Here is a 72,089-nt window from a genome sequence, read left to right as displayed (position 1 = left end):
TACATTTTATAGAGTCCTACCCAAAGGGTGTCCGGCACTGACTCTGAAGCGAGCAGAGGCACAAGCAGATAACCAAATAAAAAACGTACTTGTCAATCAAATAAGGAAATCCCAAAGTCAGATTAGAGGTGGATTTTTATGCTTTTATTCATGTTTTCCAGCAAGAGGATTACTGGCTTGAGAGCCCTATCCAGTCTGTTACAGATACACAAGTGCATCCTGTTTATGTGGGTTACTTGAAACCTATGCATGACTGTGATCATGCTCTGGTGAATCAGTGGGTGCATGCTTTCACTCAGGCCACAAAGGGCTCGTGAACTGCTTGTGTGCTACTTCTGCCCTTAAGACATCCAGAAGATGCACTTATCTCTATCAGAGACTAAAATATGAACAGTCTCGGCCATAACATTCTGTCTGCATCTGGGGGAGTGGGAGCTCCCAACAGGGTAGCTATTTGAATATCTTATGAATCTTGCAGAGGATGAATAAGCCGAAGGAGAAGACAGAGTTGATCTGAGTCATCATGGTTAGCTTGTTCTCCAGAACGATGCCTAGGATCCTAGCGTGGTCAGTGGGGGTAGAAGTGGTTCTGAGGGCCACCAGGATGTTACCCATTGGGGAGCTTTTGCTTTTGAAAATCAGTACCTATGTCCTGTCTGTGTTGAGCTTCAGGCAGTTTTCCCTCACCCAGTTGGCAATGTCTGTCATGCAGTTGTGGAATATGGTCTTGGGGTTGGTGGTGTCCTCTGAGAGGGAGAGGCAGTCCTTAATTTGTGATGGTGCTTGCATATTTTTGAGGATTGGGTCTTACTTTTCAGCATTAGACTTTGGCCCCTAGCAAGAGAGAGAGACAGGGAGAAAAGGGATAATGGAGGAGGAAGCTGAAGGTAGGCAAACAGTGACAAGAAGAGAAAGTAGGGATGAAAAAACTGCAAGACTGGGACAGAGAGAAAGGAAGTGTTGGCCGGATGGGTGAACGAGAAATTAGATGGAATTTAAACTGTGCTGCCTTGACATTCGGCAACCTTGGCAATCAGCAGCGCTAGCCAGTGGATGCTAAGGAATTATTGATCCCTTGCACTTATCATTAGTATTATTATTTTTACAAATTAAGCACTGGGGAGAAGATAAGTTGTGTGTCGGCGGTGTAGGATAGGATGTTGAGTCCACGGGTCTTGGCAATGCTGGCCTGGGGTTTCATATTAGTGTTGAAGAGGGTGGAACTGAGCAAGCATTCTTGGGGTACTCCACAGATGGTTTCCTTGAGTTTGGATGTGAAGGCAGACTTTTTGCGATCTTCGAGTGAGGAAAGAGGTGATCCAACTGAGATCAGCTCTTTGGATGACTATGCTGTGTAGCCTTGTGATAAGTGTGTGGTGGGAGACCTTATTGAAGGCTGCAGAGAGGTCTAGGTGGATCAAAGCCGCAGTCTCTCATCAGTCGAGTAGGACTCGGATGCCGTTGGTAGCCGGATGAGGGCTGTCTCAAACTGTGGTTGCTGAGGAATCTGGATTGGGAGGAGTCAAGTAGGAGGTTGTGGTCCAGATGTGAGCAAAGTTTTCGGTTAATTTTTCTAATACTTTAACCGGTAACAGGAGCAGGGAGATCAGGCAGTAGTTGTTGAGTTTTCTGGGGGCTGCCGGTGGTTTGTTCAGTAGGGCATTGACCTCGGCGTGCTTCCAATCCTTAGGGAAGGTGGCCATGGCAATTGAGGTGTTGAACAGGGTGGTGAGTATGTGGCTGATTCTGGCTTTGCCTCAGTTGAAGATGTGGTGAGGGCATCAGTCGGATGGGGCCTCTGAGTGGACTAAGTTCATGATGGAGGAGGTGACCTGTGGGTGAGCTGGCTCCATTCGGTTAGTCGGATGTCTGTGGTGGTAGCGGGGGTCATTGTGTTGCTTGACGAAGCCGGTGACCTTGGGCCGAGGCCTGAAGTTTCTGTAGATGTTGGCGATCTTGTCGTGGAAGAAGTCCATCCCACTTTCTACTATTGCATTCTATGCCAGTGCACTCTACGCCAATCCACTCTACACCACTCTAATCTACTCTGCACCACTGCACTCAATTTTACATCACTCCACTCTACTGTGCACCATTCCACTCTATGCCACTTCACTCCACTCTGAAAGGATCTACTCTGCGCTATTGCACTCTGCGCCACTCTACGCCATTGCAATCAGTGCTGCACCACTTCACTCTGCGCCCCTGCTCTTTACTCTAAATACTCCACTCTACGCCACTGCTCTCCAGGCCAGTGCACTCTACATCACTTAACTCAAAATCAATGCAATCTACACCACTTCATTCTGTGCCAATCTACTCTGCAGCACTGCACTCTACACCACTCCTGCTCCATTGTACTCTATGTCACTGCACTCTATGCCACTCTATTCTACTCTGCACCACTGTCCTCTATTCCAGTGTTCTCTACGCCACTCAACACCACTGAACTCTATGCCACTCTACTCTGCAACACTGCACTGTCTGACATTGAATCTCATGCCACTCTACTCTGCACCACTGCACTCTACATAACTGCACTCTCCTCTGCACCACTCGGGAAACATCCTTTACAATGCAGCCATTACATCGCATGTCACTACAACCCATGTCATTACAATGCATGTCACTACAACGCAGGCATTACATCGCAAGTCATTACAATGCATACCATTACAACGCATAGTACCCTTACACTATCCAACACTTACCCTACTGTTGCACTCACTGGAGTTAGAATAGTAATTTTTACCCCTACACTATCCAACACTTACCCTACTGTTGCACTCACTGGAGTTCGAATAGTAATTTTTACCCCTATACTCTCCAACACTTACCTTAAATGCGATGTAATGGTATGCATTGCAAAGGTATAATGCGATGTAATAGAATGCGTTGTAAAGGTAGTTTCTGAAAATGCGATGTACTGGCATGCTATGTAAAAGGATGCATTGTAAAGGATGTTGCGATGTATAAACTGTGTTGTAAAGGCATGCTTTGTAAATGTATGCGTTGTAATGTCATTTCTTCGCACCACTACTGCGCTCTACGCCAATGCACTTTGAGCCACTCCACTCAACGTCACTACACTCTATGCCTCTCTACTCTACTCTATACCAATGCGCTCTACTCCACTCCAGTCTAGGCAACTCCACTCTTCTCTACACCACTCCACTCCACGCTGCAACACTACACTCTGCCACAGAACTCTATGCCAATGCACTCTATTCTGCACCACTCCAAGTCAGTGCACTCTTTGCAACTACTCTATGCCACTACACTCTACCCTGCACCACTCCATGCCATGCCACTTCACTCTACTCTGAATTAATATACTCTATACCACTGTACTCTATCCCACTCTGCCCAATCTGCATGACTCGACTCCATGCCACTGCACTCTACTCCACTGCACTCTATGCTGCTCCACTCTACTCTACTTTGCGCCATTCTACCCACCACCAGTAGACTCTACGCCACTCTGCTCTAAAACACAGCACCCTGTGCCACTGCATTGTATACCAACTACTCTGCATTACTACACTCTATGCCGCTATACTCTAAAATGCTGTACTCTACTCCACTACCCTCTACGCCACTCTATTGTACTCCGCACTACTGTACTCTATGCTGTTGCTTTCTACACGACTCTACTCTGCACAACTCTACTCTACAACACTGCACTCTATGCCAATGCACTATACACCACACCACTGCACTCTGCAACACTCTACTCTGCAAGACTGCACTCTCTGCCACTGAACTCTACCCCACTCTACTCTGCACCACTGCACTCTATGACAATGCATTCTACTCTGCACCACTCAACTCTATGCCACTCTTCTGCACTCTATGCCAATGCACTCTATGCCACTAAACTATGACACTCTACTCTGCACAAATCCTCTCCAAAGCACTCTATGCCACTCTACTCTGCACATCTGCACTCCACCCTGCACCACTTCACTTTACCCTGCACCACTCCACTCAACGCCACTTCACTCTAACATGAAATGATAGACTATACACCACTGCCCTCTAGGCCACTCTACTTCACCCCTGTGCCACTCCACCCTGCGCCCCTCCACTCTGCACCACTGCACTCTAGACCAATGGACTCTACACTGTGCTACACCACACTGCGGGAGGAGCACTTTGCATCACTTTATGCCACTGCAGTCTATGCCACTCTAATCTACGTCACTGCAAGCTATGCCAATGTGTTCTATACCACTTTACTCAAAACCAATGCACTCTATGCTACTACAGTCTACGCCAATCTACTCTGTACTTTACGCCACTTCACTCTAGGCTACTTTACTCCACTCTATGACACTCCACTCCACGATACTCCCCTCTATGATGCTCTACTCCATTAAACTCTATTCCACTCTATGACACTGTACTCCACTCTATGCCACTCCTAAACACTCTACTCCATTCTACAACACTACTCCACTCTACGACGCTCTATGTAACTCCCACTATGCCACTTAATGCCCCTTTACTCCACTTATTCTATGACACACTCCACTCCACTACTCCACTCTACACCACTCCACTCGACACCATTCCACTCTGTGACACACTCTGCTCATCCACTGTATGACACTCTACTCCACTCTGCACCACTACATTCTATGATACTCTACTACACTCTACTATATGCCATACCACTCTCCTACACTACTCCACTCTATGCCACTCCACTCTATGACAATCTACTCTGCTTTACACCACTCTACAACACTCTACCTCACTCTACTGCACAACACTCTAATCCACTCTACTAAACACCCTCTACACCACTCCACTCTGTTCTATGCCACTCTACTCCATGACGCACTATGGAACTCCAATCTATTACTCTCTATTCCACTCTGACACTCTACTCCACACAACTCTCTGACACTCTATGAAACTCTATGACACTCTACACCCTTCCACTCTACGACACTCTACAACTTTCAGGCCGCTCCACAACACTACACCATTCAACTCCATGCCCCTCTATGCCATTCCGTGCTGCTCTGCACCACTCCATAACATTCCACTCTACTCCACAACACTCCAGTCACTAACTTTTAGCCGTACTGAATCGCAGCCATGCTGGTGTTCAACGTGTCCAAAACCTATTGGCAAAAACCAATAGCTCTTGCATAGGATGGACCTATTGGCTTTGCTAATGCTTGTTATATTGGCAGCCTATTGCAGGTCGTTGACCTACTTAACATGCAGGTATTACAACTTGAATCTGCCATTAAATCACAGAGGTGTGGACTGCCAGGTGGAGCAGGGCACAGGTAGCTGGGATTAATGGTTGCCACATCAATGGGCAAGGCTCCAAGCGAGAAATATCTGCATGGGTGATGCCACAGATGACATATAAAGCTTGGTGATTTCTCACACGCAATGGGTGCAATTGATCTGACTCAAGTGGCAGAAAGAATCAATGTTTCTCACACAATTGAGAATGTTAGCTCATGCAGGCTCTGGCACATGACCAGTTCAGGGCTTCCAATTACATAATATTATATGCCGCTTCTCTGCCTCTGTGAAGGTTTTATAGGTTGCTAATGTTCATACATTTTATAGAGTGCTACCCAAAGGGTGTCCGGCACTGACTCTGAAGCGAGCAGAGGCACAAGCAGATAACCAAATAAAAAACTTACTTGTCAATCAAATAAGGAAATCCCAAAGTCAGATTAAGGTGGATTTTTATACTTTTATTCATGTTTTCCAGCAAGAGGATTACTGGCTTGAGAGCCCTATCCAGTCTGTTACAGATACACAAGTGCATCCTGTTTATGTGGGTTACTTGAAACCTATGCATGACTGTGATCATGCTCTGGTGAATCAGTGGGTGCATGCCTTCACTCAGGCCCCAAAGGCTCGTGAACTGCTTGCGAGCTACTTCTGCCCTTAAGACATGCAGAAGACGCACTTTGTTCATCAAGGTAATAGAGGTAGAAATGTGTGAAGTGGTAAATCATAAGGTTGGAATGCACTACATATAGCCAACCCTTTCTATTGTAACAGAGCATAGTCGAGGCACTTGTTATTTAATATACACAGCATACATGACATCACCAAAGACTCGGTATTAGTGGGTCATTGTTAGTTCTGTGAAAGAGCATCATTCACGAAGATACAGAGCTACATACATTTTACAGTGCAGGTGGCACTGGAAGCAATCAGCACGGTGTGCAGTAAATTATGGATTCAGAAGTGGTTAAATATCGGTTCGATTGGTGCATCATGATTGGAAACAGACGACAGAGAGCACGGGTCATGCTTGTCACGTGGGAGGACAGCTCTTAGCATTATATTGTGCTTTCCATTTGATCAGGCATGAAATTCAACCCTTTTAGACTGCAGTATTCTCCCCAATTCCGCTCGGAGGAGTGACCTCTCGCTCCTAATGTAGGGCTGGGGATGCATCTGATGGGATGAAGACGCATTGGTAAACGAGGTCAGCACGGAGGAGGACTCTTCTGCAGCTCTATTTCATTTTCCCAAATTGCGACAGCACATTCTATGCAAATTACAATTTGGCACTAAGTAAACATTGTCTAAATTAAGATGTTTCTTTTGTTGAATCTGCTGAGTCATTCTTATGGTTGTGCACGTAGACAGAATACAGGAATGTGGAAAGCAGTGCCATTTCGTCTCAGTTGATTCTATGGAGGGCCCTCAAAATCATGACAATACCAAAGGCACGTATACAACCTTTCAAATGTGTGAATTCTTCAGATAGTGGACATCTGTCAACTTTAGTAAATGTTAGAAAACAATTTGTAAATCACTGACCACTAACGGGCTTTAGGAAACAATTTAAACATCGATACAGGAAAGTCTTAAAAAATCTTGAGAACTTTTATTAAACCTTCAGGGATAATTAAATCCATTAGAAAACCTTAAGACATTTTAGTATACACAAATCACCTACAATACCTTTAGAGCATCCAGGGTCCGGGAAGTGTTAGGAAAACCTGTAAAAAATTGTTAGAAAGTTTAGCACAAACGTGAAATGAATACCATCTTTAAAAGGCCTTTCAGGTTGAGACAAAACGAAATTATTCTGCTTAAATTCGTTAAGCCCACAAAAAGCCTTAGTCATATGCACAATCCACTTTTATTGTTCATTCATATTTTGCAGTAATGAGAGACTTGAGTTGTTTGTGGAGTTTATTTTGATTTAATTAATGCAAAGTTGAATCAACCAGGCAGTTTGACAAAAAAGGAGGGCCCTTTCTAATATATGAGCAGCACTGCATTAATGACATTATGATGAATATTGTTCCAGATGATCAACATGTATTTGGTAGAGCTTTCAGGCCTAGATAAATGGCAATCCCCGGACCAATACATGTAACTCGCAACTTCTGTTACCAGGACAGGTAGACATGCAAAGGCAACCTCTTATGGCAGTGGGGGTGAAGGGGTCAATGGAGTTAACTATTAAATCAACAACAGCACTTAGGAAAAATAGGCTCACCTCTTTTAGCTTCTCCTTTCTGGCCAATCGTCTCTTTTCCCTGGCTCTAGAACCACTAGCTAATGACATAATGAACTCCATTAGGGAAAAAAGCTTAGACCATACGTGGAAGATACGGTGTTAACGTAAACTAAACCTGTAGATTTACTAACAGCATTGTTTGATTTTAAGGCCTACATTGGCAGCTCAGCTGGATACAGAAAAAAATGGAGATAGTCAACGGCGTATTCAGTGTGTCTTAGGCCCTAGTGTAAGGAAAGAAGGGGGCACCTGACTATTGTTTGAATTGTAAAATGCAGTAATAATCAGGATTCGGTGGGGCCCTCAAGACTCTAGGCCATGGTGTCACTGCACCTGCTGCTCAAATGAAAGCTATGCCCCTGGAGAAAATCCACCATCTATTCTTTGTCTAGATCCACGTTTAGATTCAATAAAACATCTGATTTGGAAGAACAATCGAATTATTATCTATGAATTAACATCCACTCACATCTACACATTGTTTTTAGGGGAACCTAAACCCCTCGAAAGGTCAATTCGGACTGAAGTTGATTTTGACAGGTGCCAAAAAAGGAAACTGTGGGCCTTATTTGCAAGATTTGATGCATCGCTGGTGCAATGCAGCGATGCGCCAAAATGGAATGCGCCACCGAGAGACAACACAAAATTCCGTGGTTGCGCCATATTTACAATTTGGCGGACAGTGGCATAAGGCAGGAGCCTGCGTCACAAAAAATTATGTAGGTGCCACAAAATAGCCGCAAGTCAAACTGACGCAACTGAAAAGTGACGGAAGGCAGACCTGCATCAGGTAACGCGAGTACGAACACCCCACGACAGTTTCAATGGTGTCAAGCAAGAAAATCATTTTAAAAAGCGACGCATTTCACCAAAAACCATGTGGGTGACCATGCTGGAGTCTGCAATGGAGCAGGGAGCACACTGCGGTCTCAGGAGAACCAACCAGACAACCCCAATGCCAGTCCAGATGACCACGCAGACAGCCAGGGCAAAAGGAAGAGGAAGTCAGACTTCGGTGAGGAGGAAAACGAGATACTGGTCACAGAGGACACCACTCATCAACATCAGCTGTTTGTGAGCTTTAAGTTGCCACTATGGAAGAAGAAGGCAACCTGGCAGACCATCGTGCAGAAAGTAAACTGTGTTGGCCAAGCAAAGAGGACAGTTACCGAGTGCAACAAGCACTGGCACGATTATAAGTGCAGAAAAAGGCTAAATTAGCGGCAAACCTCAAGGCAGCATTGGTGACTGGAATCTTGGGACAGGACAGTGCAGCCTATGAGAACCAACAAGAGTCATTGGCAAAGTCACAACAAATGGCAATATGTGCATCATAGGTCATGTTGTTAATTTGTAGCTAGCTATGTACCTGTGCCCCAGTGTGCTGTATGCAGGTTAATGTTTTGAGTTCTGGGTCTTGTTCCATGTAACCCCACAAAAAGTAACTGACACAGACCAATCACACATTGCGCAGGCCAATTAAGCTCCATCATGTCCCTACCTAACATGTCTAAAGTTTGCCACCAGTCCACGTCCCACTTGGCCAACTGCCTCCTGTTTTTGAATGTACAACATTATTAACCAGATCTACAAGTATCCGAATACAATGGTCTGCATTTAAAAGAAAGCGATGCAGCACAGCACCACAAGGCATTTCTCTAGGCCACGCTGCGTTACTTCCAAAGCAAAGGGATGCGTCATGTTCACAATATGATGTATCCCTGAGCTCTCCCCTGCATTGGGCCAATGCATTCACTCTTGCACCATGGTGCAAGAGTGCCTTCGTTGGCGCATGGCAGCTCATTGTGTGTTGGCGCTTGGTGAAAGGACAGGAATGCACCATATCTCACTGATACAGTGCATTCCTGCCCTTTTGTTTTTACATAGGACAGCACTTCAAGATCCCTTGCTGTCCTGCCCTGTGCCAAAACCTCATAGATGAGGCTCTGAGATGTGTCAGATGTCGAGCAATTCGAACAGACAATTAACATGTAGAATTTTTAAATGTTTCTTACCTTCCATATTGCCAATTATAAAGTGGTCATTGATATATGCATCATGCACACTACCAGGATTTAGCCAGTACATCAGTGAAGAGTCCCCGATGGTCTACAATGGCCTGGACATTTATTGTGTGAGTGTGCTTCCTGTTCCGGTATCGATGTTCAGTTGCAGCAGAAGGGACCAATTGCACATGCATTGAGTTCATTGCACCAAAAACATGTGGAAAGCCTGCAATGCCATAAAAGCCTTGTATTATCTCCATCTGCTGCTGTTGGGTGTTGGGGAGCTGGAGGTATTGTGGTGTGAGGTGAATTATGGCATCCAGGACAGATGGAAGGAAGGCTGAAAATGATGCCTGGGGGACACACGTCATTTGTGCTGCTCTGGTCTGGAATGAGCCTGATGCCAACATGTGTATAAAGGCCATGAGCTTGGACTGCGGTGGGATGTTGCAGATCCTGCAAGTTGCTGGCTGTAGCCTTGGTGAGATGTGATGCAGCGAGCTCACAATGGACGCCCTCCTGAGGCGGTAATATCTTATGACATCTTCCTCCCTGAGCCCGATGAGGGTGGTCCTCTGGCGATAGTTGCATTCTTTCTCCTGCGCTGTCTTTGCGGTGGTGGAGGGGAGGGCAGTTGTTGTATGTGGACTGGTGGTGCTTGTGGTCGTCTCTGTCCAACTCCCAGCTGCAAGATTAGGAGGTCCATGTTGTCAGATTTGATGCCAGACTGTCCTGTCAGGCTTCTCTTTTATTGCTACAGCACATGCGTCCTTTCCTATGCGTGGGCTTGTGAGGCGCAGGGATTCTAATGCAATTTTCAATCTGCATGACACAGCGCGAGGATGAGTCTGCTCATGGAATACTTGTAAATATCCCTGCGTCAGTATTGCGGTAAATGTTACTGTGGAACGCTTACCTTGCATATATTTAAACGTATGTGGCGCATCAGGTTCTGATGCAGATCCATTTAAATGCAGGGCTCTTGTACATAATGCATCTCCCTAGATGCGTCACTTTGTAAATATGGCGTAAAGAAACAAAACACAGGTACGTCACACAAAGTGACGCCCCAGTGGCGCAAGAACCTTGTAAATAAGCCCATTGGCTGTAAAACCACCAACACAATGGTTTACACAAGTTCATGTACCTGTTCCAGAACTTACCATTACGTCTTTTTTTTTTAAAAACAGATGACCTCGTACCTGATTGGGATAAATAAGATTACATTTTCGCTGTCTAAGGTGCAAGTAGACTTGGAGGAAGTTTGACATAACAGTCAAGGAAAAGCACCACAAGTCAATACTTTTCCATAAAATCAAAAATGTCAGGACTACAGGCCCTAAACTTCAGGGTTTATTGTTGAGCGGCACATCTTCAACACACTGCCAGGATCTCAGCTGGATTTTCTGCAGGAGAGAGAGGACTTCCCAACTTCCCCAAAAGACAAGAGAGCCCAACACGGTCAATTAAAGGGCATTACCAATATATCTTATTCGCCCTAATAGGCAATCCACTATTGCCCCTGATGTTCATAGTATCTACCTGGCTATTCCCTTCTCCTGTCTGCATTGTGAGTGATCAATAAATTGTGGAACCTCTTGTGAACAGGATTAGAACCTTCGTGAATTGATCATGCACACTAGAGAATGGAGATGATATCTATTAGCATTTGTCTTCAAATACATTTGGTTAAAAACCATAGCATCGATAAGGAACACAAGCCTCCCACTCACGCCCCCACCCAACGACTTGAAATATGGCTTGAAAGGTAAACAGCAGATTTTACAGGCACACATATCAATATCAATAATGAAGAAAACTAGGACATAGAAGAGTACTGGTAGTAATAGTTAAAATCATACAAATGAGTGCATTACGTCATTAGCCACCTGGGTCATTTAGTAATATAGAATACGTAAGGTCCTAGTCCATATACTTTTGTATGTGCCTAATATAATGTTTTCCCCTTTATTCATACTATTACAATGTCTCTTATATTGCAGATATGTCACAAATAACAGTCTCCAAGGAAATAGCTACTTGTCTCTGGATTCACAAAATCACCAAGATAAGTATTCAAAAGCTTGGCACGCGGCGCATACCCCAATGTGTGGATATCGCACTCCTTTTGACTCTATCTTTATCAGGTTTTCCTGAATCAATGCTCCTCCAAAGGAACCCTTGCTGACAATGTTGCAGTAAAGCCAGGAATGCCGAAATTCCAATAGGACACCAAACAACCATGAATGGTGCAGGAGAGGCCGGCAACCAGTGGAGGCTCGCCAAGAGTGTGCTGCAGGGCGGCGTGGCAGGGAGGGGCAGGGTAGGGGGTAGTAAACTCCTGCATACGGATGAAGGGAGTTAAATAAATAAATAAAACCATTAACATTGCGCGCGCTGCAACGCGATCTCGGCGATGCAGCGCACGCAATGTAAATTATTTTATTTATTTATTTATTTATTTACTTAACTCCCTTCGGCCGTATGCCGGAGTTTACTACCCCTCCCCTGCACACCATCGGCGACCCACCACTGCTGGGAACCCCCACGAAGACTCCAAGACAGAGGAAGCCGGGATGCGACGAAAAGGTAGGCATCGAAAACAGGAAGTTGCAACCAATGAGTACTGGAACAGCAAGCAACTTCCTGTTGTGCGATGTGCAGCTTTATAGGCTACATGCTGAACCTCTAACATGGCTGCCGGATACTCTGCCCGCACGCCAGGCAAGCTTGACACACACAATACATTGGTTCCGGTGGGGGAGAATACAGATCCTGTCTCAGGAATCTTGGCTCACCTGGACAGGCCTCTGAAGCTATCGCTGGCAACGCGCATAGTACCCCCAGGGGCACCCCGCTTTCCCCCCTCCCCCAAATTAGGTTACCCAAAGAAGACACAAGAAACAGTTGTAAGTGGGTAACAAATGCTGCAGGTTTATTACATAATTCCAGGATATGTAATAGGTGGGTTATCTTACGGGCGATCCAAGGGCAGGCGGCCAACTACTTCACCTGCCCGCCTGATGAGTCGGGCAACACGGGAACGACCCACAAGTGCTGCCCCCCAAGTGATTCTTTTATGATCACGTGCCGTTGAAATTCTACTCACACCCCCCCTCTCGGGGCGGAGCGTCGCATAGCAAGCCCCCGGTTGTTCAGGCCCACAACCGCCCGCAGGCCTAGCGGGGCGCCGACCGGCTTCCGGGACCTCTCTGGAGGCTCTTCGTTTTGGCTCAGGCACCACGTGGTGCCGCGCAGAGGTACCCTTTGTACCGGCCTGCTTCCAGATCGCCCTGTAACTCCACCTGCAACGAAAAAGGAGAACATTACAACGCTCAGAAAAAACCCCCACCCAACCACGCCTACGCCGGGTAAGCGGTAGGGAGGGAAAAAGGCGAGGTGGGCGACAAAGAGGTCGCCAGTGAGGGTGGGGGAAGGCTAAATAGCCTCCCCCTCACACCTGGGCCCGGAAGTGACGCGCATTGCGCGTCACTTCCGGCCCTGACACGGAGGGGGGGCACCAGTCTGAGTCCCTGCCCCCCCCCCCCGAAGGAGAGAGTGGGGAGGGGTGACCGGGGCCCCGGGGCCACTAAGGCGCAGACCGCCGAGTGGCCCCCTGCGGGGGCCGCGGTCAGCGGCATAGTACCCCCGGGGGCACCCCGCTTTCCCCCCTACCCCAAATTAGGTTACCCAAAGAAGACACAAGAAACAGTTGTAAGTGGGTAACAAATGCTGCAGGTTTATTACATAATTCCAGGATATGTAATAGGTGGGTTATCTTACGGGCGATCCAAGGGCAGGCGGCCAACTACTTCACCTGCCCGCCTGATGAGCCGGGCAACACGGGAACGACCCACAAGTGCTGCCCCCCAAGTGATTCTTTTATGATCACGTGCCGTTGAAATTCTACTCACACCCCCCCTCTCGGGGCGGAGCGTCGCATAGCAAGCCCCCGGTTGTTCAGGCCCACAACCGCCCGCAGGCCTAGCGGGGCGCCGACCGGCTTCCGGGACCTCTCTGGAGGCTCCTCGTTTTGGCTCAGGCACCACGTGGTGCCGCGCAGAGGTACCCTTTGTACCGGCCTGCTTCCAGATCGCCCTGTAACTCCGCCACAGCCCTGGAGGCGGCTAACCGTCGCAGCCAGGGCCCCCCACCAACCCGCTATAGTCTTACCTGCACCTCTCCTATCTAGGGCTTCCTGCAACTAGCTGGAAGGGAACCATCCCTGCAGACAGAAGAGTTTGACATTCTGCCACCTCATGACAGTTTGACAGTGCTCGCGGGACTCAAACCCTGTGAGATCCCTTATAACCACAGGCCCAAGACTTACCAGTGAGCTATAGCTCCTGGAGTTGTAGATGGCCCCATCTATGTCCCCAATCCCTAGACGCTATCCTAATCGGATAGGGTCTGTTGAAATAGAGGGGCCTGTGAAGATGTGCGATAACTATTCGCCCCCCAGCGGGAAGGTTACACCTATTCACAATCCTGGGCCTGCCCGCTTTGACTATTATGACGAGAAGGGTTACTTAACATTTGTACAGTCCCCTCAGATAGTTAACCTGGGGCACGGGAGTGCACCTAACTGCCAGCGCGTGACCATGGGCAAGGGGCGACTCTTGCCCCTGCCCACCATCCCTTATACCTTATAGGCTTAAGCGTTGCGCGCTGTCATAATGTCCCCTTGTGTTTGCCCCGCTGACACCCCAGGTATTGGGACAGCAGCACCCATAGCGCGGTAAAAGTGTCCGTAAACCAGGATCCCAGTCTCCTGCAGCTGCCGTACGCGACCAGTGATTCCGGTGGGGGGTGCCACCAACCGCAATGGTCCTCCAAGCATTACGGAAAGCCCATTTTTACCTCGGCCTCTCTCCAATTGATGGTGATTACACCCAGCTGAAGGCCAGAGGCCCGCCTAAGGAGCCTATTCACTTGTTTTGCTACCCGGCTCCCTTGTGGGAGGGCCACAGAGTTAGGGCAACGCGTGTGCTCCCAGGGCACGGTGCTGCTGGAAAGCAGATATCTGATACTCACACGCTGGTACCTTATCTGTTGCTGAATGCCCTACTGCAGGAAGTTTCCCAAGAACCGTAGACTTCGCGGTCCCACCTAACTTGATCCCATCACCTGGGGGGAACCCAGTGGTGGCAGGACCTGCATGGTAACTCCATCCCGGCGTAGCTATCGCTTATTTGTGCCGCCGATGCAGGCAATGCCCCCTTAGTCTCAAGTTCTACCCCTAGAGGATAACCTTGGGAGCAGACAAGTCTGTGGGAACCAACCGGAAACTTTGGTGCAAATACCGGCCCTATTCTGAACGTAGCGAATGCTGCACGGTCAATAATGCCCTGATGCCCTGGGGCTCTACGTGGTCTTACCAAACTTTGAACGACCGCACACTTGCTATATAACAACCATACCACCCACCAGCCGGGTAGAAGGTCTTCATTGAAGCAACCCGAAATCTGTCTTTGGTTGCAGGGGAATGCCCCCCAAAGTACATCTGGACCTATTCCCATATGGTTCCTTCAGCTACTCCTCCTGCAGGCCTAACTCTTGGTTATGGTGCCCAGCTCAGTGTTCTGCAGGCCAATCGGCTTAACCATGAACTATCGGTCGATTTGAGACAGAGGTAAACCACGGGTTGCAATCCGCTCGCGAGCGGCGCACTCGCAACCGCTTGGACAATCACGCCGGTAACCTTGTGCCGTGATTTAGGCCCTAGTGATGCGCTATGTGGTGACCACTTATTCTTTTGCCGCTATGTCAGTGCATCCCCGAATTCAATGCGATTGGGGCGCTGAGCTGCACCCATATCTAACCCATCTAGTGGCTCGATCCAGACTTCCTTTAGCATTAGATAATAACTACCATTCTATCTCGGTTGCGTTGCCCTGCCCGACTAGGCACCCACCCGCGTGTCTAGGTTACAGTTAGATATGTGTGAGTTCCCCATATCAGTGACCGTTGAAGGCGGCCCACATAAGCATGTTGGCGGGGCCAAGTTGCGGGCTTAAGCATACCTCTTTTAGACTGTCGTCAGCGACCCGTGTTTAACTGTTACTAACATGGCAATGACAGTTCTACGTTAGGACTATCCCCACACTGGTCCGCCCTGCCCAATGACTGATGCACCTGGGAGGGCGAGGCCGTAAGCAATGGGGGTGGGTAACGAGACAACAACAATGACAAGCGACCCATGTCCCCTTTCAGCAAAAGGTTGGAGACGAGCGACACGTGGTCACGTGTGGTCAGGATCGGACTGCGCGACCCTTACTGTAATTAGCACTTATATGTCGCGCGAACTCGACCCGAAGGTAATGGCGCGCTGTTCATGAGCACCGTATATATATACATCATCAGGCACGTGGATAATAATTATCTGGCCAGAGTCACCGCGTGACCCGCCCGAAGGTGTTGGGAATGCAGAACATGAGCCCCGTATTTACATACCTTGTTCTGGCACGGTCGATTAGTGATTAGCTCAAACCGTACTGCGCACCAAATAATTAGAGCGCCGGACACAAGCACCGACCAAATAACCCGTTCAGGTGCAGGAGGAGTCGTAATGTGGGCACGAGCAACTTCTTGTGAGTAATACATGTACCTGTATCATGTGTCTGCATCATAGGAAGCCAGCCACCACAAGTTGGCTATTTATCTAGCGCGCGCTCGACCGGAAGGTATTGGTGCAAATTTTGTGAACAATGCCTGCACTTGTATCAAGTATCTGCCTTATAGGAAGCCAGCACATACATGTTGCATATTTGTGTCGCGCAAACTCGACGCCAAAGGTATTGAAGCGCTGTATATGAGCACCGTACTTACACAAGCCGGCACGGGGAGAATAGGGGATTCGTACCATATAACACGATCGCCGTGCCCGGCCACACGAGCACCGCACCAGATTAACCCTTGAGGAGCGGGGGGGATTAGTAATACCCGTAATCGCGTGATGTGGACAGTGCATGTCTTGGTATCATGTGTCCGCCTTATAGGAAGCCTGCAATTACATGATGAATAGTTATATCGCGCGAACTTGACCGGAAGGCATTGGAGCACTTTAACATGAGCACCGTATTTATATTACCTCTTCAGGCAGGGGGTGTTTACGACATTCATACCATATTACCCGCTCCCCGACCGAACCGCGCGAGTACCGCACCAGATTCTCCATTGAGGTGCGGGGGGGTTTATTAATGCCCGTAATCGCGTATGTGAAAATTGCATGCACTTGTATTATTTATCTGCCTTATAGGAAGCCAGCAATACATGTTGCATAATTATATAGCGCAAGCTGAAGGTGTTGGAGCGCCTTACCTGAGCACCTTCTTTACATTACGCATTCAAGCACGGGGAGCTTACAAGATTCGTATCATACTAAACGATCCCCGTGCCAGGTCCATTGCGCCTGCCGCACGCAGCCCACTGCATGCCCCCCCACCCTCAACGGCAGCGTAGCCGACGGGAGGGGGGGCGATAACCTTAACCAGGGAGCGCCACATGTGTTGCACCTCCCGCGATCAGCGGGGACCCAGGCAGCTCCCAGCCGTGCAGTGCTGGTGTTTTGGGGCCGTGAACCCACGCTAGTCTCCTACGTGCTCGAGTATATGGGAGCAAAATCTTGCGAGCAATGCATGCACTGGTATCATGGATCTGCCTATATAGGCAGCCCGCAATTACATGTTGCATATTTATATAGCGCGAGATCGACCTGAAGGTATTGGAGCTCTTTACATGAGTGCCCTATTTACGTTACACATCCAGGCACTGGGCGCTTAATTCAAAATACAATATTACGTGATCGAGTGTACCAGATAACACGAGCACCGCACCCGATTATCCAGTGAGGTGCGGGGGTGTATAGTAATGGCCGAATGCGGACGCAACCCCGCGGACCGGAACTGGTTACCCTAAACCAACAGCCAACTCACAGGTTACAACGCCTACCCCTTGCCCCCGCTCGCCCCATCCGCGTGGAATACCGAAATTCCTTCAAACCTGTACTGTGCGCGAAAAACCCTAAAGCGCCGGGCACTAGCACCGCCCATTCCGGAGCAGGGGGTGTCATACTGGCCGAAATCACCGAGGATGGGGCGCACCACGAATGCAGATGGAGCTGGATCTCCCCACCGTGTCACACAATTGCCTGCATTGTCACCGTCTGTACATTAATCATTCAGGGACGGGGTAACAGGTGCTAGACGCGCCACTATGCTCAACTAGTAATTATTTGCTTTGGTAATCATCACGCGAGGTCGCCCGAGTGTATGGGACACCTTACCAGGGGAAAATAAGTGATTTGCCCCTGATCACAGGATGTGGACGCAGCCACGAAGCTCCCACCTGCGTTCGCGCCCCCTGGGCGGCCGCGCTGCCACCAGTCCGCAATCCACGTTGTGGTTAGTTAGTGACTGCAACGAAGGCGACCCACTTTTAATATTGGGAGCATGCGGGCACCGAACCCGCTACCTGCCGCCTGCTAAGCAGATGTTCTGCCATTGGAGCTACAGTCCCTACACCCGGTGCCAACTCGACTCCCAGGGATAATTAAATGATTTGCCCACGAACACAGGAAGGTGATGCGCCAAATTCTCGTGCCCGACGGCAGCCAGCCACTACAGGCTACCTGATTATACAGCGCGAGACCGACCTGGAGGTGTTGGAGCGCTTTAAATGAGCGCCGTATTCAAAACACGCATTCCGACACTGGGGGCTTAGTCCGCTATCTCCCGCTCGAATGTCCCCGATCCTAATTACCGTTTAAATGACACATCGGGGCACGTGAATAGTCCCCGATCTCGCGAGCCCCGCCCCCGTGTGTAGCATAGCATGCCGCCTGTTATATTTACATAGCGCGACCCCGACCCACAGTTATTGTAGCGCTTTAACATAGCCCGTATTCACATTACACATTCAGGCACGGTGCGCGGTGCGGTTGAGAGAGTTGCCCGAATCACCGGACGCAGACTTATATAGCGCAAACCCGACCCGAAGTTATTGGGGCGTTTTAACATAGCCGTGTTCACATTACACATTCAGGCACGGTGCGGTTGAGACAGTTGCCCAGAATCACAGGATGCGGACGCGTGCTCGAACCCAAGGTTTCCTGCACCAGAGGTGGCAGTGAAGCCGCCGGACCCCGCCCACTCCCGACTTTACACCTCGGAACCTGCGCAGCCCATCGGTACAGAGGCGTAAGCCCTCCATGCTCATACAACCGTGCCCGGTCCGGTACTTCCCATGACCCTACACAGGAAGACTGGCCAGCCAAAGCAGAGACTTGCATTATATCTAATGCTCTGCCGGCAGAGCTACATCGAGCATAGCGGGCCGCCGGTTGGAAAATCGAGCCGGGCGCGGTTCCCCCGGACCAGGGCGCCGGGTGCACGACCCAGTGGTCAGCCGCCGGAGCCCTGAAAGCACCCCAAACATACATCCATCAACCCAGGACTCCGAGGTTCGACCCCGGTTCCAGAAGCTCCAGAGACGGGTGCGGGTCCCCACGGACCAGCCGTGAGCACCAGGTGAGGCGGGGTGTCCGCGCGAAACCGCGCGTTAGGCCCCGAGACGCGAAAAAACAAACCAGATTCGGAATTTGCGGACACGATGTTCGGTCCTTGTACACGTTATGCTTTTATGCGTTTTTTATATAGCGCGAACTCGACCCGTAGGTATTGGAGCGCCTTACATAGCACCCCTTCCGCAAGGCACATTGCCCGCTCAGAGAAGGTCGCACTACCCCTCCCCAGATGGTAAACCCCGCACAATCACGCCATAAAGCCACTGCCCCAGCCGAAGCCGGTCACGCGGCCACGCATCTAAGGGGGGGACGGCAAGTGGAACGCGACACTCACGCTGGAGACAGACCCGAGCGCCGAAGGGGGGGAGCTAACTGTCCGACCCAAACCCGCGTGGGCCTCCGTGACGCACCCCCCAGTGCCACCGTACGCCAGAGGGGGGCTTGCAGTCACCAGCATGCAGTCACCGGCCTCGCGGGGGCTTTAGAGTCATCACACGGGGCCGGACCGAGGAGATTACGTGGGTCTAAATTATGTACCAATTACAGGGTGGAGAGTGCGGGCATCAACCCCGCTAACTGTCGCGCTCTAGACAAGTGCTGGTACTAATCAGCGCCGCAAATCGGCAGCACTGCAAACGCAGCCTAAGCAAACTATCGCCCAGAGTCCAGGTGCTGGGTTGATCAAAAATGCAGCGTATGCGAACCCCCCCTCAGGGCCTACCTCGAGGCGCAGGGAGGGCGAAGAATCGAAACTCCCCCCCCCCCCCCCACCTCGGACCCTAGGTTGATGCGCGAGGGGGAAGACGATTAGCCCGGGCTCTCCAGGAAGCGCGTGGAGGGTGAATGATTGCAGAAGCTTGCGCCCCCGGTTAAATATTAGGAACGGGGGGGGGTGCGGGCAGTGATCCCGCTACGATTCCGCCACTGCACTGCTCATAGCCGCCCACTCAAGACGCCAATCGTGACTCCATCTTGCGCCCCCTCCGCCCGTGGCTATCCGTGCCACAAGGCCCCGTCACCTGGTACTGCCCAGGGACAGGGCCGGGGCGGAGTGGGAACAGCAAGACTCACCGTGGATCCGGACGAGACGACGACCGATGCGGCGTGGATCCGGGGGACACAGCAACGAGACGAGACACGACCGATGCTGCGTGGCAATCCCAAAAAGGCGAGGTGGGCGACAAAGAGGTCGCCAGTGAGGGTGGGGGAAGGCTAAATAGCCTCCCCCTCACACCTGGGCCCGGAAGTGACGCGCATTGCGCGTCACTTCCGGCCCTGACACGGAGGGGGGCACCAGTCTGAGTCCCTGCCCCCCCCCCCCGAAGGAGAGAGTGGGGAGGGGTGACCGGGGCCCCGGGGCCACTAAGGCGCCGACCGCCGAGTGGCCCCCTGCGGGGGCCGCGGTCAGCGGCAAGTGTACAGTGGCCCTACCAGAACAAATTCAGACACTGTTAAATATCTGGGACCTCACAACAAGGCTGGAAAATGGGGAACATATTTCCATGCAACAATTGGTACCCTGGTGAACTGTGATTAGCCCTATGGTACCTGCGTTCGTAAGACAAAGGGGGGAAGGAAGCGGCCCACACTGCTTGTGGGACTTAAATGCAAATGGTAGGATGGTGGGGGTGCGGACTTCTGCACCAAATGAGATGTTACCGGTATCTGCTTCCTCCCGTGTGCCGTTTTGGCGGCAACCATAAGGAAGGACTGGCTAGGATTCCCACAGGAACAAAGAGGCACGTCTACTAAATCAAACATTACTGGACATGGGGGGAGAGCGCACATGTATTTAGCTTGTGTTCACTGCTTGTAGCACGTACAGCTGCCCACGTTATGACACTGAAAACACAATGGGAGGGGCCGGGGCCGGGCGATATGGGTGAGGAGCTGAGTGAAGGCAACCGGGCTTCTGTGTTGGGTAACTGCAGAAGAGTGACTCGTAATGCACGTTTGAACTTGATACATTATAAATGTGCACACATGAATTAGGTCACAAAGCAATGGCTGCACAGATTGGATCCAGCCAAACAGGAACGCTGTCCTACAAGCCGGTCAGCCCTTGATACATATGTTCATAGTGGTGGACATGCCCGAGTGTGGGAGCTTTTTGGGCAGCGGGGTGATTCAGGTGCTGAAGGTCTCGACCGAGCCAGCGCTGCTGCCAAAGATGCCGCTCTGCCTCTTGGGTCTGGTGAACCGATCTCAGCACACTGGGGGCCATATTATCAAGAATGGCGATAACATTATCGCTGATTTAGCGTCAGGAAACTGACGCTAAAGGGGCGATAAGGGGCTTGATAATATGCCCTTGTAAATTCCAATAGAAGCCCAGGTTCTAGTGTCAAGGCCATTCTTGATAATATGGCCCTAAATGTGCAAAGAAGGTAGTGGAGCTGGGTCTGGCTGTGGAGAAGAAATGTAGAGCATTAAGATGGATGACAAGCCAATCACCTACTAAGAAACAGTAGTGTGACAACCAGCACTACGGGTACGAGCGGAATGCGGGGTTAGAGACAGATTGGTGTACAGTGGGACGGACTGACCCAGGGGGTAGAATGGAGTGGGACCTGGTTGAGGTCCGATTACAACAAGACAAGGGGTGCAATGCCTGGGCGTTAGCGCCTCCATGAGCACTGCTCACAGCCCATTTATGTTGCTTGAGTGTCATGTCCTTGCTTTTAGTGGAGAATTATCTCTCTCTCTGGATCTGTGAGGGGTTGGGGGATGGAGTGGTGTTATTATCTTTGAATACAAAAATCAATAAAGGAAATATAGAAAAAAATCAAGAATGCTGGTGTGCTTTAGGAACCAGGCAGACTACTCATGGCTCGGATGGTAAATTAGGACAGAAAGACACTAATGATATGCCTACTGTTTGCTCAAAGCCTGCTGGCAGTAGGGGTGCCCCAATCAGCGGAAAGCTCCAAAATGGCGAAAAAAACTCTTTGGCAATCTTATGCATCACAAGTGAAAATGAAGCATTGAAAGGAAGAGAACAGAAAGGCGCCAAACACCTCTTGAAGGAACAGGAAGGAAAAAAGAGTAGCCAAATTCTAGAAGAAAAGTCCAGGGTAAGGTTCAATTTCAAGGAGCAAAATCACAAACAACAAAAGTAGAAGCAAAGTGATGAAAGTGCATTGAAAAGTAAGAGATTGAATGTGCTGTGATGCATCCTTCACTTAGAATTATCATCTTTTTCTTTTGGGAGTTTTTTTAGCACGAACTAGACCTGAAGGTATCAGAGCGCTTTACATGAGCACCAGTTACGTTACAGTCGGACACAGGGAGTTAAAGTGATTTGCCAAGAATCACAGGATGTTGAGCATCCCTTCTAAGACTCGAGCCCGGTTCCCCAGCTTCGAGGTCAACCGCTCTAGACGTTAGGCCACATTCTCTGGTTTATGATCCTCAGATGGTATCCTATAAAAACACCACCATCTTGGACAGAGCATATTATAAGGCTTCACAATGGCCTGATTCTGGTATTCAGGATGTTCACTCTCCAAGTGAAGAAAATACCCATATTTCACATAGTCCACTCAGCTAAGCATTCCATCAACCCACAGCTGTCATTCTTGCCCTGTACCCCAGACATCTGGGGCAACACCTCTCCAGGCGGCTGCACACGTGGCGGCACCAGGTTGGTCCTGGCAGCATGGAGGCTCAGTCAAGCAATTAGCACAGCTTGTCAGAACTCAGCTTCATCCTTTGAGCTTGCAAAGGGCCTCCATAAACCTCTCATTCTCGGCACAAATGTAACATATATTCAAATAGAGAACCAGGTTGGCTGCAGGAGTCTGAAGTATGCATCATGCATAGAGTAGGGGAAAGGTGTATTCATTGGTAGAAATATCAGAATTTAACTTAAAATAATCTAAAGTAGAGAGATACTTCAAATGAGCCCATGTGCTTGCACTTTTCTTGCCATTGTCATTCCATTGAGAATTTTCATTGTGAAGATTCTGCCCCAAGTACGAAGACTCCCTTATGACTTCGGGGCTTCCGCCACGACTGCGGAGGCCCTTTGTGAATCAGAACTGCAGATTATAGAGATTCTCTCTTCCTTGTTCTGTTGGAGGATATTTGCCATTGTGGGCCTAATGGCAAATTTCCAAGTGCTTCTACAATACACAAAAACTGGCCAAATTTCAAGTAGAAGACGACATTTTGCATGAAACATTGCTGAACAGGGCAATGGAGATTGGTTATGTTATACCTGGTTGGCTTACTCTCCTGAGGTGAATGCATTGGGTGCAGACCTAAACATTTGTTTGTTGCAGAAAATGGTTTTATGGAGGATATGTTAGTCCCAAGTGAAGAAGTTTAAAGTGAGACAGGGGACCAACCAATGAATGCAGCTGAAGATGCTCTGCACATTGTAATGATCTTGCTCACTCTTTCATCACATTGTCTAAGGTTTAAGGTGTGTCAGTTTTAGGATTACATCTTCAATAGGATTAATGTAATTGCTTACGCAGCTTGGCAGCACAGATAAATAGCTGATTTTCTCAACTGACATTAGGTTGAGAGAAGTGCTTGGTTTTAATGATAGGGACAAAGCACATTTGGTTACAGTGGAAAACTAAACAGTGGAAAGATTTTCTTTGTGGCTGCAAGATCTATCTTGTTTAGTCCTGATGGAAAGTCTGTACATTAAATGAAATATGCCATGGAAAAATTCCATATCTTATAAGCTCTTCTTCATGATATTTATGTATCTGATTTATCTGGATTGAACTAAGCGCCTGACGTACTATTCCCATTCACAAGCCATGAATGCACAATTTGCACATAACAGGTTTTCTAATGGAAATGTAATTTGCAATGCAACCTAAGTATGAATACATCGCAAATTGTCGACACCTCGTTAGGAGTAGTAAGCACTATATAAATGTAATTACAATACTGTACAATACAATACACTTGCAGGTGGCCCCAAAAGAACCTACTTAATGAATATGAATTAGGCAGATCACAATTTGTGGCCTCTGTGATTGGCTTTTAATTTATGGATGGAGGCCTGCAATGGAGAGCGGACCTTCGTCCTTCCATAATCATACCCAGATGAGAAACATTTTTTACAGCAGCTTGGGTCCAATAATAAGATGAAGGCAGTGGTTAATTTGTACAAAAAAAAGTGCCGGGGCTCTCATCAGGAGGCAGCTTCTACCAGACCTTTTTTCCTGTTAGCACTGCCAAAAACAGAAGCAGTGAAACCCTACCCGTGGGGAGAGGATGTTGTGTGATGGCCAGAGTTGCTGTCCTCAGAGCTGGGGAACCAGGTTTGAGTTTCTGTGTCGGCAACATCCTGTGGTTCTCCGCGAATCTCTTAATCTCCCTGTGTCTACCAAATATGAATGCGTCCTTAACTGGTGTTCAAGCACTGGTGTTGATGATTACATTCCAGTGCTGAGCAGTGGAAACCACAGTCTCAAATTAAGCACTGAATAAAGGGACCATTGTTGTTTAAAAAAAAAAAGAAATTCTGTTTGGGTAGACACCGGAGGGAACAGGCAGAGGTCATTTGCTACACTGCGTGCTTCACCCTTAGGCCACAGACATGATTCTTGAAGGGGAAGATGAACCAGTAGGAAGGTTCCCCTTTCTAAATCAGATATCTTCCTGTCTGAGGTGCTGGTATCTGATCAATGGATTAAAACCGCAGTTGCAGTCACAAGATATTGATACACCCCTTTCAAATCAGAGATAGGAGAGGGGGCCTCTTTCACGTTTCCTCCTATTTGGGAGTGTCTCAAGCTCTTTTACGAGTCAGAAAGATTTTTCTGCGCCGTAAAAGCATTTTTGTGGATGATAAAAAGGTATTTTGTGTTTGCAAACCGTTGCGATTTTGGAGACTTTGCAATTGCAAATCACCTTTGTACTACAGGATCCTAGTATGTTTTTTTCTGGGGGTTCCAGTGATGCATTTCACTCTTTCCTTGCCTCCTGTTTGGCATAATAGTGTGTATATTGTTTTAATTTTGAGATCAGGATTTATTGAGAGTTCATTTCATGGTATGTCTATCCTTAATTCTACTTTACATCTGTTTGTAGTTTTGAATGTAGTCTTATTGACATTAGCCAAAAAATCTTTGCACGTCTATTGTTATACCGTTTGCAGAGCTGGATGGAGGAACATAAAGTCCTCAGCCCGTTTCAAGCACGGTTTAGAGAAAAAATGTCCACCCTAGACCAGATCTTCAAGGCTACAACTATTACACTGGAAGACCGTGTGCATAGAGGATGGCAGCCTCTATTTAATTTTTCTAGACCTGAAATCTGCATTTGATCTGGTACCAAGAGAAAAATTGTGGACAGTCCTGCTAGAGATGGGGGTTCCATCATATTTGTGTCAAGTAATGAAAAGGCTGCACGAAGGGAACTATGCACAGATAAGATTTGGTAAACTTGGGGAACTCACTACACCTATCCCTGTAGACAGAGGAGTGCACCAGGGGTGTGTACTCACCCCAACTCTCTTTAGTCTTTTTATCAACGGGCTTGTCGACTTTTTAAACTCCGAGAAAGATCTAGATGCACCGAAGTTGGCAGCACATAATATCCCGGCCATGATGTTTGCCGACGACACCCTGTTATTATCTAAAAGTCCAATGGGCATACAGAGGGTCCCAAATACATTTGATGCCTTCTGTAAAGAGAGGGGGCTGGAGATCAATCTGTAAAAAAAACAAATTTATGGTATTTAATCCAACAAAAAGTTTCCAGTCAGACCCATGTCTAGAAAGTAGACCATTAAAGAGGGTATCTATTTTTGATTACCTCGGTATTACTATTACTGAAAAACTGGACTGGGGAGCACAAATTAAAAAGCAAGCATGAAGTTAGTGCAAACAACAGGGGGTTTGTCCAAGGTGTTTCGCAACGCTAGCCACAAACCCGTGGGCCCAGCAGTAGAGATATACAGGGTTCAAGCTAGAGGAGCTGCCCTATACGTAGCTGAAATTTGGGGGTTTGACCGCACCATAGAAAATCTTTTTGTTAGAGAGTTGTTTGGTCGTCCACTCAGTACCCCACTTACTCCACTATGCTTAGACCTGGGTGTTAGGCCAATTGCGGATGAAGCATCTCTGAGACCCCTTTTATTCTGGAGGCGCCTGTGGGTTACTCCAGAATTGCTTGAGTGTAGGAAAGAACTGGGGGCATATCAGCAACAACCGGCGATAATTATCGCTAAGCGCACTTAGCGCTAGGATAATTATCGCCGGCTAGCGTGGATTTTTATCGCTGAGATAGCATGCTATTAGCAATGCTTATCTCAAAAGCCATAAAAATCCTAGCGCTAACTGCCAAATGTGAGATTATCGCTGGAAACCGAGCGATAATTCCACAAAGTTTGGCGATAGCTTGCTGATAGGGCCTCACATACTTAGCTATGATATCCACCTTACATAGGATATCATGGCTAAGTCAGTTTCAAAGCAGGCGTAAGGAAAGTAGCTATAACCTCTGTTATCACTACTTTTCCTGTCGCTATGCGGCTTTGCTTGAGGCTTGATAAAGGAGAAATGTCGCTTAGCGACATTTCTCCCGTTATCCTGGGGAGGAACGCCCACTTTGCATCCTATTAGAGATGCAAAGATGGGCGTTAAGGGAAATGGCGATAAGGCAAGGTTTCACGCGATAGCGTGACCTTGCTGATAAGGTGATAAAATTATCGCCGCTTTTCGTCCAAAAACAGACGCAAAAGCGGCGATCATTTTTTATCGCCTGCTTGCTGATATGCCCCTCAGAGAGGTGCTGAATCTACTAGGGGCTCGGAGATTACCTGGTTTACTTATGTCAGGAATACCCTTACACTAATGGGTCTGGGTAATCTTTGGGATAATCCTGAAATGCAATGCCCTACCGTCTCAAGGGAAGAGCTAAAGGGTCGATATTGGGAGACTAAAATGACCCAGCTCCAGGGGGACCACTCATTGGGGAAACTTACTGCGGCGTTATGGAAATCAAAGACCAGTACACATTAGAGCTGGTGCTTAATGACATCAAGCCGGCTGCCGCAAGAAAGCTCTATCTCCAGTTCAGGCACGGAGTACTGCCATTGTGATCCTTTACGAATAAATGGGCGGGCCAACAAATTTTGGCTTGCCCGGTATGCAACTGTGCAGAAGAATCTGAAAGCCATGTGTTCTTTGTCTGTACCGGCTATAAAAAAGTAAGAAAATGATGGCTGGTTCAGATATGTAGAAATCTAGGAACCAGGCAATACTCAGAGGCCTTTAGGGTATTGAAATACGATGCCAGCCTCCCTATAGCCTACTCGGTGGCTGGCTTTTTATTTTCCATGTGGTGCACTCAACGAGCTTTTTTCAAAACGTCCCCCAAAGACATTGATTAATTCAGTGCATATATTGTCACGTATTTAACTGATTACATTTTAGATGGATGTTATGCCTATTCTAACAGTATTTTAATTATGCACCATATTTAAGGTATGCAATACTAGGTTAGAAGACTATTGTGATTTAGAACTGGTGTTTAACGGTCTACAACAAGGGTTTTATCTTTAATATATTCGTGCACAAGCACTTTAATGTAACCAGTCATGCTGCTAATAATTATCTTAATGATCAAAAACAAGTATTGTATATAATTACACACATTATCAATTGTGAGATGACACGAATGTTAGATTAAGTCTAGATAAACCATCTTGTTACTATAAACTGAATCTAAGTACTGTATACTCAGGCAATTGCAGATCGAGGTACCAGGACTGAATGCAAAGTAGATCTGTCTAAGCAAAACCCTGTATTAATTATAATGTTACCTGAAGATTGTACACCCTTGTTCAAAATGCTTTTATGATCATATTGATCGAAATAAAGTTTTATATGATGATGATGATGATGCATTTCACTCTTTCCTTGCCTCTTGTTTGGCATAATAGTGTGTACATTGCTTTAATTTTGAGTTCAGGATTTATTGAGAGTGCATTTCATAGTATGTCTATCCTTAATTCTACTTTACATCCGTTTGTAGTTTTGAATGTTGATGTCTTATTTCGCTGAACACACTAAATAGTTAAAAAAAACTTTTTATAACACTTACAATTATTATCAACATGAAAACAAATCGAACTGAGAGAATAGGTTTCATTTGCCTGGTGGACTGTTTTTCTGATGCCCATGTGAGAGAGCTATGAAGAGGGTATGTTGTGTTCCAATCGTAAGTCATTTCTAGAAATCCAAATTTATGGTAATAGGATGAGTTTGCTCAGTTAATCTAACAGAGAATTTATTTTACTAGGAGCACATATGTTAAACCCATTGGTGTGGATAATTTGTAACTGAAGTGAGGAAATAAAAATTATGAGGCCTATGTGTCCCCCATGTGCCCCTCCCAACGGATTTTTATGCACATGCATGTATGACATGCATTCTCCCTCCATGGCCTATCAACCTATCAACCATGATGCTTATGCTATAACGTGGCCTGCCATCATCCAGTCTCCCATGAGAGAAACGACAAATCTGCACTGAGGCCTACACGTTTTGCATCATGTTTTCCTGCATTTTCATGAAAATCCATGTTTGTGGCTCAGCCAGAGCCGAAAAGAGGTTTCAGGCCTCAGACGCTCTGAAAGCTGCAGCTGCGTATCCTTGGCCTCGCACACTTGGGCCTCAGCCAAAGGGGCCCTGTCCGAGGTGCCGAGACAGTATTGAGCACGGTTATCTGCTTACTCCTACTGAAACCACATTCCTGCCTGGAGAAGGAGGAATAAACACGACCCGTCTGCAAGAAGAAAGCCTAGACTTTCTGTCTCTTTTTGTGTGATTGCAAAGCTCACGTCAGTGAAAAGCCCATAGCCCCCATGTAAGGCCTATGCAGTAAATGAAGAAATAGATGCCACATTGGCTCTTGGTGATGGGCAACCTATGTCACAAATCAGTCCCTGCTCCAGACTTTAGATATCAGATAATACAAGATGTGCTGGTCGCCCTGACACTGAAGGCCTCACTTCCAGACTCCCCGGTTGCACAGCAACCCTTCCCCACGTCAGTTACACGTCATGCTCGAGTTGAGCACAAGTAAGGCAAAGTTCCAGTAAAGTTCCAGCTGATCACGCAACCCCCTCCAGGTATCCACCCACCTATGACACTCACCTATGACTCATCAAGTGGACGCCCACATGGACGCCCACCTTCACGCCCACTTACACACCCACATGCTCTTATCTCATTCTCTCTTGCTCCGCCTGAAGCACTCCTGCTTATGTATAATATCAAATGTATATATACTGTACTCTGTGAATAAAGTTTGAGAATATTTTGAGAATTCTGACCAGAAGACCCTTCCTGATCCCTTGTGGTGATGGAACTATTCTCCCTATAACTCGAGTTATTGGAATAAAGCCCTTTTGAACCTGATACCACAGACTCAGCCTCTTGCTTTATGCATGATCATATTGATATATAGAAATTCTGAGTGCGTAATACTTTATTTACGACATTTAATGGCGCCCGAACAGGGACAAATCTCTTTTCCCACACGCCGGAGATGAAGGTCCAGTTTTGCCCCCTTCCACAGCCGTGACGGACTTCAAGTGCGCACGTCGCGGGTTTTCCCGCCAACTCCCTCAGGCCAACGAAGGAGACGGACTGCGACCAGGCATCCATACGAGGCGGTGAGGATTGCGGATCGTCCCGACCCAGAGCCCACCCTGCGAGAGAGCTGTGTCCGAGGTTTCTAGAGATCCACCAAAGATACGCCATTCCCTGCGCAGCGTCAAGTGTCCGAGGCCTTCAAGTTCAAGTTCAAGTTCTGCTTCCCGGTGAGTTTTTCATGGGGGTTGCAATAAAGACGGGTTCATTTAATGAACACGGTAAAGACGTGTCTCACTTGTGAGACCGGTATGTTCAAGAGCATGCATCAAGAATTAAAGAATTAAAGAATTAAAGTCCAAGTTTTCAGGTGCACCGATTTAACTGTATGAATGTTATTGTCTTAGTCAGGTTCAGTTAGGTTTGAATGTGTCAGGTTTTTATGTAAGTTTGTTTCATTGTGATTTTTGTTTTTGGGTCATTGTGATTTTTATTTTCGGTTACATTCCAACATGCCGTTGTTTTTAAAACTGCGTAAGATATGTACCAGGAAAGGTGTACTAGAGGAACCAGTTAACATTCCGCCTAGAGACACACCTGGACATTTCATGTACTGTAAGCATGGTATAGATGCCGTGTTGTTTTTAGAGCTATGGGTAGATTACACGAAGGATTTAGAGATACAGTATAGATGGCCTATCACGGGAATGTGGGATGCGGAATGCATTATGAAGGTAGAGGAAGGTAGAGGAAGGTAGAGGAAGAGTTATGGAAGAGAAAATGTAGACCTGCTCAGAAAGATGCCATTGAGTTTTGGCGCAAGGAGTCACATAGAAGGACAGAGTAAGTGTTTCACAAAGCAGAGAGAAGTAGACAGGAGTCTGAAAAAGCCAAAGAAAAGAAGTTACAGGAGGAAGGGGAGCGGGTAAAAAGAGAACAGACTGAAAGAGAAAAAAATACTGTCGTTGCTGGTATTTATCGCGTCCTTTCGGAGGAACTAGCAAGAGTGGCCCCAGTAGAAAGACCAGTTAGAGTGCCACCGCAAGTACCCCGATACATATAATAATGATATAGTAGCCCAAAGGTTCTTGAGCCTCCCACCAAACGAACAGCGTATAGCTGGTGTTTACATGGTCCAACATTTGATTACATTGTCAAAAGGAAATTGAGAAGGGTGTAGCTAGAGAAGGAGCAACACCTGTGATTTGATGACACCCCTAATGTACAAAGTGTTAACGAAAAAATAATTAGTGATCGGTTAAAAGTTTAGCTTGAGAAAAATTGTGGGTATTTACTAAACTGAGATTAGAAAAATAAGATTACGACCCCCTGAGAACAAATTGTATATAAAAACGATCTTTCAATAGGGCGAATTATTGCAGTTTATATGGAATTGAGAAGACTTTTTGTCTTTGACAGCTTCAGAGTGAGGTCCGTGCGCACCGCAGCGGCCCTCCTACTCGTCGCGGCTTAGCCCCCGCTTCAGAGTGAGGAGAGGGTGGGGGCTGACTAATGCAAAGCTATGCAGAAATCGGAGACAGATTCTGACCTTGAAGCCAAAGTGGGGGCCGGAAAAGGAGCAGAACAGAGACACTGCTTAGAAAGCTTCTCTGACATAGCATCTGTGTAATGCCTGCAGCCGGAGAGCCTTGAGGGCCAGGAGTAGATAAAAAATAAAACAGATGGCTGGCAGCCCAGGCTCAAGCCGCGCTGAGGGGCTATTTTTAGCTTCTCTGATAAGACAGGGCAGCTGAGAAATGAAACTCGAGAAAGATTCGATTCTGTGCAAGACCAGTGCCCCGAGGAAATGTCAATGGAAGACTGTTGTTTTATTTTTTAGCAAATGTTACATTGCTTCTAGACAAAATGTAAAATGATGCTCTTGCTTGAAATTTTAAGGGCTATATGCCTATATAAAAACGATTTTCAAATTCAGACAATTTTAAATTGTGGCCCAAAGCTGCCACCAGTTGGATTGGCAAAATGATCCAAAGGTTACAAGTATGAGAAGACACATGAAATATGCGCCTTCAAATAGGAAATCAGGGTACATTGTGTTGAAATAAATGTATTTTTTTTGTCATAACACCTTTCCAAAAAAAAAAAAAAAAAAAAGCTGTTTGTGTGTTTTTCATTTTTGATTATTCTTGCTGGTCCTATGTGTCAGAAATAACACAGTCAGTCCAGCTGACAGTTGCTCATCATTAGGATGAGCTTCTGTCAGATGGGGGTGAATAGGGCAGGAAAATCAGTTATCGATAATAAGCCTGACAAATTAAGCAGGCCAGAATGTTCGCCTCTGAGCTGTAGGTACGGTAATTGCGCATCACTGCTCATTTATATATGTTATTGTATGTTATTGTAATTTGTCTATGCTTTCTGTGCTTGGTATACTGATGGCTTGGCATATGTATTTTATATATGTTTTGTTTTTGTGTCGTATTGACCAGTCTGTTTAACAAGTTCTCCTGGGTGTTACAGAGATGGTCGTGACGACGTAAATCTTTGCGCAGCGCTTGGCTGGAACTTGTTCACAATTACTAAATTTCACAGACATGATATTACCATTATCATGCTGTCAAAATAGCAGACAACACGTTATCAGTGTATGTCTAATTGGTATTGGAGATGAATAAAAGAAGAAAAAAGGTTATGCAAGACTAAAATATGTGTCACATGACTGCCTTTCTCTTATAGACAGGCAGCCTCGGTCATATGTTTCCAGATTGGACATTAAGGAACAATTATGATCTGTACACTCGCATCTTAACACTTGAAATGCCTGTTTTAAATAAGGACTGCCACCCCAGAGTGACAACTCTGCCTTTTAGAATGTTGTAAATGGGCTTCCACAAATGAGGCTCGGTATTTAGGGTAATGAGAAAATATCTGACAGGATTTCCTTTTTAAAGTTTGCTTTAGTAAGCTCATTCTTGTAAATGGTGGTGCCAAAAGTTGACATGTTTTTAAATTAGGCTATTGGGTTTGGGCTTCTGAAGGGAGACGTTTGAATATGAAAGGCGAGGGATGCAGCTTATTGTATAGGTGGAAATTATTGCAAAATGACTGGTTTCTTTAGCAGATAAATTATTAATTATGAAATTATCAACATTAATAAGTGTTCTTAAAATTGGTTTTCCAAATATTTAGGAAGCTTAGCATTCCTATTAGGGCCTCCTAGCATTAATATTGACTTCAGGTTGGTGTAGGTTCATGTAATAGGGACATTTGCATATGAGATGTCATTTGGCCAGCCTATGAGCTGACACAATGAGGATTAATAGTGTTGACAAGACACAGGGTTTGATAGTGTTTGACAGCAGTGAAATCTGTCTCAGATTTCCTCCTGTCAAAAAGGGGGGAAGGAGGAGAATATTGGCTTCCTGAGGAGAATATTGGCTTCCTGCTGGCCCCTGAGGAGGTTCGCTTCCCGCTAGCCCCTTAGAAATTAAGCCCCTTAGAAATTAAGCCGAGGAAATAGGTATGTTGCTCTTCCCTTTTCTCATGTTTTATTGTGATCTTTCAGGGGAATTAGTTGTGAGCTGTTTTTTTTTGTTCTACTAAGCTTAGGCGACTGACACCAGAACGTATTCAATTGATTTCTGGCCTTTCACAGCCCAAGACACAAAAGGAGGTACGTGCATTCATTGGCCTCACTTCATATTGCCGGCAGTGGATCCCCCAGTATGCTTACATAGCCAAGCCCCTAATCCAGTTGACAACACAGGAGACAGCTTCTACTAATGTCCTCCCTTGGACACAAGAACACACTGTGGCATTTGAAGAATTAAAAAGAGCTTTATGTCAAGCACCAGTTTTAGCAATCCCTGATTACAACAAATCTTTTATGCTTTTTGTGACAGAGCGGGATGGAACAGCACTATCTGTCCTAACACAAGATCATGCAGGAAAACACAAGCCCTGTGCTTATTTTTCTAGTACATTGGACCCAGTAGCACAGGCTTTGCCTGCGTGCCTAAAATCTGTTGCAGCAACAGCCTTAGCCATAAGACAAAGTGACTCGATAGTGCTGGGCCACCCCCTGACAGTACAAGTACCACACGCAGTAGAGGTTCTCTTGAACCGGACACAAACCCAACACCTGACTGTAGCGAGACTGACAGGTTATGAGCTGACGTTATTTCAACCACACATAGAGATCAGACGATGCAACATACTGAATCCTGCTACTCTTTTGCCCTCCAGTACAGAAAACGTTTCCCCACATGACTGTGTTGAAGTAATACATACCGTGACTAAGCCAAGACAAGACCTGACAGACGTTACACTCCCAGACCCTGACCTAACACTCTATGTTGACGGCTCATGCATTAGGACGGGGGCGGGAGAATTAGTAGCAGCATATGCAGTGACCACTGCTACTGAAATCATAGAGACTAAAAGAATAGACATACTGACAGCACAAGCAGCAGAGCTCATCGCCCTGACACAAGCATGCATAAGAGCTAAGCACTTGAGAGTAAACATTTACTCCGATTCACAATACGCATTCGGGGTAGTTCATGATTTCGGAGTACTGTGGAGAGAAAGAGGTTTCTTGACCTCTCACGGGGCCAAGATACAGCATGGCCCCCTTATACAAGCACTTCTGGAAGCGATACATTTACCAACAGCCATAGCTATCCTGAAATGCAAAGTGTAGGAGAGTACGGTCTGCTTTCTATGTTCACCCCCACTTTTTGCTTTTGCTTTACTGGTTTTCGACTTAGATGTGGCTGTGGGCCTGCTAATCAGACCCACAGCCCTGCTGTTCTCTCTCTAAATTAATACTATGTACTTTAGGTGCATAACCCATTTGGATAGGATCACCTTATTGGCCCCTGTACAGTGTACCCTAGGTACCCAGGGCATAGGTGTACCCTAGGCCTACCAGGGGCTGCAGCATGTATTATGCCACCCCTGGCCTGGCCTTCCATTTTGACACAACTGGCTGATCACTCAGCTGGGGCAAGGTCGTGTAATCACCCCTTGCTTAGGTGTAGTATTCCTATACCTAACTTACATATAGACACATGTGTACCTATCAGTCACTCCTATGGCAGGCCTTGACAATCCTGGAGGCAGAGTGCTTGGTAACATGTGAGATGGTGCTCTAGCATGAGCTGAGCCTGTCTGCAGCTTTCGGAACCTTGTCCTTATAGCTGTTCTATGATATAGCCTACCATATACTCTTAAAGTGCCTTATAATCTTAGACGGTTATGGTAACTATGGTTTGGCTTTATCAAAACATGTCGTGTAAGGTGTCTAACACTAGGGAATCATACCCCCATGCCATTTCTGGACATGAGAATATTATTCCCCCCTTCTAGAGGGAAAGACATGTTAAAATCATACTTCAACTGTTAGCCTCTGACCAAAGCCTCAGCATCACAAAATGGATGCTGCTGCCACGACACAAGTCTGACCTCCTGCAGCTGGGAGTGATCCCAGCCAGGGAGGCCTGGACAATAGGTTTCCTGCTTGGGGAGGTGCTAGCACCTCCCCAGACAGCCTTTAGTGTATTGGGGCAGGGTGGGCTGAAAGGAATGAGACATGCCTGGGGCACACAAGGTGTTCCTTGCATAGTCCAGTTCAAACCGGCGCTGGGGCACTCCAGCCCCAGCTCTGGCGCGAAACTGGACAAAGGGAAGTGGGTGTAACCACCCCCTCCCAGGTCCCACCCATAAGGCGTGACCTAGCAGGTATCCCAGCCCCCCAGATTAGTATAAGAGTGGGAGTTGGGCCTCAAGACTTTAGATTATCCTGAACCTGCAAAACTGAACAGAAACTCTGGACCTTCGACATTCGACGAAAGAAGAAGACTGAAGAATCTCCCTTGTAGCCAAGGAGTGGCTACCCTGTGCAAACAGGCACCATCAAGAGACTACCCTTTGCTTTGCGACCGTTCTACGAGGAACCGACTGCAGAGCCCGACCAGAGCCTTGACCTCCAGACTTCTCCGACCCTCATCCACATCTGCAGCAGAGCTGAGATCCGTGGAGGCGACGAGCGACGTGGGACCGGCTACCTGGGAAAAGTGGCTAGTAACTTACAGCGCAGCTTCTGAGGTACCCTCGAAGTTGTGCACCGGGGATTGAGAAGCCCCAACCCCAAGCACCATCTGCACCGAAGATCAGCCCCCCACACTCCACGAGTCCTGCGTGGGGCCCTTCAGCATTTTCCTGCTTGCCGCGTCTGTCCGGTTGCTTGCCCGCTGGCTAGTGGCCTCTGTGACGACGCACCCTGAAATCTTCTGCGCTGGTTTGGCTCCTCCAGACTGGCTCCCGCTTCTCTGCAAAGAAGAAGCACCCCAGACCTTCCTGGTCTGCACCAGAAGCAAGTCCTTTGTTCTTCGTGGGTTCCGCTTGCCAAGGCTTGGTGAGTCCTAGTCCAACTTCGACGCCGCCGACAGCAAGAGCCTTCGTGGGACAGCTCGCCTCCTGGTCCTGGTCGTCCTCGACGCTTCCTGGTCCTCCTGGCTGCAGCGACAAGCTTCACCTTCACCTGCAACTCTTCACGACATCGCCTGGTTCCTTCCTGGTTCCACGTGGTCACTGGCTAGTGACCTTGACTCTGTCCCTTCTGCTTGCAGGTTTCTTCTCTTCTTGATCCCAGCCTTGGGATCCACCGGACACTCTCCCCTGACTGCCTGTCAGCATCTTTCTTCAGGCATCCATAGGAGTCGACGACGAAAACGACGCATCTTCACCCCTATGCACCCGCAGCCTGTGGGCTAGGTAACTTGGGTACTCCGGTGCTCATCAGGATAGTGACTATCCTAGTGTCTAGTTTTCAAGTCTCAACTTCCTAGCTACTCCGGAAGTGTCCTAAATCTATCTATTTCTAAACTGTAATATTGCTATTGACTTTTACGCATTACGCGTGAGTGTTTCCACTCTGCACACGAATCCCGTGGGCCTCCCACTTCCTAACTAACGCTAGTGTAGTGTAGCCCCAGCGATTCCCTAGGCCTAGGCCTATTCTATTTCTGTGACAGTGGTTCTTATACCACTTACTTAGTATATGGTTTGCGTGGCCCCTAGGGCCTAACTGTATTACTTACCTGTGTGACTTAATGTATGCATAAATAAGACTGTGTTGTACTTACCTCTAATCTCATAAAGAGTGCTGAGGGTTTGCTTAGAATAAATACACTTTATTTTATATATATCTGTTGTGGTGTCCTTTCATTTGGTATTCAAGGGATTATAAATGGTATCACAGCTGGCTTCACATGCCATTCAGAGTTTAGCCTAAGACTGCTCTTGTCCATGCTACCACTAGGATAGCTGGTCTATAAGGTTGACTTTACAACCAATCACCATAAGGGTATTTGGACTGATATAAGGTGTACACTATAACTAGTGACATCATACATCAGGCCAACTTCTCACACAAAGTACATACTAAAGCCACAGATACCATTTCTCAAGGCAATGATCTGGCAGAAGGAACTGCTAAACAGACAGCTCAGACCCCACTAGACATGACGAACCCACAGGTACCATCAGTGTCCAAAGCCATGACAGTCAGGGATCCTTCCAGGGATGTACAAGACATACAGACACATGCTACTCTAGATGAATTAAAGAAATGGTCGGAACAAGGAGGGGTACTGACTGATCAGGGTTGGATGACTAAGGGCAAAGAAACATGGTTTCTTCCTGATTCAATGGTACAAGTGATCATAAATACCGCACATAGTCCTGCACACTTAGGAGAGAAAGCAATGCTAGAAAGCTTACAGAATATATGGTTCAACAAGCACCTGCGTGCAGCAGCGAAACAAAAAGTCAGAACATGTATGATCTGTTGCCAATTCAATCCAGGTAAAGGCATTCCGATGGAACAAGGTGGATTCCATCCACCTGACCATCCTTTTGAAGTCCTCCAAATGGATTATATCCAAATGAACAGATGTAGAGGTTACAAATATGTCCTAAACTCATGAAACAGGTGTCCCTTCTGGTAGGGTATACCTGGAAGTTCCACTGCGTACGACATCCTGAAGCAGCAGGCCTTGTAGAAAGACACAATCAGACCTTAAAGATAAAACTAGCAAAGATTTGCGCAGACAAAGGTGTAGATTAGATGGTAGCCCTGCCGGTTGCCCTCTTTTACATGCGAATGGTAGCCCATTCTAGAACAGGCTTATCTCCCTATGAAGTGGTTTTTGGTAGACCACCGAATATGTGGGGCACTCCGATGCCTAAAAAGATTACTGATGTTGATAGTAACATGCTGACAGATTACCTGGCTTCCTTGATGTCTGCACTACTCTCTTGTCGTTCGCAGGTTGCTGCCGCCTTCCCTGACAACACCCAGGTCAGGGAACACTCCATCGCTCCTGGATGGAAGGCGCCGAAGTCAGTGCTCTGGACCACGAGGACAGCCGTTAAAGTCAAAGGGCGGAAAGGATGGTTGCACCTTCACCACTCTTTTACAAATGAAAAGAACTTTTCAGACTTTGAGCACCATTTTCTAGAGGAGACTCCCCAGCAGGAGTACAAAGCTAAACTTAGATCTAAAAAGTCAGAACCCGTTTGATCAATTAAGTCCACTAGGTGGTGAAGCGGTTGAACATGTATTCTGGCTTGCATAAGATCTTGGACAATGAAAATGATAAAAAGAGCAAGATGAAAAACAAATACTGTAAAATATAACGTAGTAGATGTATAGTGACTTTGATTTTTCTATCTCTTCTGTGCATCACGATAAAATGTATCAGCTTAATACTACATGCTATTTTTCCTCCTATTGCTTCACTCTTACACTCCTCCACTAATGATACCATAAAGCACACATTTAGTGATCTGCCATCCCATGAGCTATCATATCGACTTGCCTTACGCAACAATACCTTTATTCAGATGCTGCACCATTCACATCAGACTAGCAATGCTACAGACTGCTGGGTCTGTGGCCGACTTCCCCCGTAACAGAAGGTGAAGGGAGTGTTGCCTCTTTTCCCTTTTCCGTTCTCCCATAATGGTTCTTGCGGAGCATGGTTTGCCTTAATGACATCCATCAACGGTGATGCCAAAGAATGTCAAGACAAGGAGTGTAGAGGTGACTGGGTATGGGGTAACTTGACTAAAGTCATGAATGAAGCATGTTTCCCAGATGAAGAAGGTCTTCCCCAAAGGAAAGGTACAGATCTAGAAAATGAAGAGTATCTGCAAGGAAATGCGACCCTCGACTTTATAGTGTTGAATGTCAAGCCCATACACAATGTAGGTCCATCCTCAATCACAGTCCTGCCAGTAAAAGGGGACTTGTGTGTCAGAAAAGAAGGCTCTGTACATTTGGAGCACAGCGAGTGTAATACTATAATAGAGTTTAAAGACAAAGGAAAGTCCTATTTCAGAGCATCACAACACACCTACTTTATTTGTGGCCAGACAGCCTATGTACAGCTGCCCTTAGACTGGGGTGGGACGTGCTACATATCATTTCTTTTATTCCTAATAACGCACCATCTGTATACAAAGCAATAACAAGGCTCCACAAGATTGCCCAAAGCATACACCAAGACCCAGGCACGTGGACTTGGTCCAGTTGGCTCTGGGGAATAATATCGGCATGGGGATGGAAAGTGTTGACCGTCTGTGGGTTAATACTACTAAATGATATTCAGTTGTTGTCTATGTCTGCAGTGTGGCCCGGCCATTGCGGCCTGTGTGCTACTGCATGTGTTCCACATCCCCATTTACAGAGCATTGAAAATGGAAAAATAATGTTGCAAGAACAGATCAACTGTCTCATGAGAATAGATGTGACATGAGGGTCCACTAGGGGACAAGGAGGGAATGAGGAAATAAAAATTATGAGGCCTATGTGTCCCCCATGTGCCCCTCCCAACGGATTTTTATGCACATGCATGTATGACATGCATTCTCCCTCCATGGCCTATCAACCTATCAACCATGATGCTTATGCTATAACGTGGCCTGCCATCATCCAGTCTCCCATGAGAGAAACGACAAATCTGCACTGAGGCCTACACGTTTTGCATCATGTTTTCCTGCATTTTCATGAAAATCCATGTTTGTGGCTCAGCCAGAGCCGAAAAGAGGTTTCAGGCCTCAGACGCTCTGAAAGCTGCAGCTGCGTATCCTTGGCCTTGCACACTTGGGCCTCAGCCAAAGGGGCCCTGTCCGAGGTGCCGAGACAGTATTGAGCACGGTTATCTGCTTACTCCTACTGAAACCACATTCCTGCCTGGAGAAGGAGGAATAAACACGACCCGTCTGCAAGAAGAAAGCCTAGCCTTTCTGTCTCTTTTTGTGTGATTGCAAAGCTCACGTCAGTGAAAAGCCCATAGCCCCCATGTAAGGCCTACGCAGTAAATGAAGAAATAGATGCCACATTGGCTCTTGGTGATGGGCAACCTATGTCACAAATCAGTCCCTGCTCCAGACTTTAGATATCAGATAATACAAGATGTGCTGGTCGCCCTGACACTAAAGGCCTCACTTCCAGACTCCCCGGTTGCACAGCAACCCTTCCCCACGTCAGTTACACGTCATGCTCGAGTTGAGCACAAGTAAGGCAAAGTTCCAGTAAAGTTCCAGCTGATCACGCAACCCCCTCCAGGTATCCACCCACCTATGACACTCACCTATGACTCATCAAGTGGACGCCCACATGGACGCCCACCTACACACCCACATGCTCTTATCTCATTCTCTCTTGCTCCGCCTGAAGCACTCCTGCTTACGTATAATATCAAATGTATATATACTGTACTCTGTGAATAAAGTTTGAGAATATTTTGAGAATTCTGACCAGAAGACCCTTCCTGATCCCTTGTGGTGATGGAACTATTCTCCCTATAACTCGAGTTATTGGAATAAAGCCCTTTTGAACCTGATACCACAGACTCAGCCTCTTGCTTTATGCATGATCATATTGATATATAGAAATTCTGAGTGCGTAATACTTTATTTACGACAGAAGATGTGAGGTGCAGAAGATTGTTGAGCCCGGAAACACTATACGTGTAGTGATTTCCCACAATTTCTAGCAACACTTCAGGTTATGTAGAGAAAGAAGATGGGACCAGACAAGGAATGTCTTAAGCAGTTGAGGGAATGGGAAGTGTTTCCAAACGTTCTGCAAGGAGTACTGTATCACCTGGTGACCTACAGCATGAGAGAGGCACAGCACAAGTAAGTGCGTCAAGGTACCATGCTGGCTGGAACATGGGGTAATGAATGGCAGAGAAGTGAAACGGGGAACTCACAGCCTGGACAAATGCATGGTTTTGTTTAAGACTGTTCTTTTTTTTGGTTTCCTCACATGGTGGCTGCCTGTTTCCAGTGTCCTGAAGCCAATCATGAAAACCATGGGAGCAGAGAATTGGTTTAGAGTCTTGAAAGCCATATCAAAATCGAAACATAATGATGATTTGGATGCTGAACTCTTTAATTTTAATTTTGGAGGAAAGCAGGTTAAACTCAAGCGTACTGCTAGAATTGTCATGGTCTGTTTATCTTTATTGAAAGGGATATTATTTTTCAGTGATTGGTAGTTAAGAAGGATCATATGATAATTGTCATGAACACTGTAATTCGAGAGAGTGGAGGGTGAGTCAGTTTCCTCCGTCTGCCCCTAGAGGTCAAATTAGCCCCTTGCACTGGGACAAGGATGTGAGCAACAAACCATGCTAATGGGATAACGGGAAAAGGAGGGAGAGAGAGAGAGAGAGACGCACTCCTGCCTTCTGGTGTTCGGAAATCCCGTAATAGATGTTGGTGGCTGAGCATCTCAGGGCAAAAATATGTACATCATGGTCTCCTCCTACTGGTGAGAGAACACAATTATGAAGGGTTGGCACAACAGCATAGGAATTATCTTTAAGAGTAAAAAAGTGCTGACTTACCTGGTGAAAGGTTAAGGATGCTGTAACTATCCGTGGGCGTATCGCAGACCCCACTCAGGAGTCGAAGATGAGATACTCACGCTGCACTGGGAGCGAGAAGGCCCGGACAAGGAAAGAAACTGACAAGAGGGTAACAAGGGCAGGGGCGGCACCTCCGCTAAGGTGGAGGTGCGTCGCCCCACAGGAAAAATAAAATGATAATAACAGCATGTTTTAATTTTATTTTTCAGTACTCCTCTGTAGGGGCGGGTCATACTGGACCACAGAGCGGGGGAGGTGAGTGGTGGGCACTCTCGAAGTGTGCATACTGGTTTGTAGAGGTTAATTTGTACAAAAAACAAGTGCCTGGGCTCTCATCAGGAGACAGCTTCCACCAGACCTTTTTTTCTGTTAGCGCTGCCTAAAACAGAAGCCATGAAACCCTCCCCGGGGGGAGAGGATGTTGTGAGATGGCCAGAGTTGCCATTCTCAGAGCTGGAGAGCCAGGTTTGAGTCTCTGTGTTGGCAACATCCTGGGATTCTCCGCGAATCCCTTAATCTCCCTGTGCCTACCAAAAATGAATGCGTCCTTAACTGGTGCTCAAGCACTGGTGTTGATGATTAAGTTCCGGTGCTGAGCAGCGGAAACCACCATCTCAAATTAAGCACTGGATAAAGGGACCATTGTTGTTTTAAAAAAAATAATTTCTGTTTGGGTAGACACCGGAGGGAACAGGCAGAGGTCATTTGCTACACTGCGTGCTTCACCCTTAGGCCACAGACATGATTCTTGAAGGGGAAGATGAACCAGTGGGAAGGTTCCCCTTTCTAAATCAGATACCTTCCTGTCTGAGGTGCTGGTATCTGGTCAATGGTTTACAACCGCAGTTGCAGTCACAAGATATTGATACACCCCTTTCAAATCAGAGATAGGAGAGGGGCCTCTTTCACGTTTCCTCCTATTTGGGAGTGTCTCAAGCTCTTTTACGAGTCAGAAAGATTTTTCTGCGCCGTAAAAGCATTTTTGTGGATGATAACAAGGTATTTTGTGTATGCAAACCGTTGCGATTTTGGAGACTTTGCAATTGCAAATCACCTTTGTACTACAGGATCCTAGTATGTTTTTTTCTGGGGGTTCCAGTGATGAATTTCACTCTTTCCTTGCCTCTTGTTTGGCATAATAGTGTGTATTTTGTTTTAATTTTGAGATCAGGATTTATTGAGAGTGCATTTCATGGTATGTCTATCCTTAATTCGACTTTACATTTGCTTGTAGTTTTGAATGTTGATGTCTTAATTCCCTGAACACACTAAATAGTTTTTTAAAACTTTTTATAACACTTAAATTTATTATCAACATTAAAACAAATCGAACTGGAGAGAATAGGTTTCATTTGCCTGGTGGACTGTTTTTCTGATGCCGTTGTCAGAGAGCTATGAAGAGGGTATGTTGTGTTCCAATCTTAAGTCATTTCCAGAAATCCAAATTTATGGTAATAGGATGAGTTTGCTCAGTTAATCTAACAGAGAATTAATTTTACTAGGAGCACATATGCTAAACCGATTAGTGTGGATAATTTGTTACTAAAGATGTGAGATGCAGAAGATTGTTGAGCCCGGAAACGCTATGCGTGTAGTGATTTCCCACAATTTCTAGCAACACCTGAGGTTATGTAGAGAAAGAAGATGGGACCAGACAAGGAATTTCTTAAGCAGTTGAGGGAATGGAAAGTGTTTCCAAACGTTCTGCAAGGAGTACTGTATCACCTGGTGACGTACAGCATGAGAGAGGCACAGCACAAGTAAGTGCGTCAAGGTACCATGCTGGGGGGAACATGGGGTGATGAATGGCAGAGAAGTGAAACGGGGAACTCACAGCCGAGACAAATGCATGGTTTTGTTTAAGACTGTTCTATTTTTTGGTTTCCTCACATGGTGGCTGCCTGTTTCCAGTGTCCTGAAGCCAATCATGAAAACCATGGGAGCAGAGAATTGGTTTAGAGTCTTGAAAGCCATATCAAAATCGAAAAATAATAACGATTTGGGTGCTGAACTCTTTAATTTAATTTTGGAGGAAAGCAGGTTAAACTCAAGCGTACTGCTAGAATTGTCATGGTCTGTTTATCCTTGTTGAAAGGGATATTATTTTTCAGTGATTGGTAGTTAAGAAGGATCATATGATAATTGTCATGAACACTGTAATTCGAGGGAGTGGAGGGTGAGTCAGTTTCCTCCGTCTGCCCCTAGAGGTCAAATTAACCCCTTGCACTGGGACAAGGATGTGAGCAACAAACCATGCTAATGGGATAACGGGAAAAGGAGGGAGAGAGAGAGAGAGACGCACTCCTGCCTTCTGGTGTTCGGAAATCCCGTAATAGATGTTGGTGACTGAGCATCTTAGGGCCAAAATATGTACTTCATGGTCTCCCCCTACTGGTGCGAGAACACAATTATGAAGGGTTGGCAGAACAGCATGGGAATTAGTTTCAAGAGTAAAAAAGTGCTCACTTACCTGGTGAAGGGTTAGGGATGCTGTAACTATCCGTGGGCGTATCGCAGACCCCACTCAGGAGTCGAAGATGAGATACTCACGCTGCACTGGGAGCGAGAAGGCCCAGAGAAGGAAAGAAACTGACAAGAGGGTAACAAGGGCAGCGGCGGCCCCTCCGTTAAGGTGGAGGTGCGACGCCTTACAGGAAAAATAAAATGATAATAACAGCATGTTATTATCATTTTATTTTTCAGGACTCCTCTGTAGGGGAGGGTCGTACTGGACTGCCCACAGAGCGGGGGACGGGGGGTGGTTGGCACTCTCTAAGTGCGCATACCGGTTTGGCCGGCTGTCTTGGGCCGGCCAAACCATCATGTGCACTTGGCATGTTTTCCAAAGGGCTGTGTTGCACATCCTGGGTATAGAACATGCCCAGGCTCCCATTCGCCATCTGAGCACCGAACTACAGCTTCCCATACAAGAATGCTCAGAAGAAACCTTTTTGGCAGGGCCAGGCGCTATAGAGGCCGTGCATCGGGCCCGGGCTCTTTTCAAAGCCCCCAGCAAGGGAAACAGCATTTACAACGCTGTCTCCATGACACATGCCATTACAACGCTGTCGTTACAATGACCGCGCTCCTAGTACGCAATACCATTACATCGCAAGTCATTACAATGACTTGCTGTAGGGGGCGCACTGGTTTGGGATTTAAAATCCAACACCTTCCCTGCTGTTGCACACACTGGAATATGAATAGTAAATAATACTATTCCTAAGTCCAGCGTGCCCCCTACAGCAAGTCGTTGTAATGGCTTGCAATTTAACGGTTATTGCCTATTAACAACACGGTTGTTGTAACGACTGCGTTGTAATGGCATGTGATCTAATCGCATGCGTTGTAATCAGCTATATTCCTCAGCAAGGATACTACAGCAGAGGTGGTCGATATGGATGGCCAACTGAACCCCCTTTCTACCCCACCAGCCCCTGTGTAGGCTGCCCATGCTTCTGCTGAAGCAATCATATTGGACAAAACCGGGCAATCCAAGATGCAGGATATACTGGTGAGAATTATTCCTTATTCAGAGGTGACCCAGAGGAGAGTGGGGTTGTTCCCCGATAATTGTCAAATTACCCTAGACCAATGGGTCCTAGAGACCATCCTAGGTTGTAAACTAGAATTTTATAATACGCCTATCCAATCTTACCCGCCAAAACTAAAGTATTTTTCTCAGAAACAGCAGTCTTTTATAGATTTAGAACTCCAAACTCTATTTGACAAGGCAGCAATCTGTTTTTGGTACCTCACCCCAAGGGGTTCATAAGTCACATTCTCTAGTTGAAATGAAAGGGTGTGGTACCATTTTTCCACAATCTGAAAAATTTCAACGTCTGGATTTTGAACAGACATTTCAAAATGGAGGGCATTCACTTGCTAAGCAATTCTTCAAGAAGATGATTGGATGGTCCGGTTGGACCTGAAGGATGCCTACCTTTCTGTTAACATCTTTCTGCTCACCGGAGATTTCTTCAATTCCTGTGGCGGGGTCAATGTCTGAAATTCACGTCCCTTCCCTTCAGCCTCTAATCAGCCCCCTGGTGCTTCACCAAACTGATAAGACTGGTAGTGGAGTCGCTGAGAGCTAGGGGAGTCCGTCTGATCGTGTATTTAGATGACCTTCTTTTGATGGCTCAAGATCCTTGGATGCTCAGGACTCACCGTTTGTGAACCATTCAGCTTCTGCAGAGTTTGGGCTTTATAGTCAACTTACAGAAATCAGTATAGTATCCTGCACAACAGATGAAACTTCTGGGATTTCAAAAAGATTTGGTCCAAACACTATTGATCCTTCCCGTCCAGAAGATTTGCAACATCAAGAGGGAATTGAGGTCTGCATTGAGCAGCCAGACTGTATCAATGAGGGCGATTGTCCGATTGTGGGCCTTCTAGGCTTATCCATTCAAACCTTTTTTTCAGGTCCCCTCTGCTACAGAACCCTTCAGAGATTAAATATCCAACATTTGAGGAAGGGTCTCTCCCTTTCGGACGAAGCCAGAACTGAGCTGACATGGTGGTTGTAAAACATGGAATCCTTGAATGGCAAGGCCATTTTCAGCACCTCCCCAGAAGTGGTGATAGAATCCGATGCCAGCCACTGGGGTTGGGGAGCAAGGTGTGAATCCCTCTCAACTGGGGTTGTTGGTCGGAAACGGAGCTGAGTCTCCACATCAATTGCCTGGAACTCCTGGCAGAAGCCTTTACCATCTGGAGTCTCTCTCTCTCTCAAAGACAGATTGTTGCATATTGCTGAGGATGGACAAAATCTCTGCAGTTCGATATGTCAGCAAACTGTGAGGGACGAAGTCCAGTCTCATAGAAGAGATTACCAAGGATTTCTGACACTTTTGCCTCAGCCATCTCATTTCGATCACGGCAGAATAACTCCCAGTCAAGAGAAACACTCTAGCCATTTGGAGCAGATGGTGTGCTTGGTGCTACGAATAGGATGTTGATACCGTGTGGGGAGAATTTTGCATGGTTCTAAATTTCATTTCAGATTTGGCACCTTCTGGTTTTCATACAGGATGGTGAATAACTTTAGATCTGATATTTGGGAAGGCCACTTCTTGATTGACTGTGAACCCTTTGGTCTGGAAGTTCATGAGGGTCATTTGTATGTCCAATCCTCCAACACCCAAATACTCATCTCTTTGGGATGTGAATGTTGTGCTCAGATTTCTGGAGCATTAGCCGGTAGACTAATATTAGTTGCACGGGCAGATATCGACTAAGCTCACTATGCTAGTATGTCTAAAATCATGTAAAAGGATATCTGATATTAGGAAACTGGATTTGTCAGGCAGGGGTTTTCCCCCTAAAGGTGTTTCATTCAGCATTAATTGTCGCAACAAATCAAATTCAAGGTTGGTATCCTACCGGGCTTTTCCAGATAATACTCTGTTGTGTGTTGTGCAGTGTTTAAAAGACTATGCTGCATCTACTTGTGATGTCAAACAGAATTCTGGTGGCCAACTGCTCATGGCTTTGCAAAAAGACATTTAGACCAGTATTCTCAGCTACATTGGCCAAATGGATGAGATGGCTGCTTGTGGAAGAAGGCATTGACATTTCCGTTTTAAGAGCTCATTCCACCGGGGAGCCATGGCATCAAAATCGTATGCTTTATGTTATCATATGGAGGACATTATAAGGGCTGCAGATTGGTCCTCCAAATCTGCATTTCAAAGGTTTTACCACAAGGCTATTGTGGATGTTGCGTCTGTGGGGGTAATACAACTTTGAACAAGACATAGAATGAAAACATTTCTAGCTTGTCCATCAAGAATTTTCTGTTCTATTAAGGACACAGAGGCGAGGATTATCGCACCCTGTATAGGCATTTTAACGTATTTATGTGTATTCCATTGATTTTCATAACAATGTTTTATGTAAAATTTTGATGGTTTCTTTTCCCACCCTGTATAATTTTCAGTATTTTGGATTGCTGATCTACATTGGCAGGCTTTATGGTTGTTTTTTTGCATTTCATGAAATGACCAGAAGAACAATTGAGAAGCTGATTACGGTTTTGCTCGCTGTGTCCTCATGAGAAGGAAACGTGTGTGGCTCGTCGTCCATTCTTCATTCCTGGAGGTCGGCTTGGAGGGCTGCGGCTGGCACAGTTTGGTTATTTGACATCCCCGGTGAAGTGTCTGAAAGCTGTTAAATTCCTGTTTGGATGCCTTGGGCTTTGATGACTATTACTTAGTTTTCCCGTTGGAGGGATCTGTAACTATGACTCTACCTTGCAAAGAAAGAGGACAGAAAATGGTGTCATCTGTACTTATATGGGTGGTCCTACTGTGATTGGGGAATGTGATATGTGATGTAGATGGTTACGTGGGTTATGTAGTTTTGTTTACTTTTAAGTGATTGGCTGCTGTAATTTTGCAGTAAAGAAAAGAGAAGCACAATCCTCACCTTAGTGTCCTTAATAGAATTGAAAATTATTGACAAGTAAGCTAGAAAATGTTTTATTTCCCCGGCTCCCTTCTGTCTTCTACTTCTGGGTTCAAATCCTGCAGAGAGAATGTAAGTCTTTTTTCTCTGTCTATCTTTTCTTCTTCTGTCTCTGGCCTTTGTCCTTCCCTCTTTTAACGTTTTTTTTCCCTTTCCAAGTCACAGAGGTTCGAGCTTAAGGAGAACAACCAAGAGTGGTGACCAGTAAGTTCTCCATCCCATTACAGCTATCGAAGTTGCTTTCAGAAAAATCAGGAGATGGGAATCTGCTGCAGGTGCAGAATGCTCTCTCAGGGTGGATTTCCACAAGCGTACCACCAGCCACCGCTCAGTCAACTTTCTGGTCCTCAAAGTCATTCTGTGTATGCTGTCTAGCAATCAATCTTATGGATCGAAATTAAAGTTCCATTATTTTTGGATGCTTAGCACCCAATCTGTTTGGTTGCAGGATTTCCTGCCTTTATAACAGGCTTTGCTACAGGGTACATGTTCCAAGGGGCGGGGTATTAGGTCAGGGGAAGGCAACATGTGAGCAGATGAAACCCATAGATTCCAGCTTTCATGTCGAATGTTGAAAAGTGTGGAAGCGGCTCTTGTTGCAGTCAGGTGATAAGTTTATCCCACCACCCCACATCACTATCCACTGTAGTGAAAATAAAAGACACATTAAAAAACTCATCATGACCACATGTTTTTCTAAAAGAGCTAGTCACCTATAAGGAGGGGGCTGAGGTGACATTGACTTATATTGTGTCAGAAAGGCACATCACAGAGTGGCTAACATTCCTAATTTCACTGGCAACAAATGTAAAGTGCAGGCCTTGAAAACATACTGTCTAATATTTTCAAGTAGCAATCTGATGTTTATTAAGCACAAAAACAAAGGGCCTCATTTAAGGTTTAGTGGAGTAGATGAAACACTGTAAACCAGTGGACTTTCCACACAACCAAACCTGCCATTCCACCGCCCTATTTAGTCAGAGGAACTTCTGGGCTACATTCAGCAGGGCCTCTTCCGGGTTAGCTAATAGCTTCCCCTCACCCAGCGGGCCATCTGCCACAAGGCAGGAAAAATGTAAAACTGGCCCCACGTGCAATGAGAAAAAACACTGCACGTCTGGCCATTGTTTGGTATTTTGTAAAAACAAACAGCCATTCTGGGACTCAAAGTTTGTTTTCCTGAATATAAAAGTTTAGTCAATTGATGCTTTAAACATGATGCCTCATTGGAAAATGTTATGGGCTTCAAAGGGAGCCTCTGTGGTTTTACCTAAATTTAGAGTGCACAGATCCCTAATGGGCAGGCATGGATCTCTAAAAAGGGCAGATGCTCCTCCACTGGGGTGATGGAAGTCATGGCCTCTGCTTGTCCACCAGGGCCCAAATAAGATCAAAGGGCAAGATTGATTTTTTTTTTTTAATGTGGCAGAGTACCCTGTTTGTCGAAACCTTGGTCCACCTGAGTCGGACAAACCAGAATCCCCCCACCCCCCCCCCCACTGGCTCTGCTGATGGACACAGAGAAAATGAACTGATGGAGTAGCGGTAAGAACATTAGACCACCTACACTAAGAGCCTTATTACGAGTTTGGCGGTCTGACTGCCCAAACACTGCGGCACAGCTGGCGGTCTTCTAACTGCCATATTAAGAGTTGACCATGGGTCTCGCGGTGGGGTTACGGCGGTCTTACGGCGTTTGGAAGTGGTTTTCCATATCTATTGATGTCTGTGAGTACATTTCGACTGCACATGTGTCAAATGCAAACAAATGCATGATATATGTGGAAAAACACTACCTACCCATTGCTGATGTCCAAACATATGTGGGCAGTCAAGGCAATCGGTAAATGGTACAAAGAGCACTTACCTGTGTATCGCCGCAAACAGGCTCATATTTCTCAGGGTGAAGATGCTGCTGTGAAGGAGGGACCTGGAGAACAGGGATCCGACTCGAACTCTGATGGGAAGAACAGGAAAGGGGTGAGTTTTCACCCCAAATCGTTTATTTCTGCCGACGTTTAGGCGGTGGCCCCCACCGCCACGGTCGGCTCATCGGAAAGCCAACTGGTAAACTTGTAATACGGACAGCAGTGCTGCCTCTCTGTATCTCCCTATGGCAGCTGATTTCCCCTGACCACAACCCCGACGGTCGGCAGTGTGCTTGTGGTGTCAGTGTTTCACCCACGGTTTTTGCAAAAGCAATACTACCATCTCGTAATTCGGCAGTCAGACCACCGAGCTTGCGAAGGTCGGAGCACGACCGCAGGTACCAGTCCACAGACTCCAAACTCATAATAATGCCCTATGTACAGTGGACTGTGCGAATTTCTTTTTTTTCTGTCAGTCCCTAAAAGAAAAAAAATTCTAATGACCCCAACACTGGGAGAAAACTAATTGGAAATGTGTTTTTCAAAAACAAACTCCCGGTTTGGCTTTGAAAAGCAAAACGGTTTGGTGAACAGCCACTAGAAACATGGCAGTCCCTCACCAAACTTCCATCTCCTGCGAATGTACAGAGGTCAGTCCGGTGCTGGCCGTGATCTCTAGATATAGATTGTCCAGGTGGCCGGTTTAGAAGATTTTTACGCTTTTATATTTTTGTACATCATTTACAATGTGCAGAATGCATTTTCACACTTGATTTCATATGTATACACTGATACAGTACTGTGGCTTTTGAAACAAATTTCCTATGATGTATTGAAGTGAATTTTTCTGATGTATGTGAGCTGGGCCACAGTTTAGACACAAGCTCCATCTTGTTCAGGATGGAAGTCATCACTGCCACTCATGCTTCCCCCCATGCCCACCTACTCTTCTAGCATAATTCTGTAGCACACAGACAAGTTGAAATGTACTGGTTTATTTCCACAGTTTTTGATATTCTGCCCTATGAACTTTCAGTCACAACTTGAAACATTTACCAAGGTCCTTCTGTTAGTTCACAGTGCATATTCAGTTATATAAAACAGTATTGTTCATGTATCTAGTTTAGTTCTAGCGTCTACAGAAGACATTAGAATAGAAGGTAATGAATAATTATTCATGTAATGGGACAGTGCTGAGATGTCAAGGCAAGGTGGCAATTATTTTTCATGTGCTCAGGTTTGCTGATGAAATGCAACATTTGCTCACACCACAATGAGTCTGCACATTCTGCAATTTCCTATGCAAAAATAATATATAAAACCCCTTGATTTTCAGCCATTTTGAGAACACTTTCCTTTTCTACTAGGGAAGCTGTCAGTTACTCTTTTGATTTTGCTGCCCACTTTGGACTAAGATGTTTGCGTTCTCTGTATAATATTGATTGAGAGTCTTCATGCATTCACTGTCTACCTCTTTATTTCTTAACTCTGCAATAAAACCTTTTGACATTTATTTGATCTAGAACTCAATTATTGAGTGCATCCATTTACTTAAAGTTGTATGGTCTCATTCTTGATGCTTTGGGAGGTGCCTTCTCTCGGGGACACATTGCCTCATTAAATGGAGCTTTACCAACGTCCCCGAACCAATAAATGTGAGAAATCTGCGGAAAAATTTGTGGTGTCTTAAAGTTTGTGGGTACCCCTTCTGGCTCCCAGGCAATAATGTCCTCCGACACCCTGAAGGATAGTAGGCCACCCACCGATCTCTAAATCAAGTCCAAAAGTTTTCAATGTTCAGAATTTAAGAAGGCGTCTTCATCTTTCAAGACAGGCTTTCAACAGAAATCTTGTGTGATGGAAAGTCTAATGCTGGGCTCTTTAGTTCCACAATCTTAATTTCCAATCCACCACCCAGCCCTCATTTGGAGTGTTGTAGGAAAGGGAATGAGTAGGAGGGTAGACCAGCCTTGTGCTGGAGCAGCCTGCACAAGTAAGTAGGGCGTGTGAGAGACATACAGGCCTTTATTGGATAGACAGGAGGGATCAAAGTATTACATTAACAATGCACAAATGAAGCAAACTTACATGTTTCTAAATCTACTGTAATTACTTGGGGATTTAGTGACATGGAAACTTTGCCTAACATTTTCTATAATCCCTTTGATGTCTTAAGTTAGACAATACTTGTTAGAGGTGTGCCAGACGGTTGGTATCATTCAGTCATAGATTATATAAGCATGTTATAGTAACAGATGCTCGTATAGCTGTTAATTTTGTCCACACTACGGGCACACATATTGAACAGATTCTGTTCTATAACGATACTGAATAACACATTTAGGGGTATATTCTCAAGAACATGTGATAAACACCGCAAGTTTAGCTGAACACAACTTTGCATATCGCAGTCTATCGCGGGAAAACAACGCTGTGTTAATGTAGTATTCCCAACCTGGCGGCACCATGCGATAGTCCCACGATAACCCGTCAAATGACCGCGTTAAAATAAATGCGACGCCGCAAAAATGCGAAACATGAACACGAAAAAAGTTGAGATAAGGCCAACCGCGATACTAAAATCAGCGATCACCAGCGACAGGCCTGCAAACCCCACGCGTCATGGGGGAAAATGCACTATAAAAGCTGAACAAGAAAACCACACCATAAACAAATAAACTGCGTAGCAACATGGATGCACCCAGAACGAGTGCCCAGGTCAATGCGAACCCCACAAGCACCACAGACCACCAGCAAGGAATCTCGGGTTCAGAGAAGGCCAAGGAGAAGCGGAAGACGGGGTACAGTCCGCATGACAACCGGATCGCCGTCACGGAGGTGACAGAGCATCAACAACAACTGTCCATCACCTCCACCCTGTCATTGGTAACACAGACGGAAAAATGGCATTCCATTGTGAATGCAGCCCGAGTGCCGAGGAGGCCAAGATGAGCTGGTACGTTGTGAAAAGCCAAACCAAACAGAAACCTTTTATTTGATCTAAACTCAATTATTGAGTGCATCGATTTACTTAAAATTGTATGGTCTCATTCTTGATGCTTTGGGAGGTGTCTTAACTCGGGGGACACATTGCCTCATTAAATGGAGTGTTACCACCGTCCCCGACCCAGTAAATGTGGGAAATCTGAGGTAAAATTTGTGGTGTCTTAAAGTTTGTGGGTACCTCTTCTGGCTCCCACACAATAATGTCCTCCGACACCCTGAAGGATAGTAGGCCACCCACCGATCTCTAAATCAAGTCCGAAAGTTTTCAATGTTCAGAATTTAAGAAGGCGTCTTCATCTTTAAAGACAGGCTTTCAACAGAAATCTTGTGTGATGGAAAGTCTGATGCTGGGCTCTTTCCAGTTCCACAATCTTCTTTTCCAATCCGCCACCCAGCTCTCATTTGGAGTGCCGTAGGAAAGGGAATGAGTAGGAGGGTAGATCAGCCTTGTGCTGGAGCAGCCTGCACAAGTAAGTAGGGCGTGTGAGAGACATACAGGCCTCTATTGGATAGACAGGAGGGATCAAAGTATTACATTAACAATGCACAAATGAAGCAAACTTACATGTTTCTAAATCTACTGTAATTACTTGGGGATTTAGTGACATGGAAACTTTGTCTAACATTTTCTATAATCCCTTTGATGTCTTAAGTTAGACAATACTTGTTAGAGGTGTGCCATACGCTAGGTATCATTCAGTCATGGATTATATAAGCATGTTATAGTAACAGATGCTCGTATAGCTGTTAATTTTGTCCACACTACGGGCACACATATTGAACAGATTCTGTTCTATAACGATACTTAATAACACATTTAGCGGTATATTCTCAAGAACATGTGATAAACACCGCAAGTTTAGCTTGACACAACTTTGCATATCGCAGTCTATTGCGGGAAAGCAACGCCGTTTTAACGTAGTATTCCCAATCTGGCGGCACCATGCAATAGTCCCACGATAACCCGTCAAATGACTGCGTGAAAATCAATGCGACGCCGCAAAAATGCGAAACATGAACGCGAATAAAGTAGCTATGAGGCCAACCGCGATACAAAAATCAGCGATAACCAGCGACAGGCCTGCAATCCCCATGCATCATGCGGGAAAATGCACTTTAAAAGCTGAACAAGAAAACCACACCATAAACAAATAAACTGCGTAGCAACATGGATCCACCCGGAACGAGTGGCCAGGTCAATGCGAACCCCACAAGCCCCACAGACCACCAGCAAGGAATCTCGGGTTCGGAGAAGGCCAAGGAGAAGAGGAAGAGGAAGAATGGGTACAGTCCGCATGACAACCGGATCGCCGTAACGGAGATGACAGAGCATCAACAACAACTGTCCGTCACCTCCACCCTGTCATTGGTAACACAGACGGAAAAATGGCATTCTATTGTGAATGCAGCCCGAGTCCGGACACTGCTCGACATGACCTGACACAACATCAACAGGGAGAGTAACGAACAGGGACTGGAGGGACGGGCAAAAAGGCACACATGCACAACGACGTGTAGCACACCGCACACCCACAATGACGGTGGGTCATGTCCCTGATCAACTTGGCACACTGCAACACACATAGAACCATCAAGTATGTCCCCATCCACCGTGTGCACACACATGCACCCGTGCGAAACACAGCAAAGATGCATATGTGAGAGCCACACTGACAATGCAAGTGACACCACATGATGAGCAGCATGGCTGGAGGCCAATCACCATGACAATGTGCACGCCACGACACTGAGGTGGCTGAGTGTGGACCACATCTGGAAAGGAGCAGGTCACACTCTGACACATCACCGTGCACAAACAACTACAACTACTGACGTCAACAATACATCTGCAGACAAATAATGCACAAGAGTACAAAAACCATCGAAGAGCACAAATGACCCAAGATGACAACATCACAGCACCTTAAAAGCACAAAAGCCAAAGGCACACCGCCTCCAAGGGATAAGGGGCAGCAAAATCACAGCTGCAGGTGCGACTCTCCCAGAATGCAGTACACACACAGAGCAATGACAGCACATCCACATGGACGACAATGTGGAACACAGTGCAACACTTACACTGCAGAACAGAGGACACAACTGGGTCCGCCTGTGCCTAAAAAATGGCCAATCACATCTGACATAGCAGGAAACTGTGATATGAAAATGTACGAGTACAACCTCACCTACGTCATGTAGTCCAAATGTCCACCATCCCACATCAAATAGTCCGCCCCTCTCAAACAGTCACAATGTACATTGTCATGCAGTCTGTGTGTAAACTTCAACAATGCATCAACATACATACCAACACAATGTCAACAAGCATCTCCACTTCACATTGCAGAAGGACAAACAACACCTCCAGCAGAGCAGACCAGACGACTCTAAAGTGATGCTGAAGAGGACCTCCACACCTACGACACCGACGCCCTACAACAGTTCATGGACATCTTAGGCAACTGACCTCCAGGAGCAGGGCAGCACCGCTGCATCGTGGATACCCCACCCCCTGCACAGACAACACAGCTGGATGCACCCACCACCCCTTCTGGCTCCCAGCAGCCCACCGAAGCACACATCGCATTCCAAGGCCAGCTGTCAGACTGCCAGAAGGGGGTGGCCGAACATGTGCGGGTGGGGTACTACCTCATGGAAGCCAAACCAGATCACATACGTGGCTGTCTAAGACCAATCAGGGACCACCTACACTCCCCAAGGGAGACCCACACTGCGACAGAGACACATGCCGTTGCACATTTCCAGTACTGAACCACACCCAGAGCCACGGGATAATCACCCACACGCCCATGCTGGACTGGTGTATGCCGGCCCAGTTCACTCCTCTTACGTATTGAGTGGGGGATGACAAAGTTACATGTGCAATGTCTCACCTGCTGCCTGCGGTGGCATGGCTGCATCCTCTGTACACGGCACAATGTAATGTTGTAGGGCCCGGGTTCCTAGTGCAGACATCATGGGCACACAAACACACTCAGATAGTTTGTTGAACTGGCTACGGGCATGTGCGCTCGATGCCTTTATTGGCATGGTCACATGTACAGTGACGCATGTGCTGGATGTGTGTGGGGTGAGTGTAAGCCAGCCCTCATGGAGTCGTTGGTGCTAGCAACAACTTGAACAGTGATCACCATTACAGCGGAAACAGAAAACCCCAGCATAACAGAAACAACTGTGAAGCATCATGGTAGTAGCCGGAGAAAGTACAGTGTTCACCCAACATGCAAGCAGAATTGTCCATGATTTGTTGTGTACTGAGTTAGTGGCACCTGAAGAGCTGAGCAGGGTATCAAGCTGATGATGCCACCCACGACAGGTGTGAGCAACTCTGATAGTCTGGCAGTAAGACACTTCCGAGTCTGGCACCTGTTGTTTGGAATTGGTCCTGGCGGTGGTGGCGTGTCCATCCTGCGGTGATGCGACGTCCGGGCAGGTTAAGACTTAATTCGATGTGTGAGCCCAGGTGGACCGCAGTTCAGGATGGAGGCAGCGGACAGCGCAGGGCCACAGGCACATGGCCTTGATGACCCCCAGTCCATCGACCCAGAGGCAATCCAACATGCCATCAAACAGGGCCCATGACTTGAGCTGCACAGCATTAGTGGCCCCGGATGCACTGCAGCCGGCACAGGCACACCGCCACGGGACGGTGAATTGTGGTACAGTGAGATAGGGCCATGTGAGCTGAGCGGGTCCTCGTCGATGTCGAAAGTCAATGTAGGGGAGGGTTGCGGAGGATAGTGGAAGGTGTCCTCCAGGGAATGATGCAGAGGGCAGAAGCCGGCTGGAAGTGGCAAATGGAGAAGTGGAATGCTACAGCCTCATTTTTGCCACAAAGTCAGTATCACCGACATGATGATGAAGACAACCCCCATTCCATAGACTCAGTCGCCACCATAGTTCAACCAGAAAGTGTACATGGATGTCGGGGAACAAACTTAGTGACACTGGAGCTGAAAGGGGATGCAGTCTGCGATGAGGCCAGTACAATGAGATCAAATCTGCCATAAATAATTCAAGACTGAGTTCCCAATGTGTGACCTACTCGGCCACAGTGTAGGCCCGGGGCAGCTGTCCTCATGGGCCCACAGACATGTGTCGCTGGGATGCTATGCACAGAGTTGCTGGCACCACATCGAAGGGAGTACAGTGAAATAAAGGCTGCCATGAATATGTGGCCTCGGACATCATGAAATCAAGACTCAGTTCCATATGTGTGACCTACTAGACTGCAGTGTAGGCCGAAGGCAGTGGTCTGCAGGGGCCCACAGCCACGTATCGTTGGCCCGCGATGCACAGAGTTAGTGACACCAGAGCAGTTGCTGTCAGTGGTTGATTACCTCCGTAACGATGATTCATTTCTCCTCCAGACTGAACCTCGTCTTCCTCTTACTCGTCTCCTTGCGTACAATGATGTGAACTCCGCCATGCAGAAATCAAGACTCAGTTCCCAATGTGTGACCTACTTGACCGTAGTGTAGGCCGGAGGCAGTGGTAGAGTGCGTCAACGAAAAAGGAGTAAAGCGTGCCTGTGTCGCGGAGGCCGTGATGGTCTGAGGAGGCTGCCAACGTCACGGGCCTCGGGCTTGGAGCTTGCGCCAGCATGTGGTGGGCCCTCTTTGACACACGCCGGTGTCGGCAGGTGAACAGTGAGGCCTGGCTGCGCAGGGGCAGGCACGACGGGTTTGGGGACCAACGGCCCGGGGTGCAGCAGGCACACAGGATCGCAGGCAACACTGCTCACGGCGTCGGCCTCGTAGCGGAGTGGGAGGCGACGCCCTGGCAGACGCGTTGGGCATTTCGGAAGAGAACCATGCCCAGAGCTACATGCTTTTTATTCACACCCCTAAGCTGGCCTGGCATATGCCGGGCAAGCCCACTCCGCACACGCTTAAAGGGGGGGAAGTCACAAACTACATTTCCACGATTTATCCACTGGCTGGGTTGACATGGTTGCATCCACTGTCCACCACACTCCAAACACAAGCAGTGCATGTAGACATGGATGTGTCTGTGGTCTGTATACTGCAGTCTGTCCAGCACATCTCTGCCACACTTGGCATTGTGTACATTCACATTCATGGGTCACTTTCCTCCTTCGCACATGCCTGGTTCCCACCTCTCGCCACATTACGCTATTGTGTGGCTGAGGTGCCATGCCATTGATGGCTCATGTACATAGCTCACAAAGGTTACCACAGTAAATTGTGCTGTCGTGTCTGGTGGGTGGGCATGTTGTTTGGCATGTTGTATGTGATTTTGTGACGTGTACATTGCCAGAGTTGTGAGTTGCATGATTGTGGAGTTGAGGTGTGTGGTGTGTTCATTTGGTACTTGCCAACGAGCAGTGCATTCCCATAGGTGCCATCCTGGAAGCGCTGATTGATGTTGGAGTGTTGGAAGATGTATGAATCATGCACACTGCCTGGGTAGTCGGAAACAACATTGTTGGAGAGTCCCCGGTGTTCAACCGTTGCCTGCACATTGATGTTATGCATGTGCTTTCTGTTGCGGTAATTGAGTGTGCAGTGTCGGCAAGTAGGACATGTGTGCAGTCAATTGCCCCCAACACGTGCAGGAATCCAGCTATGGCGTATAGTCCTTGCTTTGTCTCCAGAGTTCCTGCGCATTGTGGGGGACGTATAGGTACTGGGGTACCTAGCTGATGATGGCATCCAGGATAGGTGTGAGGAACTTGGATGGGGCTCGCTGTGAGACTCCTCCAACTCTGGGGGTTGTTGGTTCGAATGTCCCAGAGGCCAACAGGTGCAGCACAGCCAGCAGCTTTGTCTGCGGAGGGCTGTTGGTTGTCTGCTGTGTTGGTACCGTCAGCCTGTGGGCAATGATGTTCAGGATGCGGTGAATGGTTGTCCTTTTGAGCCTGTAGTGGGTATTGACATTGTCTGATGTTGGGTCTGTGAGGCTGGTGCATTTCCAGATGGCCCGCTGTCTTTGTCTGCGCTGCCTCTGTGGTGGTCTGGAGGGTCGCGGTGGAAGGTCCGGGGGGGAGTTGTCGGTGCTGGGGGTGGTGGCGGTAGGTATTGTTTCCCTCTCTGGGCTCCGGGATGCATGGTGATGGCTCCATGGCATCTGTTGTTCTTCATGTGTGGATCTGGGATGAGCTACCTTTGATGGTGCAGGTTGTCGTCCAGCTTTACACCAGGTCATAGCAGGTGTTAATTTTCTGCTGCTAACGCGCCTTATCGCCTGTTTTAGGATCTTATCGCCAATGTGGCAGGTCATTGAGAATGGTGCGGAGTGGTGTTGTCGTGTATTTTTGCTCTGGAATGCCTACTCTGCATCTCATTAGCGATAGTTGCCGCGGTCATCTGTGGCGATGTTTTTTATGGCTGATATCGCAGGTAAACTGGTGGTATTGGCTGTTAGCACCAGCTTGAGAATGGGGTGATAAATTTATCACAACTTTGGCTGCGTAAAGTGCCGATAACTCGGCGATTGCTCCTTGAGAATATTCCCCTCACTTTTTTAATTACATTTGATTCATGCTTTAATGTATGATCAGTGATTTGGGGTAATATGATAACTGATAAAGGAAAACACTTTGTAGGCAGTTATATCAGCTGAGAAATCAGCAGCATGAATTTAGGTTAATCTGAAAGGAAACCTTGGAAGAACGGGACAGGGTCTGGCTGCAGTCAGAGAGTGAAGGCGCAGAGGTCACTCCAGGCTGGGAATGATTTCTAGATATGGCGGGCGGTAGTTCATCAAGGTGGCAAATATAGATTTTTACATATTTATATTTTTGTGTATTGTTAAAAATTTGCTGAATGCATTTTCACACAGGATTTCATATGTACACACTGATACAGTATTGGAACTTTTTAAAGAAATGTCTTTGGATGAGTAGATGCATGCTTTTCTGATGTATGTTAACTACGCCACAGTTTAGACACAAACGCCATCTTGTTCAAGATGGACACCACCCCTGTTGCTCATGCTTCCACGGTGCTCACCTTCTCCTCACACATTCTGCAGCACACAGGCAAGTTGTAATGTATTTGTTTATTTCCATTGTTATTGTTATTCTGCTCTTGATAAACTTCGTACATTTACAAAGGTCCTTCTGTTGGTTCACAATGCCTATTCACTCTAAAAACAGTATTGTTCATGTATCTAGTTTTGTTCTAGCTTCACCGGCAGACATTAGCAAGATGGTGCTGAGTAATTATTCATGTAGTGGGATAGTGCTTAGATGCTTTTTTTCATGCAGTGATTTGATCACCAATCGCTCTTATTCTATTGTTGCCCTACATTGAACAAGGATGTTGTCCATCACAGTAGCCCACATCTTGAGGTCCTCCGTGATCTTAGCATCCCTTCTGCAATGTCTTTTTGCAGATGTGTTTTCTCTGCCAATGCCACTTCTAGAACATCCCGTGCTCACACCTCCCCACTAGTGTCTACTACCCCCATCTAGCTTATAGCCAGACAACACTTTGCTAGTACCAACGCTAATTGCAGGATCTTGTAGGTCTGTTTTTTCCCCCTGGGTTTAGCTATTACACCTCGTAGACAGTGTTGTGGCAAATGTTATAAGCATATCCCAGTAACCTCCTTCAGTCGGTTCACAGCCGTCTCCCAAAAAACACCCCACTGCCCTACAAGTCCTTGCCAAATGTATAAATAAGACACCTGCACAGTGACACCGTGCGCAATCAGCTGATTTTGTTGGGCAACTTTTGGTAAGTGTGGTTGGTGGGAGGTAAGCATGATCAAGAAAGTTGAACTGAATGAGTTTGAAACACAAATTGCTCAAGACTTTTTTCATGAGTTGGCATGTCCGGGACCAGTTGTCATCTGAGAGGTGATCCGGTAAGTCCACCTCCTACACTGTTCTGACCTTATGTGATGGTCTTTTTTTGCCAGTTTTCAGGACTTTGTACATTCAGGTGATCATGTGTCTAGGCAAAGCCAACCATAAAATATTGCCGAGAGGCTAGACTGAGTGGGAGAATTCGAAAAACATGTCCAAATTTGCCTTACTGTGCTGGCCCATTTTGCAACCTTGGGGCATTGTCTGGCACCAAGTTCAAATGTGTTCCTTGCCTCCTGAAATGTAATAAACATCTCACCGGAGAAGAGGTAGCCTGCTATTTTGCATCCACCTTCCCTCCATTGCATCATGGACATTGTCGAGTGAATGTCCCAGAATGGTGTCAAGTAGTGTTTAGATGTTAAGGCAATGTGACATTTATTATTCATGTGCTCAGATTTACCGAAGAAATGCTACATTTGCTTACACCATAATGAGTATGAACATTCTGTAATTTCTTATGTGAAAATAATGTATAAAAACCCTCAATTTTTAGATGCTTTGAAGAAGATTTTTCTTTTTAAGATGGATACTGTCCATTACTCCTTTGATTTTTCTTTCCACTTGGGACTTTGAATAATTTCAGATTTTTGCACTCTCTGTATAAATTTCATTGAGAGCCTTCATGCCATTGACTTTGTACCACTTTATTTTTGAATTCTGTAATAAAACCTTTTGACTTTTATTTGATCTAGTAATCAATTATTAAGTGCACCCATTCACAAAAAATCATATATTCTGATTTGTGATGCTTTAGAAGGTTCCTTAACGTAGGGACACGTTGCCTCATGAAAATGAGATTTAACACTGCCTCCTAGCCAGTAAATGTGGGTACCCTGAGGTAAATTTATAGGTGTCTCAAATTTTGGGGTACCTCTTCTTGTTCTCATTCAATAATGTCCTCCGACACCCTGAATGATGGTGGGCCACCCGCCAATCTCTAAATCAAGTGCCGATAGCAGAGTAAACTGCCATTGGATCACAGCTTATTTCAGCTAATTACTTAATCAGGTCACATTCTGATTTCCCTAAGAAACCTTATCATACATGACTAGAAAGGGTAAATAGATACTTGAATTGTGAAGGTAGTTAGATGCAGTTTGGGTGCTGAGTGTTTGGCTTGGGATCAGTTCAGAATTTTCTGAGAGCATTTCTTCATGTCTTACCGTGCTCTGATTGGAGGCAACACACTAAAGTATACAAAATAGTGATGGATAGAATGCTTGAATTAACCTCCGTCACTGGTAATTACTTGGGCCGCATCCCCGTCCATCGTTATTTTGCACACCATGTCACCTCAGTTTGGAGCCATCTATATGCAAATCAGTCTTGACCGTGGTCCAATTGGAACAGTCCTGCCTGGACTGCCAACCCAGGTCCTCCCTGACCCTGAACACAAGCCACCCAGGACCGGTTTCGTCCTGGTGATAACCTCATCAGTGGGTACAGCTTGGGTCCAGTGACACGCACGTATGGACATATCCGTCCTTCTTAGAGTGACACACTATAGTATATAAAGAAGTGGTGGGTGGAATGCTTGAATGAATCACAGCCATTGGTAATTAATAGGGCCGCATCCCAATCCATCATTATTTTGCACAGCATGTCACCTTAGTTTGGACCCAGCTGTATACAAATCAGTCTTGACCCTGCTCTAATCGGAACAGTGTAGCTGAAACTGCCAAGCCAGGTCCTCCCTGAACCAGACAATAAGCAACCGAGGACCAATTTCACCCTAGTTATGGGCTCATCAGCCAAGTACAACTTGGTTCCAGTGACACAGTGAGCACGGGACCCACGTCTGGGCATACCCATCCCACTTAGGGTGACACACTATAGTATACAAAACAGTGATGGATGGAATGCTTGAAATAATCTCAGCATCTGGTAATTACTATGTGCCGCATCAGGATTCATCATTATTTTTACAAAATGTTACCTCAGTTTGGAACCAGCTATAATCAAATCAGTCTTGACCCTGCTCAGAACAGTCCAGCCTAAATTGCCAAGCCAGGTCCTTCCTGAACTGTAACACAAGCAACTCAGGACTCATTTCGCCTCAGAGCCGTTACTCAATGGAAGACATGGAGCCATCTCAAATTGAATGCTTCTAAAACAGAAATATTCACATGTGGGATCCACCATGTGAGTAAAAACGGTTTGAAAATTCCTCCTACCTTTAGAAAGGACACATTTTTATTAAGAAGATCAAAGGTGACCTGGTTCTTCCAGAGATAGATGTGAGAGACACCAAATAATACCTCTCTTTCACCTCTTGCACACTACTACCTTTAATCTTCTTAATAAAATGTGTCCTTTCTAAAGGTAGGAGGTATTTTTAAGCCTTTTTTCCTCACATGGTGGATCCCATATGGTCTCAGATTCAAGAGACAATTCCTCCTGGCGGAGGAAAAGACCCAATGATGTAACGAACAGTGGCCAAGTATGCCAACGGGAGACATGCATTGCGGAACCACACTGTTGAGGGTCTCACAACAATTTTGATGTCTCTTCCCCTCCCCCCCCCCCGTCTCAACACAACTCTTCACCTCCTTTTGATTTTACATGTTCTTTTAAGGGAAATTGAGTGTTGATACTCTTGTATTATATAGATAGCTAGAAAGGGTTTCTATCCTCTGATTAAATGTACAACTAAAACATGATGATATTGTCAGTTTGCAAGTGTAGTGACAAGTGCTGTTTCTTCTTCAGGGAAGGTGCAGTTTAAAGCTGCTGGCACATGTTGCCCATTTATTCTGTGCCTGAGAAGAGGCAATGCTGATTCATTGACTGCCTAGCTATAAAGTGCTGGTCTCCTCCTGACAAATGTTTACATTTTAGTGTTTGGGTCTCAATTAGTGCTTCTTAATTAGAGGCTTCTCTGCAGAGCTGTCTCTCTGTACCTGAGTCACATGCCAGGCATGATCTCAAAATAGCCTGGCCCTCCTCCCTCAGGCTCCAGTACTTGTCACCTGAAACTTGATCTGGAGCAAAACCAAGCTTCTGTTTTGAAAACAAGCCCAGGTTATGTAGTTCCGAAGATAGGTGCTTGTGCAAAGAGCCACCGCCTGACTACACTGGGCACATCACACTGACTGAAGTGTTATATTGGTGGACTCTGAAATTATAGGTCCCAGTCGGTGCCCGATGTGATCTGTGCGTCTGGTCTATTAATGATCACAGCTGGGACTCTGGGCAGAATATTTTCACTCCCACAAAATGTGACATGAAAAATCAGTTCTGCCAAAGTCATACAGTGAAAAAATCATGGGACTCAATGACAAGCCTATTGTGCCACCGGTGCGTCACTTTTTTTGACGCACCGGAAGTGCAATGGGCTTGCCCATATTTACAAGGCCACGTAGGGTCACCCTGCGTGACTTTTCATGGCCTTGTAAATATGGCCCCTTTTCACGCATTACTCTGCGTGAGAGGGGCGTGAGAGGGGCGTTCAATGGGTGTTGCTATGAGTGATCCCATGCAACATCCATGGAATTGACACATTACCAGATTTACAATGTTTTGCAAAACTGGGAATGTGGCAGAATCCTACTCCTCTCTCGGTGGAAGGGCGCAACGAGGAGAAATACTTTTATTTCTCCATGTTTTTTCCTCTTTCTATGCGTGCAACAGAATGAGAAAATTGCGATTAATTATTGTTTTTGTGTAGGAAGGTGTCCTTTCCTGCACAAAAACCATAATCTCCGCAGTGGAGGCACCCTACAAAAATGACGCAAGGGTGCCTGCCCTGGTGCGTGGCAGCCAAGTGTTCGTCAAGGATGCTTCGTATTGTTGTTCACGCATAAAATGGGAGAAATTCAGAGTTATACGTATAAAAGTGAGTCTCCTTAGACACATAAAAAGAGGAGCACAGCTCTGTGCTGGGCCCCCACACCTGCTCAGGATAAAGCCCATGTTCTGTACAGCCAGCCAAAAGAACTACCACAGACTGATACTTGGCCGAATGAGATCACTCACTAATCTTCATTGTTTTACTGTCATTGTCATCGCCGTCGGTCCCATGAAGCTTAAAAAAACAAACAACAAAACCAGCATAACATGCAAAAGACCAAAAACATCCAATTCAAAGGCAACGCACTGAGGGTGTGGTCAATGACACCTTTTGTCAATAGCGGTGGATCCCATTCTTGCCAGCAAGGGTGTGGTCCCTGGCTGCGTCCGCTCAGTCCCTCGGCACATAAATAACATAAAGTGCACTGTCAATATTCTGATAATGTGCATTCATCTCACATCAAAGAGAATGGATGCCTCAAGAAGGACCAGCCATGAAGGTAACCCACCATTGGCAGGGCTTTAAACCCAACACAAAACACTAATAAAACAGAATGTGACAGGGAGGACTAATAATTGTTTTGACCTCAATTTACATTCATTTCATTCAGAGCCTGTACGGCAATCCTATTCTTTTACTATTGTATTCACAGTAACTTCTTTTTGTACTTTCACAAGATAAGGCCAGAGTCAGGCTGGTGTTTAGGGCAATCTAGCAATGACAGATGGGCTGTCTGACAAGTTATCTGGTTATGGTCTTGTTTTATGGTCTGGTGAGCCTGTTTTTATTGTTGGTTTCCCTGATAGTACCACAAACATAGCCTACAGCAAGCATAAATGCATGCGTCCTCCCATATCATACAAAGCACCTATGCAGTGGGACATGTTTACAAGCTCCTATCGCCACCGGAGTATCGCATTTTTTTTTACACTCCGGTGGCGTAGCACTATTTTCAATATTTATAAGTTCGCTAAGCCACTTAGCATGGCTTAACGTCATCTTCTAAATATGCCCCTTTCCGCCGCAGTCCTTTGCGGCAAAGGGGCGTGCAATGGTTGTTGCTGTGAGCATTCCACCGCAACAACCATTGCTTTATGATGCTGCACCAGATTTACAAGGTTGAGGCAGCACCAAAAACTAACACCATGGAATACCAGGCATTAGAATGGCGATACAAGGAGAGATTATTAATTTCTCCTCATGTTTTGCTCTTTCTATGGAAAGAGCAAATCACCTTTATTGATTGTTTATGTGCAGGAAGGTGTCCCTTCCTGCACATAAACAATCATCCCTGCAGTGCAGGCACCCTTGCTACATGGTGGCAGGGTGCCTGCACTGGCACTAGGAAGCTTTTTTGGTGCTAGCGCTAGGTGAAACACAGGGGTGCGCAGTATATGTGAGTACGGCGCATCCCTGCATTTTTTAAATTTTTGGAGTGTGGCACAGCCAAATTTGGCGCAGCTCCACGTTCCGACATTTTTTTGTAACTATGCCTCAGTGTGTCTTTATAAGCTGAAAATTGTCCTTATTTAAAAATGTGGGTCACTTTCTTTTAGTTATCTGATTCGTTAATGGGGCCACCTTTATTATTTTAGTGGCTGTGTCTATTTTCTGTCCTTGGAAGACCCTGAATAAGGATTGTTGTATTAGTGGCGGAAGGAGGGGCAGCATTCACCTATCCTTCTCCGGGAGAAAAGTTTTTTCTGCAGCATGTCCTGTACGGGAAACAACCTTTACAACGCAGTCATTAAATCGCACTACCTTTACATAGCAGTCCTTACATCGCAACATCCTTTCCATCGCATGTCATTACAACGCAGCCATTACATTGCATGTCACTACAACGCATGTCATTACAACGCATGACACTACAACGCAGGCATTACATCGCAAGTCATTACATCGCAACTCATTACAATGCATACCCTTACAACGCATAGTCCCCTTGCACTATCCAACACTTACCCTACTGTTGCACTGACTGGAGTTAGAATAGTAATTATTACCCCTATACTATCCAACACTTACCTTAAATGCGATGTAATGGTATGCATTGTAATGGTATGCGATGTAAAGGTCTAATGGGATGTAATGGAATGCGTTGTAAAGGTAGTTTCTGAAACTGCGATGTAATGACATGCGATGTAAAAGAATGCGTAGTAAAGGATGTTGCGATGTAAAAATTGCGTTGTAAAGGCATGCGCTGTAAATGTATGTGTTGTAAAATCATACATTCGTCCTGTACACACGAGTGCATGGCTGCTCGCAGCCTTGCTCACTGTAACACCTCTCTCTTTGTCCATTTTTCTAGAGGTTTATTTTAAAAGTTCCAACCCATGTTTGTTGTTTACTTACCTCTTCTTGGGTATGAGTGAAAATGGGTGCCTTGTTTTAACAGGATTTATTCAATATTGTTTATAATTCTACTTTTTATTTAAACCTGTTGTTTCATCTATATGTGTTCGTTTAGTAATGTGTTCCATGTGCCCTCCATCTTGGTGTGTATTGTGCCATATGTCACCAGAGGACTGATTACATCTCTCTATGACAGTTTTAGGTATCTGACAAGACATATTATCTGAACTTCATGCTACACATAACACACAGCACACAGAACATGCAGAATGGGTCTTAGGACATTGCTCTTTAGCCCCCCTCATGTGTTGGCTGGATGAGGTGTCAATCATATTTTTGAAGATGCAACGGAATCACGTTATCACATAAATCAGGGCTTTAAGTGGGATGAAAAAACTGGGAGGTCTCTCACACGGGTGTGACCGATGTAATTAAGAGTGTGGCTAAAAACACTCAAGCTAAAAATCTGTACTTAGCATAGTTTACTGCCCCACTATATTTTGCTGCTTCTGTCAATTCATCCATTCATCCAGATATATAATACAACAAGTAACATTGCACCTACAACAAGCCAGGACTATTGGCTTTGTCAATGGTTGTAAATTGCAGAAGATAAATAAGCAACAACTATGACTTTTTTGTATAATATTGAAAATGTGTCAGTTCTTGTGGCTGAGGTTGTGGTGTAAGGCAAGAGTTGCCGACTTTCGAGCTAAGAAAGTAGGTTTGAGCCTGATGCCAGCTCAACATCCTGTGATTCAAAAAATGAATATGTCCTTGTGTAATATAACTGGTGCTCATGTGAAGCTGCCAACTTTGCGCCACATAAAACTATAAAACGAGTATCTTTGAAGTTACATCAAAAGCAGTGACTGGTTTTACTACTGCAGAGTTAAGTGTTTTTTTCACTCTGAGGGTAAAAATAAAGACCCCCTTAAGGGACCTGTTTTGGCACCTGCTGAGCACCGGCAGGTCCCAGCCCACTTAAAGTAATCCTGGGAGGACAACTACGCTACGCTCGCGTAGTTTGCGTAGTATGTGCTACTTCACGCTACGCAAATTGCACGTAGCACAGTGCAAAAACGCATAGCGTAGCATAGTTGGCATTTTTTGCTCGCTCACGGTCCTCAACGTCAAGTTGGCGACCGCGAGCGAGCAAAATGACATCCCTGCGAGACTTTTTCCTCGTTCGCGATCAGCAACATCAAAATAAACCTCCCGGCGAGATTCTCAACGCGGGGAAGTCAGGTTTCTCATTGCGAGTGGTCGCGTATGCTTGCAACCGCTCGCGATGAGAAACTACCAGTCCGCGTTGAGAAAGCTTCCGCTCGAGTAAAAACCTACTCGAGCGGCAGAAAACGACAGCTCGCACTGTGCAAGATGCCGTTTTCAATGATTGCAAAGTGCGGACAAGCATCCGGCAGTGTGCTACGCGTATCTCGCATAGTGAGAAGTGCACTTTGCGTAGCTACGCATAGCGCTACTACGCGAACTACGCCCAGGGTTAACTTAAAGACCTACATAACATGTAAAGCACTCCGATACCTATGGGTCTAGCTAGAGCTACAGAAAACTCAAAATAATAATAATAATTTCAGACAGTTGCAATTTTTTTCAACTGACTCCTGTAGCTTCAATTAGTGACATTGTAAAATGAGTCATTTTCTTTATTGTTATTTGGCTTTTGCTTCATGTTTTAGTTCTCTTTTCTTTTTTAAAACATTTCTTTTGTAATAGAGCCATTTGCTTGTTGCATTATGTTTCATGGTGGGCAGGGCCCGGCATTGAGCCAGCCGAGCAAATTTCCCCTCCTGCCAACTCCGTAAAGTCACGAGGTGCTGAAATATTTAGGCGAGCTTTGGGCAGCTGCTAGTTTTGTGCCCTAGATCAGCAGTGACTGCAACACTCAACCTGCTCACTCCACAGACAGGTATTTATACTTCGAGCGACCTGCAGCCCGAGCCATTGCCTTTACTTCCACGCAGTTGCCATGGTAGTGATGGGCTGGAGGAGCGGCTACTGCTTGGACATTCAATATTAAAGGAGTTTGAAGGTTGCTTTTAGGTTTTACCACAGGCAGGTTTGACTGGAGATATAGGGCAATCTGGCAGTGCCTGATGAGTTGGTCTGACAGGTCAGTGTGTGGGTCGTTTTATTGATTGTTTTTGGGCCTGGTGGGCTGGATTTTACAATCGATTTTTTTGTTTTGTTGCAGTTTTACATAGCACAAACTCAGCCCGAAGGTATTGGAGTGCTTTACTTGAGCACCAGTTCCGTTCCACAAGGACACTTTTTTGTGTTGCAGGCATAGGGAGATGAGGTGATTTGCCCAGAATCAGATGATGTTAAGCCGATGCCAAGACTAGAACCTGCTTCCCCATTTCCAAAGTCAGCAGCTTTGGCTGTTACGCCACATTCTCCCCAATCCCATATATTACCACAAGCAGTGAATGCAGCAGGCACCAATGCATGCAATATCCCATACCTTGTAAACCAGCTATAGGATGTGTCTTTACAAGTTCAAAACTGCCCAGATTTGCAGATATGGGTGACTTGTCTAGCTATCTAGGGGTTTCTTTTATTTTGGTGCCTAGGCCTTCTTTGTGTCCAAGTCCAACTCTGAAAAAGATCAATCTTAAAATAGCAAAACCTATTGGTTTTTTCAATGCTTTTTTTGTTTGTGCAGGGAGTTCATATTCTTTGGAAGCAGCAGGCAATGGGAGGACTTCCTAGCGGTGAAAAGACCTTTTGTCAGCTTACAGTGGGCTTAGAGCTGGCCTATTGCTTACCATTGGTTGGCTTTACTTCCACTCTAATTTGCTTGCTTTTTATTTGTCAGCTCATGTGAGCTTTGCCTACTCTTCTTGTGGTTATCCCTTTCTTGGAGCATGGGCACATTACCGGTGTCCTTTAACTGCTTGCCTTTGAAGCACCATTTTATTTTTAGTTTTGTTTAAGCACTCTGCAAACATGCACGTTTCCAGCTGTCTACCTCGTGTACTGGTCTTTCACTCCTCTGCCACACTGTGTTGCTTCCCAGAGCCTCCATACCGCTTTCCTCACCTGCACCCTCCATGTTGCTTCTACCCTCCACCCTCTGTGTTGCTTTTGCCTTCATGCTACTTGACCTCAGAATAGCTTCTTTCCCCACCTGCACCCTCTGTGTTGCTTACTCTACTGAACTTTAAACTTGTATGTGCAGTCAATGGCAGGCAGCCTCACTACCTCACCAGTGCAGGTGTCAGGAGGCGTCCAAAGGCCCCTGCACCAGAGGGAAACCTCTATTTTTTTCATCCGGCTGCTTGGGGAAAGCTTCCGGAGCATCCTGGTTGCTTTTTTTTACTACAATGACGATCGATGTGTAAGCCGCGCGGATGTCATTACAGTAAAAGTGAACGTAAAACAGGCCAATGGGCAATTTTTACTTTCACTGAATCAGTGCACGGAGGGCTATCTTAGCCACTTAAACACTGATTCTAATGGGAGAAGTATCATTGAAAAGGGGGGAATCTCCTCTTTCCAATGGTTCCAAGGGTTTGTGCTCCCCCTTCTGCAATTATTTTATTTTACTCTATCCCAACCCCCCCAGAGGGCAGATGGGGGCAATTACCTCTGATCTGCCTCAGGATGAGCATATAGCCCACTAGGTTATTTAATTCAATAGCTATAAAGGGGTGGGGACTGCCCAGCATGGTCATGGGCATGCCCCCACTTGAAATAAATGGGGAAATAGTCTTTCTGCCCCTCATGGGAAAAAGATGGGGGTAATTACCCTCGATCTGCTTCCCCGGGGGGTGGGCACAGAGCTCACTGGATGCCAGGGAATTGGGGTTTTTTTTAATAGAGGAGTTGGGACTGCCTACCATTGGCACAGGCATGCCCCTCACCCCAACTAAAATGGGACAGCAGTCTTTTTGCCCCCCATGGGGGCAGATTGGGACAATTACTCAAGATCTGTCCCCTCGGGCAGAAAGCCCACTAAGCACCGGCGTTCTTTAATTATATAGAAATAAAGGGGTGGGGGCTGCCCAGCATGGGCATGGCTATGCCCCTATACCAAACAAATGGGGAAACAGTCTTTCTGTTCCCCCTGGGGGGCATATGGGGGCAATTACCACCAATTTTCCCCCCACCCAGGGCAAAAAGCCCTCTAGGGGCCAGGGAAACCTTTAAAAAATAGAAGGGTGGGGGCTGCCCACCATGGCCATGCCCCTACCCGAACTAAATCGGACAACAGTCTTTCTGCCTCCCTCAAATTAATTATGCGTCTTGGGTTACCATGATACCTTAAATGTTCTTAATTGGTATGAGTTGAAATTGTGATCTGTGATTGAGTTTTTTCTAATTTGAAAAACTTTAAAATGTTATAGTGCATGTTATATTACAGACTGGTGTTGATTGAATACTTAGATTAGGTGTTGTGCGTTTTTATGATGCTTGCAATTATTTTTGTTAAATGAAGCCGATTTAATATTTCTATAAGAATTTATTTCTTAGAAATAAAGGATTTTGACTGACTGACTGGGGGCAGATAGTGTTAATTACCTCCAGGGCCAGAAGGCCCACTGGAAGCCAAGGAATGTTATTTTATTTTTTTAGGGGTGGGGACTACCCAGCATGGGTTTGGCTATGCCTCCACCCCAAATAAATGGGGCAACAGTTTTTCTGCCTCCCTGGGGTGCAGATTGGGGTAGTTATCCATGATCTGCCCCAAGGAAAGTTTTAAACAAAAAGAATATATAGGGGTGGGGGCTGCCCACCATGGGCATGGTTATGCGCCCAACCCAAATAGTGGGTGCAACAATCTTTCTGCCCACCAGGGGCAGATTTGGGTATTTACCCCTGAATCCCCCCCCCCCCACCTAGGAGGGCAGAAAAAGCACTAGATGCCACGTAATGTTTAAACATATTGGGGTGGTGTGGAAGATGACGGCATGTGCATAGCCATGCTCCCACCCAATTAAATGGGGCAACAGTCTATCTGCTCCCCTGGTGGCAAATGTGGGTATTTGACCCGATCTGCCTCCCGGGGGCAGAAGCCTACTGTTTGGCAGAATTTTTTTTTTTTAATAAAACAATGGGCTGGGACTTACCCATCCTAACATCCGGCCCCACCCTCACCCATAAAATCTCAACAGTCTGTTTGCTCTCCTGCTGAGTAAAGCCCCCATCCCAATGGCAAGCAAGAGGACATTTGATTCTTTTGGGTGTTGTTTTTA

Source organism: Triturus cristatus, chromosome 1_2 (assembly GCF_964204655.1).
Source record: "Triturus cristatus chromosome 1_2, aTriCri1.1, whole genome shotgun sequence".
NCBI lineage: Eukaryota > Metazoa > Chordata > Amphibia > Caudata > Salamandridae > Triturus > Triturus cristatus.
Note: the sequence above shows the minus strand (reverse complement) of the source record.